General features: G+C 37.9%; 2 long non-coding RNA genes across 2 annotated transcripts; one reads left to right on the top strand and one right to left on the bottom strand.

Moving 5' to 3' along the window:
• Positions 1-16,919: 16,919 nt before the first annotated feature.
• On the bottom strand, positions 16,920-30,261 carry LOC120747423. The gene is made up of 3 exons (XR_005699116.1): positions 29,911-30,261; positions 23,785-23,789; positions 16,920-16,930 (listed from the first exon to the last, which is right to left on the bottom strand). It is a non-coding gene; the product is annotated as an uncharacterized LOC120747423 (long non-coding RNA).
• Positions 30,262-49,308: 19,047 nt separating this feature from the next.
• Positions 49,309-51,886, top strand: LOC120714621. Its single transcript, XR_005691447.1, has 3 exons — positions 49,309-49,408; positions 50,180-50,240; positions 50,725-51,886. It is a non-coding gene; the product is annotated as an uncharacterized LOC120714621 (long non-coding RNA).
• Positions 51,887-61,827: the final 9,941 nt, after the last annotated feature.

The following is a 61,827-nucleotide window of genomic DNA, read 5'->3' as shown; positions in this document are numbered from 1 at the left end:
GCTTCTGTTTGCACATCATTAATCAAGAGGCAGAAAAAAAATGAGGTTGCTTCTTTTATATACCACACATAATGTGTGGGAGCGTGCAGAACACTGTCTTTGCTCACTGGGTATATAGCGTGTATACGTGCAGAGAAACTCCCAAATAGGTTCTCACTGTGTGCATTTACAAAGTACATTTTTAGAACCTGGGGAGACAGGGGAAGAAAAAAAGATGATGTTGAATCAAAAATTCAACAGAATCCACGTCTTTTGTTCTTTGCTGAAAAATAACATATCAAAGAACAGCACGGGCCACATGGTGACATTTTTATGAGTGTTGCGCTGACTCGGCTGAACTCTCCCTCTGAGAGACTGATGAGAAGGAATGGCCGTGTGGAGGAAGCGACTGGGTGCATACATAGCTGCCGTTATCATTTGAATCCTGTACTGCTGAGTCTGTAGCTTCAGTCCCCTGCATGGATGGGGAAATGACCTGATGGTAGTTCCCTGTAACTCCATATGACTCCCTAAACTCTTTCTCAACACAAACTATCACAACCTTTTGACCTTCTGAACATAGAGTCGTAAGACAGAAAATACTCTGCAAAGACAGCTGCATTGTCTTTTGACCTATTGTGTCTGATCCATGATGCTTTCGAGAAACACAGCAGGAGGACATCTTTGGAAGTCTCCAGTCCCATCTGCTCAGAGATGCCAAATTGGCTAGGGTTTGTGCGGTAGATAGGAGGAACTTATCACGTAAAGTTGTTCTGGGCATCGTGCCTGTCAGTGATTCAGTATTTTTGGCACGGCCTTTTAACACTCATGTGTGGAGGGAAAAATGCCCTCCGCGTGAGGGAAAGCGAGACCAAAATGTGTGAAAGTAATCCGAGGTTTCTTAATCGCTCTGACCAGCAATTTCAAAAGTCCTGCTCACATGCCAAGACTTCCTATGAGTAAACACACATGACAGTTACTACATTTAAGGGAAAACTGGGGCTTTCCAAAATGCTCTGATAGCAGTTAGTGTGGGCCAAATCCATATTTATAAGCGACAGCCAGGCGACATTCTTTGCCCTCAGCAGGCTGTGCAGAGCAGTAAATTGAATTCTGCCATGCAGCTCTCGCTGACAGAATGCTGAATAAGTGAGAGGATCTGTATTTTAGCGAAATGCATGACTGGTGGCCCGCATACACATTAGAATAAAAATGATATGTTGGGTGGAAAACTCTCATGGCACTTGACAGACACTGGAACTCCACAATAGAAGCTATTTTAAAACTGGACATGCCAGAGAAACTGTTTTTAGATTGTCAGTAAAAGGTTAGGATTAATAGTATTATTTAGTTTTGGAGATGCTGACTTTGTAATATTCCACAAAATACTGGAAGGCATCCAGGAAAGGTTAGTGGATTATAAATAAATATTTTATTTACTCCATTTTCTAATTTAGTCAAAGCTTCACATATTGAATTTATTGTAGTCTGGGAAACATCAAACGATTCCTTTGGGCGTTTTGTGTACTGCATTTAGCAGCCTTTTCTTCCACCCATGTCATTTCATTGTTTTCTCCTATCAATTAAAATCTTTGATTCTATTGCAGTGTGTCTTATTATACAAAATTAATAGCAGCAGAAGTGTAAGTTATTAAAGCAATGACATAACTATTTTAACCAAAAACTACAGCTTCAAAAAGATTTCAGTGATCTCATTTGTAATACAACAAACTGGATATCAACTTTCCTTTTCTACTCTGGCCACTTCAAGTGCTTTTAATAACACAACAACCACTTGCTTCACATTAGACATATATATACAGCAGAAGCAATTTGGAGTTCAGGAACTTGCTCAAGGACACTTCAACATATGGACTCAACAAATGGATCTTCCATTTATTAGATGAACTGCTCTACCTCTATTCTCATTCCTCCTGTTTTACTTGTTTTGGTATTTGGTAACTTTGGTATGGTCTTTTGTTTACACGCTAGTAAGTTTGACCTCCGCTCAAAAGCAAATGGGAAACAGTTGTGCATGTCCCCGAATAGCTTTGGTTTTACTTAGCTGGTAATACAACTTTTTAAACTTGCTTCTTTTGTGATTCGTGATGAAATAGCAATTTGAAAATGCTATTCATGTCTGTGATTTATGTAACATGGGTGAATAGTACAAGCTAAACTAAATTCTAAGCTACAGATGTGCAAGCTAAAAACTTTTAATCACTTGCCTGTTTCTGTGTGTGGGCAGTAGCATTGCTTTTTTGATTAAAAGATGATTTTGTGTTTACTGTATTAGCAATAAATAGGGTGTATTTGGGCAGGCTTGCCCCTTGATCCTGTAATTAAAGCCAGATGACACTGTTGCCACAGCAAAAGCTGCAAATTTGTCCTTTAAAAATTGAATGAATAAACAGAAAATTGAAAGCATCTGGGCACTGTTAGCCGTTTTGTGTGTAAAAAAAAAAGAAAAAAAAAAGAAAAGAAATTGCTGGCACTCATGGATTTTCTTGCCAGTTGCACTGGTAACGGGGTTCCTGGGGATTCCCAAGGCAGCGTTGTGTCAGCTGCAAGAAGCACCTGACTATAGTGTGAACAAGGAAAGACCACCAACACACCCAGTGCTTTGCATCAAAACACAAGTGGTGGCATGTATACATTGTATGTAACTATTTTGCTGTTTTGCTACCTGTTTTAGCAAAAACAGTACAGTTTTATCACTATACATATATTTAATATTACCACTAATAATACTTGCATCCCAAAAAGGCATTTAAAGTGGTCGCTTCCTTCTGCATCACTCTTATTTACCAAAGCAGAGGTTCTCCCAGTATTAAAGAAAGCCTTCAGTTCAATAAATCAGAACATAGAGAACATACAGAAATATTGTAATTAGACGTTTTGTTCATTGTCCCAGTTTAAAACTTTCTAGTTGCCAACTTGGGATTCTTCAGTGTCTTCTCCTTGTTCTGCCACCATGACTTGATTCCTGTGTTAAAATGCAAAGCTGCATCCTCCCTGCTGTTTTATTTCTGAATCCATTTATTTATTTATTTGCGATACTACTGTAGCATTGACTTAGAAAGAAAAGGCATCCATGCAAGAACACCCACAGAACTTGCAAAAAAAAAGTGTCAGCTTGCTTGTGGATATGGATGATAGAACTCATTTTGAAAACACTGCATTTTGTCTAAAAACCCCCAATATCTAAAAGACATGAATGACACAGTCGTATTTAATCCAATTTGACTTTTCATGCATTGTTGGTGGGCAAATCCTCTCCTTCTGTGGGAGTTGTTTTCTATCACATGTCAGAGGGGTTATCAGTCAGTCTCTTCTTGCTTTTGATATTTTTGTTTAACCTTTATTCATTTTTTGTTTTGTTTTAACCAATCTGAATTTATGCACTTATATGTTAGACCGTCCAATATTCCAACCCACACATGGATGTCATTGTGGAAAGAAATATACATTTTTTAGATTGTGCTATATGATGAAAAGTACTAAGAAAAAAATCATGCAGGCTGGTACTTGAAAATAGAGCAGAGCAGATTAAAAGAATAGTTGATGTTATAACTCTGGAATAGATTTTTTTTTTTAGGTTTGACTTTAAAGTAATAAGAGAAGATTAAAGTGAGTGAGAGAGAGGCAGAGCGAGCGAGCAAGAGGGACACCACTCAAATGTCAAGCGTGAAGCTGTAATATCAAAAGAATTATATGTGTGTGTGTGTGTGTGCGTATGTATATATTCTGAGTATTCAGTCACATGATTCCAATAAAAAAGTTTTGCATCCCTGAGATTATTGCACTTTTTGAGTCCTGCAGATTTTGAAGTTACATTTTTTCCTCCTAAAATTTGTATTTTAAATTGACTAGAATCTGTCTGTATTTAGAAGTTTTTAGTTTACTGATATAGATTGATTAATGGGTAACTTTTTGTGCAATGAAACCTTTGCCCTTGGTTGTGAAGTATTGCTTATGTCTCGGGGTATGAACCTAATCTACTGAGACTTTTCCAAGCAGACAACAGATCAATACAATTTGATTCAGTCCTGGTGTCTGCTGGATGATGTGCAGCAATATGATACAGCTTGGTACAATACAATGTAATATTATTGTATTTGTAGTAACACGATACCTTGCAAGAAGAAATTCTAATTTGTCTACACTCTAGTATTTCATAATAAATGAAAATGACTTCTCTTTCACTTTTTCTTTCGCCTAGCAGTAACGTTTCTACTTATAATTGTACCATTTGTTGCTTGCGCATACGGTAGATACATCTATACAGCATCAGTGTGTCAGTATGTGTATACGAACAGCTCAAAAGACCAGTAGTTCACCATTATTTAGAAGAAAAAAAATACTCAGGCGCTTCATGTATTTAATTTGCTATCCTTACCATTAATTCTTAGTTACACAAAAACGAAGGTGGCACAACTGATAACAAACAAACAAACAAATACAATAATTTCTATAGGGTCTATTAATCACGTAGAACTTCCAGGGTATATAAAATAAACAAAAGTCCAGTAAGAATTCTAAGAAAATGACAAGAAAACACAGGTCACTAGTCCACCAATTCAATAATATAATATAATATAATATAATATAATATAATATAAATGCATATTTTGGGACATTACATATGACTGCATTAGGATCGGTGCCAGCCCCATTTAAGTAATTTCAAGCTTGGAACAATGGCTGTGCTTTGTAAAAATAGGACTGATGTCGCTACAGATAAACATTGGAAATCTGGGAGAAACAGAATGCAGCAACTTGATGCATTTTCAGTTAGATGATATTTAATTGCAAAGATAATTTACCACATCAGGTGAATTTGATTAGAAGCTCAGTGTTAAACAGCAAGTCGTTTGAACATTAAATCAGTTTTACCTAAGCATGAAATATCTCATCAGATCTGTTCCAGTATGGTCTAAATAAAATGGATCAGTTAAACATGGAATTTTTACTGTTTATATTCTCAACCACATAATTTCTTGTGGCGATAACATGACCATATGCATCAACAGTTTACTGTTGTGTTAAAGTGCCTCACAGTTAAATCTGTTCTTGAGTCATACCTGGCCTTGAGGACTGTGTGTGCTTGAATCTGCATGTGAACGATTAGATAGCTGTGCAAAATGCGCTCAATCCAACTTGGTGTTAATTGTGAATTGGCCTGTTGGAAATGTTGTGCACTATTTCTGTTGAGCTCATGGGGGCTTTAATTTCATGATGCGTGATTTTAATGTGAATGCATTGTATGCAGTCATGCATCCAACCACAGATACCCTTCATACACAGCCTCATGTTCAAACAAAGACATGCACGCACAAGCGCACACCGAGTGAGATATTACTCAATATTACTCAAATTGGATTCTTGACTGGACAAAATCTCAGTCCATGTGAGTCACTGTTGAATTTTTGAATTCAGAAGATGGTGATTTGCAGAGCTCTAGAAATCTTACTTAGAATACCTGCCAGCAGAGTCAGACTGAACTGAAACAAGAAGAAACTTTCCAAGTTGTTTTGCGACTTCACCATGTTGCATTAGTGTCAATATGCTGAAAACTGGTGAGGAGAGTAGATTACAGTCCAGCAATGTTCCTTTCTATATAACAAACTAGAGTCTTAACTGAGGCTGGATGAATTGTGGTGCTGACTTGTCTCATAGAAGTTTTTGATGCAAGACAGGTAGAAGCAAAAGTTTCCAGCTGAGTAACATTGCTTTCGACAGTGACAGAAATTTATACAGAATTCAAAGCAGCAATTAAACAGAAGGGCTGCCACATCCATTCTAGTAATAAACAAGCTTTACTGGGTTGTACTGCAAATCAGTAACAGTTTAAGGGATTTTTGACCAAGAAGCAGGTGATGGGCTGCAGCATTGTATGATCTAGTCTCCTTAATCACCTAACTGCAGAGTGTTGGAAAAGCATACAATTAGTGGGGAGGAACTAGTGGGAACTCGTCCAAGACTCCTGGTAGTATTTCAGGTGACAACTTCATGAAGCCGACTGAGAAAATGACAGTCATTATAAAAGCAAAAATAAGCAGAAAAAACAGGTTTTGATTTGTTAAAGCATTTATGGTTACTATAGTCTATTCCAAATGTACTGTACTGTGAATAAATCTCACAGTCCTGATGTCCTCAGTATGGTTTTACAATATAAAAAAATAATGATATTGAGATTTTGCTCTGTGATTGCCATCTTGATATGTTTGATGGATATGTGTTGCTACAGCATGAATTTGGGACTGATCTAATTCTTGATGATACCATGTGATTGATAATAATCTAAACATCTAAATTTATAGTATAAAAAAAACTAGTGATCAAATTCTGAAACTCATGACACCCAATTTTCTCCAAAACCACAGAATTCTGAATGATTGGAAACTAACATTAGTATTCTGCTACAATGCCTCAGGGAGATCTAAATGAGTTTTGGTGCACCACAGAAAAGCTTCTCATCAATCTTGGAATGGGGAAGATTCAGTTTTATGTAACATGTGGGGGCATTTTAATTCTGATGGGAAGAAGGGAATGACTGCCTCATATTAAACAATGTGAGTTTGTCACTACCTGACAAGTTTGGCACTCTAAAGGGATGAGAATGCTGGCAAATCAGCTGATTATACAGAATCCTCCCTCTCAGTAGGAGCTGCTAATTCTGACGCCTGCATGCACAAAATCATTAATCAATGAATGCTTCCAATTATGCAGGAGACAGCCCATTCATTCATACTGTGCTTTCAGTTTCTCACCCATTTCAACACCATAGATGAAGTGTGGAAAAAAAGAAAAGTGATTGGGGGGAGGGAAAAGAGGAAGTGGGGGGAAAAGAGAAAAAACACTGTGCAGTGTGTGCTTTTCAGAATATGGATTTGCAAAGCCAATTCTCATATAATTTATTTCAAGTCCACTTGAAACTTGAAAAACTTGAAAGAAAAAAAAGTACTTGAACTGAAATCTGAAATCATTAAATTTTTTTAATTAAATATTTTATATTCATTAGGGTTATTCTTATTATTTATAATTACAAGTACACTCACTAGGCCCTTTATTAATTACACCTTGTTAGTACCTAGTTGGATCACCCTTTTGTTGAAAGTTTTGGTTTATTAACTTGAACACTGTGATGCTGGCCATGTCACAAAGGTAATTCCTGTTGGAATAAGTCATCACAGGATGAGTACATTGTGATTATAAAGTGATGTACATGGTCAGAAACAATGGTGTTGAGATCATTCTCATTTGGTAATAAGGACCTTGTAAAGTGTGTTAAGAAAAATATCCTCCACTCAATTACACCACCAGCAGCAGCCAAAGCCACTGATACAGGTGGGATACACCATTTATTTCATGTTGTTTACATCAACTTGACATCACTTTACATCTGAACGGTGTTGGTCAAGTTACTTGAAAAGAGTAATTAGTAACTAATTACTGATTACTTCTCCAAAAAAGAAATCCTGTTACTTTACTGATTACTTATTTTCAAAAGTAATTAGTTACTTAGTTACTTTTTAAAAACATGATGCCAAACCTGAATACGTAATAAAGCAATAAACACTTTAGCCCAATTGATTTTTTTTAATGCATAATCCATCATATAAAATTGAATCAAATGGAAAGCCTCTTTTTAAAAATTGTTTTATGAGTTTTAATCTTTTAACTTTATGCACATTGCATTAAGCAAAAATTATATGGAACTCTTTGACTTGAAGAAATTCTTTAACATTTAAACCTATTTTCTGCACATTCCAGCATATAAAATAAAATAATGTTTTGTGTTTACACTCACTCTTTCAAATAGATGCAAGTAAAACACAGCAAAAAATAAATAAAATCAAAGATTCAGCGGCACTAAGTCCTGTCGCTCTTAAATCTATTTTCACCTGTTTAGCTGGAGTGGGACCGATGGAGGTTGGCCCGGTGCTGCAGCGGTCATGTCATTGAGAATTCTCTATGAATTTCACATTCCTGTTGTGGCTTGCTAGGTGCTTGCTCAGATTTTAAGTTTAATTTTTCGCTGTAGAAAGAAGTTTCTTCCCACGCAGAGTGTACAGTGGATGCTAATATTTTTGTTACTTTTTAAAGTGACAAAAACTAAAACTTAAAGTAATGTAAGTACGTTCACGCTTTAAATGCGGCATGGTCGTACTCTATCCTGCACTCCATATTATCTATTGTTGGTATGGTCTTCTGCACTCGCTTAAATCACCGTTCTTCCCCATTCTGATCTTCAGTTTGAACTTCAACAAGCTGATTATGTCTTCATTCTACCATATAATTGGCAGATTAGATGGTTGCATTAACAAACAATTAACACACATTTGAACATAAAGTGGTCAGTGATTATATATATTACCTTAATAATATTATGCACAAGGTATATGATATTATCGTGGTTTACACATTCGCCTAACAGGCTAAAATGAAAATGTAGAATTTCTTAGTTGTAGTGTTGAAATACAAAGTACATGCTTGACGTTTCAGTGGATGCTCCTACACTCATCACGCCTGCTTCTTAGATGTTGGGAGGCAGCAGTGGACACAAGAAGAGTGGAGCAGATGGTGAAGAATACTGTGGGTTTATTTCAGGAGGTTTCAGCCTTTACGGCTCATATCCCGACTTAATTATGAGACAGAGGGGAGAATGAACCCCTGGAAGGAGGATTTAAAGAGGCATGGAAATCTTCATTAAGACCAGGAGAATCCAAGATCTTTGATATAAAAAAAAAAAAAATACTCTGCACCTGAAAATCTACTTATATTCTGACAATGCAAAACAGGGATTTGGAAGTGATAAAGCACCTGGAAACATAATCTTACTTCCCACTTTCTGAATTCATTTTATATATAATGTCTTGGAAACACTTTAATCAGTCATGGAAACTCATTCACATTCTTTTTCATATACATATGGCAGGCAGTATCAGTTTTCTATGTGAAGCAAGTGAAACTGCTTAGGTGTACTACAGCAAGGTAATGTGGTAAGTGGTATTGTCATCATTCTCCACAGCCAGGGATCACATCTACAGTTTAAGAAACCTTTGGGAAATGATCTCTTTATTACTTTCTGCACTATGCTCTTCTCAAATATCTCGTAATTTTCCAGCACTTGTATAGTTAACAGAAAAAAAACCCCCCAGAAAAGATACCCCCTCACTATGCCACAAATTCTGTTAGGCAGGCCCCATCCTGCAAACTGAAAGGATTCCTTGTTACTGCACTTATCATTTTATCTTTTGGGGTAAGTATCTCCTATTTGTCCTGGATAAATATGAACTGATACTAATAATTTTAATGAGTTTATAATAGTTTCTAATTGCACAAGTAAACACAAATTCTTGCTAGGCTTTTTTTAATTATTTGTTTTATTTCCTGCAGTTGCCATTTATGCATGTTTACCATATATGCAAAGTATATTACAATTGACATTGATTAGACATAGTTGGGTGATCATGGGTAGTCGTTTATTAAAGTGGTCATTTGAAACACTTATGTTATTTTGTACATATCATACAAATCATTTTGCAAGACATATCATGAGGAAAAAGTGCACTACTGAAGTGACTTCAGTCAAATATGAAAGTAATTAAACCATTAGCCACCCCCAAAAGAAAAGTGCAAAACATTTCATTGTAAAACAATACTTTGTCTATAGAAGCTCAATTATATACAAGCAAAATAGTGTGATGACACTTAGAGCAGTGAAAATGAGCTCTTCATCATTTGGAGTTTTGAAGTAGGTTCTCCAATTTGAATGTTTTAGAAAGTGTAAATACTGTGAACATGAAGTTAGCAAATAAGCCTGTGAAAGCACAACATTTACGGGAGGAGGAATAAGGACAGAGAAGTTTATAGATGCTATTTACACTTTTGTTTTACATTAAAGGGATGTATTTGAAACACTCTAAAAGTTTCAAAACTTGCAAGAGGGATTCAATGGATGTTGGAAGTGTGATAAAATCTTATATTCAGTATGAAGCCCTCTAAAAAAGCTCCTGAAAGATCCTTTGAGCCATCATTGTACGTCATCAAAGAAAGCCCTGAATGCTGGCTCATTAGAGAGGCTTTCATTAAAAAAGATGGCTGGGTCTCTGATCTACACTCCTTGTATTGTCCCAGTAGCAAAAAAGACACAGGTTTTCAAAATGTTTCAGCAATTCAGACACACTGGGTATAGCCCTCATATGTTCAAAACGGGGGGGGAACGTGTCACTAAGTGAGCTTGCATGTAGAGAAAAGTAAACGTTAAATACTATAGGCAGATTTATTGTGTATATTTCATCCAGTGATAACCCACTAAACAAGGAGTGACTCAAACAGTTTAAGGCCAGAGATCAGCTGGTTGGTTGTTTCCTCAGACTACTGACAACCTTTGGAGTTGGAAGCTGCACTCTTTGGCCAATCACATGCATGAACTGAGCTAGTAATCACTTCAGCCCTTGGGGAGCCCAATTCTGCCTTATAACCACAGGCTAGCTTATCCTGCCCTGTGCACAGAAAGAGAAAGGAAAGAGAGATCCATTTAAATGTTCAGTTGAATTGACAGACGTAATCACAAAGAATGACGGTCTCACACGGAAGTATTCACCAGAATTTTAGCTGCATGACATGCCTGCACACAGAAAAGGCAAGACAGCCTTTGCTGCTTAGTTAGACGAGAGTGAAGACACAATCAAACACACCTGCCTTAAATCAATACCCAAGCACAGCACTTCACTCACAGCAAATGTACAACTCCTCTACACACAAAATCGCTCCCAAATCAGTCAATGTGAGGTTGACTTAGTTTACAGGTGATGTAGCTCTATCATATTACACTATTACATTACATGTTTTTAGTTTTTTTAATGCTATCATTTTAATACAGTTGGTTAACTTTCTTTCTTTTCCATAGTCTAAATTGATTAAATTTAGACCGTTACAGGAATTAACCCAGATTGTGATAGCTGGACCCATTGTGTATCTGTTGCTCATGCAACATGTGTTTGATTTCAACCACTTGGCATGCTTGTCAGGTGTGATTAATTAATAAATGCACGTGCAGCATTTTTTAATCTACTTCCTATCCAACATAACCCACAATCACAAAGAGAGTGCAACAGTAGATGCAATTTGTAATGGGGGAAAAAAAAGAGATTTGTTTCAATTATTTCTCGGGAATTTTTCCAATAAAACCTTCAAACTCTTCCATCACAAAATATTTCCTCAACCAAGCCATGTAAGCAGCCTCATTTTGTGTCTCTCTTGGCTGTCAAATTGACAACAAAAGGAAGAAACTAAAATCCTGCAACACTGACAACGCTCACTGGTGTATTAAACTCTTAGCATTTTCTAAAAAGCTTGATTTTTTTTTTTTTTTCCTTTCTCTTGTAGTAGGGACCATGGCAGGTGGCATCTGGCAAGCTCAATATTGATCAGGATAAATAGACGAAAGGTTAAACTTGCAAGTATAAAACATTATCAGTAACAAAGACTTCATGGTTTTTAGAATTCTTATATCATCCCGTTTTGTCACATTTTGCATGAAAAAGTGTATGGAATTTGTAGAGTTGTTATACTAATTTTTGTAAAAAGACAAAACCTGTTTAGTTATGGATTAAAGGCAGGTAAGATAAATTGAGAAATGCCCAGATACCATAATGTGCCAAAACTTTCAGTTAATTAGAAAAGATGGTAGAGCCAGCAATGAGTTTCCACCAACTATGATGTTTGCCCTTGACCTACATTTAACGAAGATTACAAATGTTGCCATAATCACTACAATTATTTTCAATTTGCTATCACACTGTCTCTCCTTGGTGAGTTAGAAAGAAGTCAAGAACAAGACTGCAGAGATTGTCCCCATGAATTTTAAGTGTCATTCCTGGTATTTAGATTACATGAGCAGCAGGTCACCTTTTGCAGTGTTCAGACTTTCTAAAGTCTTTAGCTCATCTGCTGGGAAACTATCATCAGCCTCTGTGGAATATGTATGATTAGGCATGCAATGTCAATTACATCAGTCATCAGTTATGCCACAGTGAACATTAGATCTGCTATGAGTGATGGCGGGGGCATGACCTTCCATTGGTGAGATCTCTTTATTTCTTTTGTTTTTGGGCCAGAGAACAGGGCAAGAGTGCTGGAGGTTTCTGTGTTAGTGAGGCACAATGTCAGGTCCTGTCTGAGCTCCAGGGATAGAAACCAAAGTGGACAGCTGCCGATGTTTGAATGCCCCAGCTCAAAGGAAATAGCTAAGAGACAAACACATAGCTGTCTGCTGACATTAGCATGACTGACAGTCTCACCACCTTTAGAGTCGCATGGACATTAATCTCTAGTTGCAATGCCAGAGAAGAAATGATACTTTGTTTTGTTTTGTTTTTATTTGGCACTATAAAGAACATACCAGACTGTGCTATGTTCTAATAATGCCTTCAATGCCTTGGCACACCAAGGCCATCAGGTTGGTTAGCCATTTGACCCTCTTACAGTTGGTGACAACAGAGCTCACTTACTTCCTTCCAATTCAGCTGAAACAAAAATAGCTAGTGCATTTTCTGCCTGTGTTTTGAATGGCATAAAAAATCTTAGTAAGACTTTCTTGGCTTGCAATCTAAGTACACACCCTGTTGACGTTTTTCAGATGATAGAACCAGTGGTGACCTTTACCTCCCAGCGGCCAATACTTTTGTGGCAGTGTGTGAGACATGACAATGGATGCCGTGCGTACAGTATATGTCTATGATACTAGCAGAATTTGACAGGATGGAAGCATTTGAGTTCCTGTATTGTATATTATGAGAGAAAGTATAGTGAGATTGTTGATTTGAGTTTTTTGTAAAATCATCACACCTAAGCAAATTTAAGTGTACATTTTACTGAAAACTTATTAACATTTGCCTGCAGCACATATATGATACACAGAGCATATTTGCATGTTGTCAGCCACTGTTTTTGGTCTTGAAATTGTGCTGTGGAGGAGAATTTGACATAAATGAAGCTATGTGAAGCAACACATTAGTTCTATAAAATTGCTTTGGTTTATCAAGCCCCGCACCCAAGAAAAATATCTAGCTCTAAGAGAGAGGAAGAGAGTCTTTTCTCTTGAGTAAGTCGTCATTTTAAGTGACTACTTTTTCTTCCTCCCAGAAACTTCAGCTGAGGTTTGCTTTGCTTGCATCATCCATCCAGGCTGTGTAAATACATGGGTATATTGATTGAAAACAGTCACAGTGAGGACTCATCCCTTGATCTTTCTGTCGCTCTCCTATGCAGTATTTCCCCCACCACAGTCAGGTCATTAATCTTCCCGTTATTGGAGAAATGCACTGACATCTCTCCATAAAATGGCACTTAATTTATGCATTATTTATGCCTCATTTATGTGCTCAGGTCCTCCAACTATTTATCAAACGTCCCCTCTTATGTCAAAACATGGAAATTGAGTGCCGTTACTCATGATACTCGCAGCAAACACATCAGTGGACAGGAAGTCACTGGGGAGCTCTGCTCACTGTCACAAGAAAGTCTCATCCAGGCGACTGTATGGCAGCAGGAGATGCTTTTTAGCTAACTGATATCCGCAAGAGGAACATTGCAGCATATGATGCAATCCAGTTCAACGTAGTTGACTACAAAAGACACAGTTTCTCCACTGTGATCATGTTATTGTGCTCTATTTTAGATTCAAGCATGTTTTTTTTTTTCCCTATGTTTCAGAAGATCTTTGAATGCACCGCCTGACTCTTTCAGTACAAACACTTCAACTCTATAAATGATCCATACATGAAGAGACCCTGATGGTGACTGTGAACAGCAGGGCAGTTGCGCACAATAAGCCAGAAGGCAATGTTGCTCTATCTTTACCCTCCCACCTCTGCTATCTTCCCAGAATCACCCTTAGAGCAAGGTGTGTCACGCTTCACAGAGCACCCAGTGCCTTCACCTACACTGCTGCTGTAGCTACGCATCACTAACTAGCAGCTCCATAGGAACTGAACCCTCTGGATAACCTTTGCAACCTTAGCTGTCGCTTCCTCGCTGTATATCAATCCAAGTTCACTTCAACTGAAACATTTCTTTTTTCATAATGCGTTTGTGCTTCCTGGGAAAATACCTTGAAATTAAAGTTTAATATTTTTTAAGGTCAGAGCGATAAATAAATTTTCCTCCATGGTATATCATGGTCATGGTCTGTTTTTTGCATATTTTACATACCATCACAGTGAGAAGCATAGCCTTTTTATTTTCACTACTGCTTTCAGCTTGTGTCCCAAACACCAGCTGAGGGTCCTAAGTCTTCTTGGGGGTCCTTGGGTTTCTTGTTGTAAGGTGTCCTGTCTTGGACTTAGAGCTCAGTTGTTCTACTCAGGCATCTCCATTCTCATATGGAAACCCAGAGGGATGTGGATTGGGGCTTGACAGATCTGAATCACTTTTTTTTAATGGATACTGTTACGTCCCCTGGCTAGTCTAGGGGGTGTGAAAGGACAAACAAAGGTAGATAGTGAAGGAGGAGCCAAAATGGTAATTTTAAAAGGTTTATTTTGTGCCAGAGTTGAAGTTCTGGTGCAGACTGAGAGTTAACTTCAGGGAGAGCCAAGGCCAACATAACAAACAAAACATCACTGATATGAAAATAAAAGAAACTTACCCAATTCCAAAGAAAACAAAATATACAATCTATAGCCATAACCTACCTAACAACACATAAACAGGAGAAAACAGACAGGGTGTCAAAACAAAAGGCAACGCTCCCCTACAGGCAGTCTGAACATGAACACCAAAAAGCACATACAAGTCACAAAGGCATGCAAGCCTGCACAGGTATGGCAAGCCACAGGCTTTAAGTAGTGCTCTGCTGATTAACAATTAGCTGGACTCTGAGCAGCATCCAATCAGGACAGAGGAGGTGGAGCCTAGACAAAACATAAAGAGTTAGTTGAAAGAAGAAATATTCTCCTGGGGGATGTAACAGATACCATTATCAAACACGACAGTGCTTTTTGCACCACAACATTCTACAGTATAGGACACTGATCAGTCATTATTGTTTTATTTAATTATAACATCTGATCTGTAGTCATATGCTTTGGCCATTTGGGTTAAAAGAGGAACTGAGCGGTCAACTGATCAGCACCTGGTGGTAAGTTGGATCAGATGGTACAGAAGGGTGACAGGCCCAAAGCACCTAAACAATTAGTGATGGTGCAAAAGATACAGTGAGGATGCAAACTGACATAAATGAGTCTGAAGGATCCACTGTACCCCTGCTCTTGTGGAGATTGAATGAAACTACAACTACAAGGCTGTTTGTGCCTGTCAAAGTGGCAAACCGCTAATTGGATGCTGTTGTTTTTTTAAATGATGGTTAATTTATCTCAACTTCAAAGTTCTATCAAACCTGCCAACCTTACAATGACAAGGAACACTGGAAGAAGCCATCAGAAGCCATTATAGTGGTAACATTATTTTATATTTTCATTAAATTCATTCTGACTTTAATTTGTTCCTTAATGTCTTTCTTTCAGCTCTGTTGGCTTAGAAATATATCTTATTTGTGTCTACTATGGGTGTGTGTGCGTGTGTGTGTCTATACTTGTTTTTATGTTCATGCTTTTGGTGTTTCTGTTTTGTTGTTCTGGTGGTTTGAAGACAAAGGAAAGAAAAAAACACTAAGCAAATCCCTTAGGAAAAAGTCCACCAAACTGGAGGCATTAACACATGCACATGTTCATCTTTCTTTACTCAAACACAGTAACTTTACACTACTGAGAACCTTTCCTCCTTGAACACACATAATCTTCCACAGACTTGACTTTGATGTCAGGCTTTGACCACACACTCCTCACCAGATCCATAAGGTCCCTTTACAGAAGCAAGAGGTTCAATTTGTCTGTTTTCCCCAAGAGCATGAATCAATGATGAGGAGACTTAACTCAAGCATTGAGGGGGTTCTCTATCAGCAGATGATGCAGCTGCATCTTATATAAACTGTAGCAGATGTGGGAGCACTTACAGCGTTTGCCCAGCATAAAAATGGCATAAAGCAGAGGGTAACAAGGACACAGATGTTTCCTTTTGGAAGAAAAAAACAACAACATGTTTATCATTTTGCTTCACTTATTCCATTACCTATATAGCTTTAATGATTAATATTCATTAGAAGACTGCAGATGTGCATAGGTGTGAAAAGTCCATATAAGGTAATAGTTTAATTTTCATCATCTCTTTCAGTATAGCACTGATCCAGATTAGCCACAGTAAATACAACTTTTGTTCCCAGTTAGCATTAACCTATACATTCAAAAACAACTTACATCTAGAAATATTTGAATGTGCTGAAAAAGGGTAGTGAGCCACATAGACGGTTGATGTGGTCTCTTTCATTATTTTTATATTGATCCAGGAAACACAAGGGATTTTCAGCTGGTGCACTTGCCCTAAGCAAGTGATTTAGAGGATTGAGAGTCCTGAAAAGAGACTGGTCTTAGCTATATAAGTAATTACTATTTAGAACTTTTGATCTCTCTCAATAACATGCAGTAAATAGCATTGTAAAGTGTTACATATATAACCAGCCATTGACATGCCACAATGCCTATATTGACTGATACAACAGTGCATATGGTTGTGTTGTTACAACAGTCTGAAATAATCAGAATGCAATATACATGGTTTTCTTCACATCCACAGTATTACACCTGTCTCGCTTTGAATGCTTGTTGCTTTTATAAGGTATACACTTTTAATAGTCAAACCATGTAACATATGCAATGAAGACCTGCTAAAATTTCAATTTCTGAAACATAATTGAATGCCAGTAAGCTAATGTCAAACGTAGCCTGTGGTCATCCACAACTGTGATACTGAGAACCAAATTATCAAAGCTATAGGTATTTATTGCAGTCTCGTTCTTCTTGTATTGTGCTGGAAATGATCTGCTCTGTTGAATGATAAAGTTTTTAGTACCTTGAGGCTTTTTGTGGTCCAATCTGAAGTCACAAGTTTACAAGAATATATTTGGATCCTCAGAATCTTTGATTTTACCTTAACACTCACCCAGCATTGGTGAGATTATTTCTTGAGTGGTTTAATAGAGAAATATGTTGAACTCTTGGAAAAATATTATACACAATCATTTTCATTCCAGAGATTGGACCAATTTCAGCTAACTCAGAACAGTGATAGGTCACCGGACATGATTAGGATGAAAATGAACAGGGATAGGAACCCATGATGACATAGTTCAAAACAACACAGAACAGTCAAAATTAATAATTAAATAATGTCTCAGCAAATAAGAATGCAGTGGTGCCCATGATGAATCATAGAAGGAGCACTGGCAACAGAAAAGGCCCTTGAGTGTTGGTTTAACCATACATTTATTATAAAGTGTCTCCTTGATGAAAGCAACGAGAAATACGACTAGAGTGAATGTGGTTATACCCTCTGGCCTTGAGCCTGTTTATTAATACACATTACTTTTTAATGTCTTATAGTAAATAATGTATTGGAATTGTGACAATAGGCAACTTGGCCATTACCTGCAAGCTATCAGATTGATGGCAGAGGCCAGTGCAGGCCTTGGCCCCTTAATGACAACATCAAGCTATAAATTAAAGCTTAGATGTTAACCATGACAATTTATAATGCAGGCAACACAAGGGGGATGATTAGAGTGTTGTGCTCAGATTAAAGCGCTGAAATGGTGATTTAGTTTACACTGCTATTAAGCAGCATTTGCAATATGGGATGTCCCAACTCTTCACTTATAGTACCAGATGCCAAGAAAATAGCAAAAAACTGTACTTGACTGATTTTTCTTTCTGCTTTTTTTCCTTATACACTCCTGTGCTGTTGGTTTTGCTGCTCTCTGGGCAACTGCAAATGAATATTTCCCATTTTCCAAGGACTTACACAGAAAACAAATAAATCATGACTCAGCAAACAAAGCAGTTTTCAGTCGTCAGTGACCCAATCAGAAGTACAGAAGAGCATACTTCTGTTTTTCAAAGGGTTTTTAACCACAGATTTATCCACTGTAATCACAACTAAGTCCAGAGTTATAATGTAATGTTGTGCGACAATTGAGACAACCACCTAGATTGTGTATGCCATTGTGTCCCATCAAACATTACATTCAGTGTGGTTTTCTGTTTGTTTGTTTGTTTTTCCAAGGTCAAAAGAACACAAATTTGTTAAGTAGCCACCACTAGCCAGCTTTGGCTCCTTGATTTGTGTCCTCTTTTTTCCCCAGAAGTTAAAATGTTAAGTTTGCAATTTTTAGATTATTGAAAGAAAACAATCTACATGATGTAACTTTATTATGGATATTAAATTGACTTTTTTTGTTTGTGCATTAAATTGTGAAAGTACACAGCAGTCCCTCACAGCTACATAAACTTCTTAGCAGGCAATGTTAGCAATGCTTAGCTTGGTACATATAAATAAAACTTTAATTGTAAAAGATTTTGCTATTTCTTCAACAAATATGTGTATTAAAGATCTAGCTTTTTTGTCTGAAGAATGCTGCTTGAGTTTCTAAGTTCATGTGGAAACTCATGTTTGAATGCATGAGCAGAATACAGTGTGGGTGTGACTGTAAAAAAGGGTGCCAAGTGTAGGCCGGTATCAGCTATGATGTGGAATAATAATGTTAGAGCGAAAGTGAGAGAGAAAAGTTTTTGATACAAAACCTTGAAAATGTTTCAATAACAGAGTGAGAGGAAAAACTGACGCACACCAGCCAAGCGTGGGCTGCCTTGGCATTGAGCACTATAAGCCCAAAAGCAGGCGAGAGACAGAGCAATCTATATGTATGTATTCATACTGTGGGCATCAAGGCAGTCTGGCAGAGGTTGCTGAGAGCATCTGTTCTCAGTGTAATGAGTGTGCCCCCCTCCTCTTACACACTCTTATCATTACTAGTTTTTAATTAAAGACATCCCACCCTGGTTGCTGCTAAGCTGCTGACAGTTAGGTGGGGGTGGGGGGTTGGATGGCACAAACAGGAAGACTAAACATCACAGATAACCAATGTGGGGCAGGGCCAAGCAGAAAGGGGTTGACCACATAGTCTGTGAACATTTTATCATGTAAACCACATGGTGGCAGTGGACCAGTTAAGAGGGAACACCTGAGAGGGGAGGTGGTTTAGAATATAAAGCGAGGTAAACCTGCAAAAACCTCTTGTCTTTTTTTAAGGTTTACAAGGCCGCCTAGTCTATGTTTAATGAATTCTAGGACTGCTTTTGTCAAAACAAATATTTCAATATTAGGGTTCATCTAATGATTTTTCTCACAATTATGTAGGTATTTATAAAAATCAAAACACAACAAAAAAACCTTTCCAACAACTACATTTGTTGTTGTTAAATGTGCTCTGACTAGAAATCAAGTGACTTTCTGCCATGCAGCAATTCTTTTTCGACTGACATTCAGTTTCTTCCAAACTTTAGGATATGCAATTTCACTCCTTTGAGCTGCACAGAGATTTATTTTATTTTATTTATTTTTTTTAGCTTCTAGCCTTTGCTTTGGTTTGCAGTTTTAAACTGCAAGTCAAAGCAAATCCACTTCAAATAAAAATATAACTTGTTCTTTGCATGAATTATATGTGTTTTCTGATTTATTAAATATATTTCCTTAACAAACTGTGTCAGAAAATGATACTAACAGCACTTAGGGCTAACAAGCAAATTATAACTAAATGCAGTCGGCAATGCATTTTAAAAGCTTCTTCTCACAGAGAATCAATCAATATTGGCACTTGTCAATTAGTATTGCTTTAAATTATTCAGCTGTTATTCACAGAAGGCAATTTTCTATTTATGTCTATTAGAAGGAAAACAAAAAGAATCCCAGCCAGCTGTCAGCTGATGATCGTCATTAGATTTAAGACAGCATATGGTTAACCTGGATATATTACCTAAGATTCACTAAGAGCAAATGTTATGATCACCCCAGGCAAAAATTTATGGGAGAAATGTGTGAATCCTGTGGGTTAGAATGGATATATTTACCAGTCTCAGAACCTTGTGGCTCTTTTTATTAATGTCATATAGCTCACGGTTTATATGTATAAAGTCTCCCCTCATACAGGGAGTGCAGAATTATTAGGCAAATGAGTATTTTGTCCACATCATCCTCTTCATGCATGTTGTCTCACTCCAAGCTGTATAGGCTCGAAAGCCTACTACCAATTAAGCATATTAGGTGATGTGCATCTCTGTAATGAGAAGGGGTGTGGTCTAATGACATCAACACCCTATATCAGGTGTGCATAATTATTAGGCAACTTCCTTTCCTTTGGCAAAATGGGTCAAAAGAAGGACTTGACAGGCTCAGAAAAGTCAAAAATAGTGAGATATCTTGCAGAGGGATGCAGCAGTCTCAAAATTGCAAAGCTTCTGAAGCGTGATCATCGAACAATCAAGCGTTTCATTCAAAATAGTCAACAGGGTCGCAAGAAGCGTGTGGAAAAACCAAGGCGCAAAATAACTGCCCATGAACTGAGAAAAGTCAAGCGTGCAGCTGCCAAGATGCCACTTGCCACCAGTTTGGCCATATTTCAGAGCTGCAACATCACTGGAGTGCCCAAAAGCACAAGGTGTGCAATACTCAGAGACATGGCCAAGGTAAGAAAGGCTGAAAGACGACCACCACTGAACAAGACACACAAGCTGAAACGTCAAGACTGGGCCAAGAAATATCTCAAGACTGATTTTTCTAAGGTTTTATGGACTGATGAAATGAGAGTGAGTCTTGATGGGCCAGATGGATGGGCCCGTGGCTGGATTGGTAAAGGGCAGAGAGCTCCAGTCCGACTCAGACGCCAGCAAGGTGGAGGTGGAGTACTGGTTTGGGCTGGTATCATCAAAGATGAGCTTGTGGGGCCTTTTCGGGTTGAGGATGGAGTCAAGCTCAACTCCCAGTCCTACTGCCAGTTTCTGGAAGACACCTTCTTCAAGCAGTGGTACAGGAAGAAGTCTGCATCCTTCAAGAAAAACATGATTTTCATGCAGGACAATGCTCCATCACACGCGTCCAAGTACTCCACAGCGTGGCTGGCAAGAAAGGGTATAAAAGAAGAAAAACTAATGACATGGCCACCTTGTTCACCTGATCTGAACCCCATTGAGAACCTGTGGTCCATCATCAAATGTGAGATTTACAAGGAGGGAAAACAGTACACCTCGCTGAACAGTGTCTGGGAGGCTGTGGTTGCTGCTGCACGCAATGTTGATGGTGAACAGATCAAAACACTGACAGAATCCATGGATGGCAGGCTTTTGAGTGTCCTTGCAAAGAAAGGTGGCTATATTGGTCGCTGATTTGTTTTTGTTTTGTTTTTGAATGTCAGAAATGTATATTTGTGAATGTGGAGATGTTATATTGGTGTCACTGGTAAAAATAAATAATTGAAATGGGTATATATTTGTTTTTTGTTGAGTTGCCTAATAATTATGCACAGTAATAGTCACTTGCACACACAGATATCCCCCTAAAATAGCTAAAACTAAATACTACTTCCAAAAACATTCAGCTTTGATATTAATGAGTTTTTTGGGTTCATTGAGAACATGGTTGTTGTTCAATAATAAAATTATTCCTCAAAAATACAACTTGCCTAATAATTCTACACTCCCTGTACTTACTATTTCATCCAGTCCATGTCATGAGCTTTCATAAGATTATTCTTTTCATGGGCTTGGGTTTGCCCTTTCCTTTAATAGACTCCAAACTAAGGCGCTAGATGAGCCTATATTTCCACTCAAAATGCTATCGTCGCTCTCATTAATTATTTCTACAGCAACCTCAATAATTCATGGTTGTTGTTCAATAATAAAATTATTTCTCAAAAATACAACTTGCCTAATAATTCTGCACTGTATAGCATCCCATTTGGCATGAAACGGAATTGGTACTGTAGGTTGATCAACCTATTTAAAATCAACCCCCTGACCTCTTCAGCACCCCTTCCCATGTGACTCAATGCGCCCTGAGCACAGTTAAAGAGATGCTGAGTCAGGCCAATGCTGGAGGTGATGAATGTTTCTCCATTGATATTGATGTTGTGCACATGATTTACAAGCTCAGTTAACAGGGGAGGTCTGCCATGCAGGGACTCGATGTGAGTGTGTGTGTGTGTGTGTGTCTGTACACGTGTGTGTGTGTGTGTGTGTGTGTGTGTGTGTGTGTGTGTTTGTATGTGTGTTGTAAAAGCAAGCTCAGTTAAGATGCAGCAGAGAGTGAACACAAAGGTTTTTTTGTTTGTTTCTTTGTTTGTTTGTTTTTTGGAATTGAACTTATCAAATCCTTTGGAAGGCACTTTAAGATTATAGTAAAATAGCACACACTGTTTGCAGGTCAGTGAATAACAGCTGTGATGTAGGAATATTTGCAAACGGAAAATCTGTCAGCAGATACTGATCTGACTGACTTTGTGGAGTTGTTTATTGGCTCAAAAATACCATAGCAGTACCATATATACATGTATACATTCTATTCTATATTCTATAAAGAAAATCTTATGCAGCAGGGAAAATCCGCTATGAAAGCCAAAATTAGCAGTTTATATATATATATCTAGGATGGATTAAAGATGCCCACATTATGCCCACTCAGGAAATTTCATGAGTCATACTCATCTTACCGCATACCACAACGCCCACTTGTTTCACTGTTTGGCCTCAGTAGTAACATGCCAAAATATTTAGACAACAACAAACAGAAAAAACATCTGAATTTCTTTTTTTTTGTTTTAGTTTTTCTTGTTTGTTTTTTAAATAGATTTGTTGCAGTTATAATTAAATGGCTTTAAAGCTGTGCATCCCAGCTACTCTCAACTGTATCTCTACTATCAAAAAATGCTTCAAAAAATATACTGACACTGACTGTCTGCTAGATGGTGGTTCAGTCCAGACCTTACAAAATAGGTCCTAGAGTGGGATGTCATGGATCAGTATGGCTCTCACAGAAATCATATATTTTTTCATTAGGTTTAGAAAGGACTTACTGGCTTGGATTTCTGATGGAAGAGTGACTGATGAGTTCTGAGTGGTAGATGGGTGGGTAAACGGGAACCATACAAACACCACATTCCCAATGACAAGCAAAATACATCAAATTTTCACTTAAATTGGGAAACTAGGCATTATGGGTAAGGTCGACTTTTAGGGAACCTTTAGGTAAACACTTGTCACGGTATAAACTCATATGGAAGTCATTACTTTCGTTATATTATTTAGTGTTGCAAAATTAAAACTATTAACCGTACTTTCCTCTTTTAGTAGCAGAAGTAGTAGGTCTTTATCTGCTTTACATAGTCTAGCTGAGTGAGTGGAAAATTTCACATTTTCTTTTATTCTGGAAAAAATAATTTCTTAGGAGGGATCATACTATGGTTGATAGCTTCCAAATGTGTCTGCGACTGTAGGATAATTTGGGTTAATGTTACATAGCTAAATGACTGAAAAGAATATGACTTCTTGATGATCATCTATGAGTTACTCACTATTAGTCAGCAAGCGTTCGTTTTGGGAGGTATCTCCTAAAATTTCCTAAAACAGTTGTAGTCAGAAATGTGCATAAAACAATTAGATTTCTAGATATTTGAAATTATTTTAACATGGCTGCATTTAAATATATACTATTTCAAACACTAGCTAAAATCACTGCTGTATCCCATTACAACTTCATAGAGCCAATAGCATGGCTGTAAGGTCATGGTGTTCAAACAGTACTTGTAAACATTGCTCAAGGTCATAATTCTGGAGTGATTCAGCCCCTCAGCACAGATCCTATGTTTGTTTGCTGTTTTGATATGAGATCGAAAAACGCAGAAACCTCACATTTGATCTCAAACCCCTATCTCAGTAACATAAGTAACAGCTTTACCTCACAAATCTCAAAGGTTTTCTATTTTCTAATATGTCATTTGTCAAATACAAGTTAAATTATACAGTACACCCTCTAAGTCAAGGCAAAAGAGTTATCTGTCTCATGTAGTTAACACTGGGTGTCTCTCTAAGTTACATACCCTCTGCTCAACTGTAATATTACACTTATATGTCTTTCATGTGCAGATTTAATAGCTGTTCTGTGCTTTGCTGCTTTTTTTTAAACAGTTTCACAAAATAATTGATTTGTCGGAACGTACAACTGCTGAGTGCACAGAAGAAATAATATGTGGTAGAAAAGAGAGACAAAAAAGGAGAGAACAGAGAACATATTTTTTGAAATATGATTCTGCAACACACTGAGAGCTTAATTACTTCATTAATTATCCTACCAAGATAAATTGGGGGATATTTAACAAGAAGTCATTTTCAGTTATAATGCACATGCACGAAGGTCAATGGTAGAAGTCATTTTGAATGGAATACATATTCAAATGCAGTGTTTTTTGTGGATGTCTGTAGCCACCAAGCATATTTCCTCAATTTTACGCTGACACAGCAAAAAATATTGAAAAATCAAAAATCAATTTAATCTATACTGTAACTTTGTAAAACAATAAAACTATTTTAAAAATCTCTTTCATTAATAAATTGTGTTTGAATAAAAGTGCAGGCACGAGTGCAGCTGTTTTCACATCTCCATGCATTTGTGGTTCCTGGTGTGCTATATACCATTTTGTAGCGATTAATGTCCCATGTTGATCACAGATGTGCTGGAAATGGTCTTTATGATGCAATTTAACACTTGTGTCCAGAGGGTGTAAACAGCCGACATCACATGCGAGTGAACTAAAATGACCAAAGCCAATAAAGGATGTATTGAGTATATCAAATCTTATAAACAAAATCTTTCATTTTGTCAGTTGAAGAATATTTTTTTGTAAGCCTCTTGAATAAACAATGTCTAATAAAGTTAATGGAATTACTGGAACAACTTATTAACAGCTAGGTCTTTAAAAATAAGTGTATTAAAATAATTCTGATATTTTAACTGATTAAATGTTTAATCATTTACCACACCACACTTTGTATTACACAGTGTGAGACAGATATACAGCTTCTCAATCTTACTGTGACTACCAAGGAAGCCTCATTTTCTGTAACTGCAATACTTGCATTACATGTAAAGTTACAGACACATTTTGTACGCTTACCATTTGAAAAACACAACTTATACAGTTGGAATCATAGTTTTATCATGTCATGATACTAAAGCATTGCTTAATCATCTTTTATATGCTAACTAAATCCTCCCAATTTCTGGTTTTTACATGCAATATTTTCTAGAATGGAAGAAAACAAACCTAATGATCAATTTCTTAAAAAGCACTGAACTGGACTTTAATTTGTTATGAGTCCTACCCGGCACCCATTACCCTGAGTTGGATATGCTGAAGAAGATGGATTGATGGATGGATGGATGGATGGATGGAAAGCAGTTTCAATGCAGATACTGAACCAAACACAGAGTGAAAACTATACAGCAAATGAAAAGCTATAACGGAAAAAACAAAACCCCATAATAGGTTATTAACTGTAGTATTCTGGTCGATTGTGTTGTGATTAATGTCTCCTGCACCTGCATCACTTCCTTATATCCTTTGGGATCAAAACCAAAGGGCATATTGTTTGTTTGTTTTTATACACACACACACACACACACACACACACACACACACACACACACACACACACACACACACACATACATATATATATATATATATATATATATATATATATATATATATATATATATATATATATATATATATATATATATATATATATATATGGTTAGGTTTAGAGAGGTAAACTACTTGGACAGGCTCAAGGAAAGTTATTGTTTTAGAGTACCATTCAACAACAGGACTCAGAGAGCCTGTCTTGAAGAAAGCTTTCCAGAGAAATTGCTCTCATGTGAACAAGACATGTGAGCAGATACAGATAGTGAAACAGGGCCGCAAGATGCCATATGAGGTCTACATGTATTGCAGAATTAAAGATCTGTAAATTATGCTAAAATGGCACCTAGCAACACATTCTAGTTAATGCAGATTTTCATAAACATGTTAATATTAGGTATAGTCTTCATGTTTCCGTTAATATGAAGTTTGGAACACAACATAACAAGTGGATTTTGTGCAAACTGTTATCTTAGGGAATTTCCCCATTTTTTAATTACAGGCATAAGATGAGTGAAAGTGCCGTTCTGTAGTTCTTGTTCTCAGTGTACCATATAATCACTAGTTTCATGATTCAGGTTGATTCAGATGGCTGCCGGATCTGCTATTCACCAGTAATTGTGGTTTTGTTTGATTTGGCATATACCAGCTATCTATGTAAATTTTGAGTAATTGTTCAGCCACTTGAATACTGTTTACTCCCTGCAACAAATCCTATTGTTTGTTGCTATTGTCCAATATGTAGCTCCCTGTTGCTTCTTGTTGTTACCGCTGCAGGATATCGGCAGGATTACTTCTCACTGGCATCTGCACAACTGATGTAACCAGTGATTCATTTTCCTCCCTGGCAATTGACTGACAGTATTTTGCAGTTAGTGGTAAGCAGGGAGCCAGATGGCATCCACGTAGGTTTGTTTGCTAATGGAGACAAAATTAAGCATAATTTACGTTTTGTAGTAGTGGGCTGCAACAATAGAGGGTCCAGATGGAAACTTGGTACAAATTTAGTGTGCAACTTTTCATCATATTTCTGTGTTCTGTGGTGTGATATATAATTCCCCATTTTATTCATTAAAGTAAACAGATTCATATCTCAAATACAAGGAACTCAGGAAAACATAAATAGTTAGAAACTACTTAATCAATTATGTAGTGCAATGACTTGTAATGCCTTGATTTTTAGTCTTTGTTGGTAAAATAGTTATATTTTTTTCTGTACCAAGTGCCTGCATCCCAGCCTTTAATGATCTCAATAAACTCAAATAACTGGACACAAGAACTGAAATGTTCTCTCCCCGTTCATTGGTGTCACTATTTCATAAGATATTATGTTATAATTAATCCACTCTCTGTATGAAGTGTGTAGTAAGTAATAAGGTCCCCTGGGGTTAGATTGGACTACAATGTTAAGACAGTAATCATGAAGTTCAGAAGGTTGTACAGACAAAGGAGAATATGAACATGCAATCAAAGTGCAAGCAGCCAAATCCCAACAAAGTAAAAAGGCAAAAAGTTTGGAAAAAAAAGAGATAAAAATAAAATGGAAACTCTTGAAAACAGGTTCAGAGTATATGCAGGTTCTGTGCATCTGTGCATCTGTGTGTGGTTAATGTGGGTCTGCACACAGGAGTACACCTGTGAGTGAATATCAGGGCTCAAAGCAACAGAAAAACAGTCTTAGGGAAAAAAAATCTAAATTATGAATGCAGGAATGTACAAATGGAGCATGTGGTGTAGTCAGAGTTAATGGAGCCTGCAGACTTTGCTAAATTCCTGCCTGTGGAATTCTTAATTATGTCCATTAATGCCAAGTTGATGCTTCTGTACCCACTGAGATTCTTGGCATGGCCTGCAAAATTATAGAAGTATTCTTTTTGTTTTTTGGCAGTTAAAAAACTAACATAGTGCTTAAAAACATATAAACCATGTTTTATTGTAAAATGTTCTTCCGAACAAGTAAACAGCCAACATACAGTCTTAACACTGAGAAAGTTCAGTGATGATTTCAGAATTTCATCTTGAAACCTCTATCGGTGATATTTCAAACGTGTAACCAATTTGTATAAAAGGAAAAACGAAGCAAAAAAACAAAAAAAAACCCCCCATCTTACTCATATAGAAATACTCTTTTGTTGATCTATTTAAGTCCCTTAATGTCAGTGATTTTGTTTTTGTTTTTTTCTTTCTTGTGTCCTCCCCATTTTTTTGTAATACAAACACACTTTTTGAAATTCCTATTGTGTCAAAATCTAGGTGAAGTCAAAGGTCTGTAAACACTCTTAAACTGACCGTAACACTTAGTTGTACTGTTGAGTGACTGTGAAGGAAAACATCAGCTTGCATATTGTCATGAGGGAAAATAATAACTCACAGTTATCTAGAATTGTGTTTGGTCTTCAGCTCTCTCGTGTAGAACTGTTTGCTTATTAACTGACTGTCAGTATTTTTGTGTGGGAGCACAGTCAAAACTTTTGTGCATTTGTATTATTTAACTGCCTGTTCAAATTTGCACTCAATCTGCATATTCCCTCCTGCCATTGCCTGGTGTAACATGCTTCTACTTTTCTTCCTTTTACCATGCTTTTGGAATGAGTAATGCAGTAGGGTTAGGTTTGAAGATTTTTGCTTTTTCTCTGTATTTTTAATGTCTCATAATAGTTTCAATTTTGTTAGAAGTGACGAACAATGAATAAATCTAATATTATTCATCTGACTGGGCTTTAACAACCCAGAAGCTGCAATTCCAAATATCATCTGTTCCTTGTGTAGTTCATAAATGATATTGTTCATACATTAATGTATAATTGCATTTTAAACATGTTTTCTTAATTACACAAGAAATTCTTCTGTTTTCTACTTCCAAAAATAATGAATAAATAAATCATGAACATAAGTTCCTTGTGTTTTCTCAGAATATAATTTGACTTGTGAGCTTCTTTATGTCCCTCATAAGGCCCTCACTATCATTAAGTGTCATTTGTTCAAAGGCAAGTGCACAGGTAATTGCAAAATGATGTGCCTGCTGTTACTGTTTGCATGAATTTCCTCCAGTGTCCAATGGATCAGAGACAAAATTCTTGCTAAACAACTGCGTCTCAGGCACATTACCTGATCTACTCCTTATTCCCTCTGTGAAAGCTGTGAGGCGATAGTAGTGAAAGAAAAAGAGGCGATGAAACAGTAGATTGTGTCTGTTGGGATAGCAGTGGGATCTACTAACTGTCCTGTTTCTCTGCGTGCAGCTCTTCTTAAAAGCTCCAACTATAATGAGCAAATTAAAAAAAGGACATTTACATCATTCTGGTGCAGCCATTTTCACAGAAAGATGATGCTGAATAAACCGCACAGTGAAATTTGAGTTGGTTGATCTGCTGTTTAAAAGCATGACAAACTTTCTTAGCTGTTGGATAGCTAGTTCCCTTGCTGCACCATTTTATTATCCTTGTTTTAATGCTCTGCACCATTTTATATAGACTCTATATCATGTCTGAAAATGATCTCTAACTTCAGAAGTCTAGGTGTCTGATCTGTGGTTACTGGCTCCATATACTTGTTCACTATTTATTGTTACATTGTTTGTTATTTCTCAGTATTCATCTTTTATCTCACCCCAACTAAGGCCCCTGTCACACAGGCATGAAGCCTGGCAACCTCCAGTTGCTAGTGAGATAAGAGTCGTCTTATTTTCTCTTATCTTAAAGATGTGCATTCCGCTGTGTCATTAGGAGATTGTCACCTGTAGTTTGCATGAAATATTTAGAGTCAGATTCAGAAAAGATCATTTATTGTCTCCTTAGCTAGAAATGTATCTTGAACAAATGGCTGAAATGCATCATATAAGATAACACACATTCAGAAACTCTATCCTTCCATCTTCATCCACTTATCCGGTGTCTGGTTGCAGAGACAGCATCCTAAGCAGAGAAGCCCAGACCTCCCTCTCCCTGGCCACCTCCAGCTTGTCCGGGGGGAACACTACAGCATTCCCAGACCATCCAAAAACTATAGTCTCTTCAGCGTGTCCTGGGTCTGCCCCAGGGCCTCCTCCTGGTGGGACATGTCCTGAACACCTTACCCAGAAGGCACCCTTGTCAGATGCCTGTACAACCTCAACTGGCTCCTTTCGATGTGGAGCAGGGGCTCTACTCTGAGCCGCTCCTGGATGGCCGAACTCCTCACCCTATCACACTATCTCTAAGGCAGATGCCAGCCACCCTTCGGAGGTAGCCCACTTCTGCTGGTTGTCGTTCTTTCAGTCACTACACAAAGCTTATGACAGTGGTTCTTAACCTGGGTTCGATCAAACCCTAGGGGTTCGGTGAGTCGGTCTCAGGGGTTCGGCAGAGCCTCAGCCGTGATATGCACGGCTTATTTTGTGCACCAGTAAAAAACATATGTATGTCTTGAATTTGGAAAAAATCCTATTTTATTTTTCACTAAAGAGGGGTTCAGTGAATGCGCATATGAAACTGGTGGGGTTCGGTACCTCCAACAAGGTTAAGAACCACTGCCTTATGACCATAGGTGAGGATAGGGATTGGTCCAGTTAACCAGTCGATGTTGATCGACTGGTGAATTGAGAGCTTCGCTTTTACAATCAGCTCTCTCTTCACCATGATGGACAGGTACAGCGCTCGGATCACTGCAGCCGAAGCACCAATCCAATCAATCTGTCGATCTCGTGCTCCCTTCTCCTGCTACTCATGAACAAAACACCAAGATACCTAAACTCCTCCACTTGGGGCAGGAACTCATCCCTGACCCAGAGTGGGCATGCCACCCTTTCGCGGCAGAGGACCATGGCCTCTGATTTGGAGATGCTGATTCTCATTCCCACTACTTCACACTCGGCTGAGAACTGTTCCAGTGCAAGCAGGAGGCCATCACCTGACGAAGCCATCACAACCACATCATCTGTGAAAAGCAGAGAAGAGTTTCTGAGACTACCCAAGTAAAAGCCTTCCACCTTGCAGAAGTTCATTGCGAACACATTCAGTGACAAAGAGCAGCCCTGGCGAAGTCCATCACCCACCAGAAACGAGTCTGACTTATTGCCGGCTATGCAGAACAAGCTCTTGCAACAGTTGTATGAGGATCGAATGGTCTGTAGCAAAGGGCCAGACACCCCATACGTCCAAAGAACCTCCCACAGGACACTCCAAGGGACAAATGCCTTCTTCAAGTCCACAAAACACATATAGACTGGTTAGGCAAACTATCATGCACCCTCAAGTATCCTCGAAAGTAAAGAGCTAGTCCAGTTTTCCACGACCTTGACAAAATTGTTCTCAGGGTGAACCTCACCCACTCCAGGGGCCCTGTGACCAAGGTGTTGTTTAACTGCGACCTCACCTCTGAGTCGTCAATAGACAAGTCATCCCCAGACTCGGCTTCCATCACGGAAGACGTGCTAGTGGGATTAAAGAGGTCATCAAAGTATTCCTTCCACAGCCCAGCAATGTTCTCAGTCGAAGTCAGCAGCACTTCACCCGCACTATACAGCGTGCAGGTAGAGCACCGCTTTCCTCTCCTGAGTCACCTGACGATTTGCCAGAATCTTTTCGAGGCAGTCTCGAAGTCTTTTCGGCCTCTCCAAACTCCTCCCACCCCCAGGTTTTTGCTTCAGCCACTGCCTGAGCCATGTCCCCTTGGCCTGTCAGTACCTCTGCAGTCCCACAGGCTAACCAAGGCTAATAGGTCTCCTTCAGCCTGGTGGCTCCCTTCGCCACTGGTGTCCACCATGACAGGCATCACCCACCTTGCGGCTGCAGCTCAGTGCAGCAGCTTCAGCAATGGAGTTGCTGAACATTGTCCATTCAGACTCAATGTCCCCAGTCTCCCTTGGAATGCAATTGAAGCTCTGCCGGAGGTGTGAGTTGAAAATCTCGTGGACTTGGGCCTCTGCCAGGTTTTACCAGCACACCCTCACTACACATTTAGGTGTGCCGGATCTGTCCAGCATTCTCAGCCGCCACCTGATCCAACTAACCACCAGGTGGTGATCAGTTGACAGCTCAGCCTCTCTGTTCACCAGCGTGTCCAGAACATATAGCCACAGTTTTAGCGATACGACTATAAAATCGATCATCAACCTGTGCCCTCGGGTGTCCTGGTGTCAAGTGCACTTATGGACACCTTTATTTTCAAACATGGTGTTCATTATGAACGAACTGTGGTCCAGTAACAAAACACCACTTGGGTTCAGATCCGGGAGGCTGGTCCTCCCAGTAACTCCCCTCCAAGTCTGACTGTCATTGCCCACATGAGGGTTGAAGTCTCCCCAGGTGGAGCGTCATTGACTCTTTGCTCAATGATATATTGCAGGGTTTATCCCTATCACACTGTGGAATTGTGACTCTATTCACATAAAAATAACAATAATAATAAAAACAAAAAATCTTTAAAGAAGGGCTTTAAATGTTATATGTATGTGTGTCAGTAAAAATGTGTTTGACTTATATTTGTCTTTCTTTACTTCATTATGATTATAAAATATATATGTGCATATACCTGAATGTTAATCTTTCATTATAGCTAATCTAATCTAAAATATAACTGAAGCAAAATGATGTAATCAAAAATATATATCAAAAAAATATACATATACAGGGAGTGCAGAATTATTAGGCAAGTTGTATTTTTGAGGGATAATTTTATTATTGAACAACAACCATGTTCTCAATGAACCCAAAAAACTCATTAATATCAAAGCTGAACGTTTCTGGAAGTAGTTTTTAGTTTGCTTTTAGTTTTAGCTATTTTAGGGGGATATCTGTGTGTGCAGGTGACTATTACTGTGCATAATTATTAGGCAACTTAACAAAAAACAAATATATACCCATTTCAATTATTTATTTTTACCAGTGAAACCAATATAACATCTCCACATTCACAAATATACATTTCTGACATTCAAAAACAAAACAAAAACAAATCAGCGACCAATATAGCCACCTTTCTTTGCAAGGACACTCAAAAGCCTGCCATCCATGGATTCTGTCAGTGTTTTGATCTGTTCACCATCAACATTGCGTGCAGCAGCAACCACAGCCTCCCAGACACTGCTCAGAGAGGTGTACTGTTTTCCTTCCTTGTAAATCTCACATTTGATGATGGACCACAGGTTCTCAATGGGGTTCAGATCAGGTGAACAAGGTGGCCATGTCATTAGTTTTCCTTCTTTTATACCCTTTCTTGCCAGCCACGCTGTGGAGTACTTGGACGCGTGTGATGGAGCATTGTCCTGCATGAAAATCATGTTTTTCTTGAAGGATGCAGACTTCTTCCTGTACCACTGCTTGAAGAAGGTGTCTTCCAGAAACTGGCAGTAGGACTGGGAGTTGAGCTTGACTCCATCCTCAACCTGAAAAGGCCCCACAAGCTCATCTTTGATGATACCAGCCCAAACCAGTACTCCACCTCCACCTTGCTGGCATCTGAGTCGGACTGGAGCTCTCTGCCCTTTACCAAACCAGCCACGGGCCCATCCATCTGGCCCATCAAGACTCACTCTCATTTCATCAGTCCATAAAACCTTAGAAAAATCAGTCTTGAGATGTTTCTTGGCCCAGTCTTGACGTTTCAGCTTGTGCGTCTTGTTCAGTGGTGGTCGTCTTTCAGCCTTTCTTACCTTGGCCATGTCTCTGAGTATTGCACACCTTGTGCTTTTGGGCACTCCAGTGATGTTGCAGCTCTGAAATATGGCCAAACTGGTGGCAAGTGGCATCTTGGCAGCTGCACGCTTGACTTTTCTCAGTTCATGGGCAGTTATTTTGCGCCTTGGTTTTTCGAATAGAATAGAATAGCCTTTAGAATAGAATAGCCTTTATTGTCATTGTACAGAGTACAACGAAATTGGAGTGCCACTCCCTTGGTGCAAGTTTCAATAATAAATATAAATGTAAAATATAAAAAGTACAAAAAAACCCCAAACAATCGTAAGTACTCAAACAATAGTATGTACAATATATACAGGATAGCAGCATTAATATAATGACAGTATGAATCCACACGCTTTCCACACGCTTCTTGCGACCCTGTTGACTATTTTGAATGAAACGCTTGATTGTTCGATGATCACGCTTCAGAAGCTTTGCAATTTTGAGACTGCTGCATCCCTCTGCAAGATATCTCACTATTTTTGACTTTTCTGTGCCTGTCACGTCCTTCTTTTGACCCATTTTGCCAAAGGAAAGGAAGTTGCCTAATAATTATGCACACCTGATATAGAGTGTTGATGTCATTAGACCACACCCCTTCTCATTACAGAGTTGCACATCACCTAATATGCTTAATTGGTAGTAGGCTTTCGAGCCTATACAGCTTGGAGTAAGACAACATGCATGAAGAGGATGATGTGGACAAAATACTCATTTGCCTAATAATTCTGCACTCCCTGTAGGTGGATTTATACTATGCCTTTTGGTGGTGCACCTGTACATCCCTGCCAGGCTCTCAGCTTTCAGCCTATCACCATACTGCTTCATTAAATGTAGAAGCATTCATCTGTGAATTTTATGTAGGTTGGGATCACAGCGATACATACCATTGTAAAAGAACAGCAAATGCAACCATTTTCAGCTCTTTGTAACTCACCTTGGGGAGTCTACATGGACCTCCGGACCAGGTGTGCAATGAAATCCCTTAGCATTTTCTTATAATATGACTTTTTTTTTCATCTGCCATCATCATGGGGAAATGGTTTGCACATGGCCCAAAAGATTAGATTGTCACACCCTTATAGACTATATGATTTCCGTGACATTTGACAGCTGTTTGATTTAAGAGTCCACTGAGAACCCTTTTAGCAAAGGTCTGAGGTACAGCTTCTACAAGGCATGCCAGGCAACTGCTTGCAGTCCCAGGCAAGTAGGGGGCCTCTGAAGACTGGCTAACTTTAAACAACAACATTAACAATGTACAAAACCTGAAACGATAGTAGGAGAGAACAGACTTCCCTAATGGGATCCCACTGGATCCCACTCTGATGCTGCGTAACAAACCCAACACTTGAATAATCCCACTGCGCAAAGTGACGTCGGAGTGACATATTTTATAAGTCATTTTTGGATGTACAATTTTGGTTCACTGAAGGGGTTGTTTTGTAATGCCCGGGAACAACTTTTTTCCTAATTATATTGAACTTCTAGTATTGACCTCCGTGATGGGCTCCGTGCAATGTCAAACTAACTAGACGTTGTTTTTATAATGCTTCTACATGTATAGGCTCTGTAGTCCCATGTTTCCAGTAGGTGGAGGGTATGTTTTCTGTACAGAAAGTGTGTAAAGAAATGCAGCGTGATCAGTTCAATTCATTTTCAATTCAATTTTATTTATACAGCTCCAAATCACAACAACAGTTACCTCAAGACACTCTGATCAGCGGACATCTCCAAGATGGTGTGGGTTCTTGGCTAAAACAAAAGTGAGCAGCAGCATGGTGGATTTTCAGCAGAAATGTCCCCAGCTTCTCACAGGCAGTATACGAGTTAAGTATACTTAAGTATAAGTTTAATTAAAATAAACAAAGTGGTTAAAGAAAAACAGGAAACTATAAAATAACAAAAAATAAAAATTAATGAATAAATCAATAGGCTATCAAATTGTGGACAAAGTTTGGGTGTTGTATAGATGTTCAGAATTGGTCATGGACCAACAGACTCAATGTAGACATGACCAACGCCTAGTTGACGCCCAAAGTTTAGTGGGATGTAACCTCCACTAACATCATCTTTCTTTCTTTGTTTATTTTGACATTAAAGGTTAGTTAACTTACCTTGCAGTGCTAAATGAGAAAAAGCAGAGAATCCCCAAACCCAAAAGTTATGTGCTTGGAATGGAAGGATATAGGTGTGTGTGTGTGTGTGTGTGTGTGTGTGTGTGTGTGTGTCTTCCTTTTATGGTTGCGAGCACACTTGAAATCAGTAATGGGCCTGCTCAGTTTGACTTACTCTACCTGATTAGACCTCTGCTTAGGCTGGAGGTGAATTGTGCTATGCAGGGGATAATGTTAGCTCACCAAATGGCAAGAATCAAAAATGATGTTGTAAAACTCAATTGCTCTGATGTGTCAGTGTAAGACAGGAAGAGTAGGGTGTCACTCAAGCAACCACAGCCTGCACCCTCACCCTCAATTTTGAAAAGTGCTGAAATCAGCTCTGTGGAAACATCTTTGTGAATTGAGCATAGTGGTGTAGCTTCTTCAAGGTAAAACAATAGCAGGAAAAAAATAAAAGAGATGAATGTATATGCAAGGGTTCAGTGGTATTTCAACAAATACTAGTGACTATAGATTAGAATTCTTGGATTAAAAAAACATTTCCTGCTGATATTTTGTTTGAATGGAGTGTCTAAAATCAGAAGGAAGGTGTTTATTTCAAATGGGACGGCACAGAAGAAAAAGAACAAAAAAACAAAACAAAACACTGGGGACATTTCTAAACTGTAACCCTAAACAAAAATAGATTTAATCACTCTGCTTGTTAAATCATCTCTTTGAAAGGTAGAGTTGTCCCTGACCTCAGTGTCTTCGCAGTTTTTATTTGGTCAGAATAAAATAACCAGTGTCGGGGAAACTACTTTGAAAGAATAGTTTTGGAGTACCAGTTTATTCACACTGGAAGAAGATTTAATGGTAAATGGACTGGTTCTTATATAGCGCTTTTCTACTCTGTCTGAGCACTCAAAGCGCTTTATACAACTAATTCATTCACCCAATCACACCCATTCACACAAGCACTTCTAAGCTTAAGTGCTAAGTATCTAACATTCATACACATTCACGAGCAACACGGGGTTAGTATCTTGCCCAAGGATATTTTGGCATGCATAAATATAAATATAATAAAACATTCATTGCTTAAAGTGCCCAAATATAACAAACAACACCAAGAAAAATACAATTTAGTTCAATTTTATTTTATTTATAAAGCACCAAATCATAACAACAGTTGCCTCAAGATGCTTTATACTGTGAGCTAAAGACCCTACAATAATACAGAAAAAACAGAAGAAAACCCCAACAATCAGATGAACCTCTATCAGCAAATGTTTTGATGTTTTGACAACAGTTGGAAGGAAAACCAGAAAGAACCAGGCTCGGAGATGGATGGCTCACCTGAGCAATGACACATACGGTTGTATGCGGTGCTGAATGGCTAATGGAAACAGAAAAAAAGGGGTGACAGCTGTCATAGAGGGGTACAACTAAAGAATAGAAGCAATGAAAAAACAGCAATTAACATGACAAAATAACTAAAAACTTGCCATACAGCTCATCGACAACTTTTATGTTTTCATGTGGTAGTGACCCATCCGTGTTAAACTGCATAATAATACTGGAGTTGTTGCATTTCATGAAATGTTGTAATATGGGAGGGAGGGGGGGCACATTGCATTGTACACAACTTCAGTGTGGCTAATGAGGCCAAGATGCTGTTTCACACATGCTTGCTAAGACACACAGCGGAACATACAGGGCTCTTGATGTCACTTACATAAATCACATTTCTCCAGGTCTGGATTTAAGACTTGAGCAGATTCTAAAATCCATTTTGATTTCCAAGGTGGCATGAGGTAATAAATCATTAAGCACACTCCCTTATGCATCCTTTTAAAGAGCAGAGAACACCAGCTCGTAAATCTCCCATGACTTTGCCTCCACCCCGAAGTCTTGGGGGGAAAAAACAAAACCTTACACATTTTCTAGCAAGTTTCACTCTGGCATTTTTAGCCTTTTGATGTCTGAGGAACACTTGTGTTATAGGACAATTCAAACAAGACCACAAACCATGGAACAGCTTTTACTGTCAGTGCCCTTTGATTCTGCTCATCTGACTCATATCGTATAACACTGCATACAGTAAGCCTTTGAAGGTTTGAAACGGGAGCTGCTGCACCCCTCTAAGCACACAGCAATACAAAATGTAAGACTGATTTGATGAGCAGAGAGAAAATAGCTGTTTTCAACAGTCACTGCAGTGAGCTGAGACATGCTGCCGAAATAGAAGTATTTCAATTTAAGGAAACTGTTTGTCACACACCATACCAAAAATAAGAAATATGCCTTTACATTAACAGAAATTCATGCCTAGGCTCAACTTAACATAAAGCCAACAAAGACTACAATAAAAACTTTAGCCTAAACTACATTAAGCATGACAGCACCCTGTTTTGTATTAATTGTTCTGGTAGTGCTGCTGGTAGTGTTGTTTATTATTGGGGCTATTTTCTTAGATGTTGGGGCATTAGACTAACTGAGCACCGTTTAAAAGCCACTGCTGACTAAAGTATTGTTGCTGACCAAGTCCATCCCTTCATAACCACAGTATATCCATCTTTTCAAGACTGCTTCCAACAAGACAATACACCATGTCGCAAAGCTTAAATCATTTCAAACTATTTTACTGAACGTGACAGGGACTTTACTGTTCTCTGGCCTCCACAGTTACCAGATCCCAATCTGGCTTTACACAGGGAACCCTTGAGATGTGATGGAATGAGAGATTTGAATAATGGATATACATCTGAAAAATCTGTGCAACTGTGTGATGCTGTCATGTTAATATGAACCAAAATCTCTAAGGAATGTTTACAGTTCCTTTTTGATTCTATGTCACAAATACTGAAGGCAACAGGGCGTCCAACCCAGTACTAGTAGGGTGTAAGTAATGGAGTGGATTGTAAGTGAATGTACTAGGCTTCGGGATGGATTTGTTCTTAAATTATTGACAGCCGGACTTATTATTTTTATTTCTTAAAGATTGTTAAAAAAACAAACAAAACCTTTTTTGCGTATGTTTGGAGTATTTTCTGATTTGTAAAGTAATAAAAAAAGCACTGTAAAGTTTTAAAACCTTTGACTCTAATGTGGCAGCAAAATAAAACAAAGTTAAATGCCTTACCCAGTGTTTGGATTTCTACTTTAAAATGCAAATTGATGCATATTTAAAATAGATATTGCTTCAATTGCATATTTAAACAAAAAAGTTCATACAAATATTTAACTGGGCACCTGATGATTAGCTTTACCTCTAGTGCTTTTCTCAAATCCCCTTTTTCAGAGAGGGGTTAGTATTCTTTGAGGGAAGAAGTGGGGAAGAAGTATAACATACATAAACTTATTAAGATTCTTTTCTTCTATTCTATCACAGAAATATCTGTAAGCTCACTGAACCATAAGACGAAGTTACATATGCTATAAACACTAATCATACTGACTGATACCATGACAAATTGTTGGCTTTTAACAAGCTATTTTAATTTTACGAAATTATTTTCCTGTAAAACTTTGCTACCCTGACCCTGACATGACACATACACACACGGACAGAATTCTCATTTTCAATTTTAGTTGATGTTTGTTTACATGCTGTCCAGAGTTCATCGTTCTGGTCAGCTCTCTCTCCTCCTGAGCCCACCTCTGGTCCACAGTCCGCTTTCAGCCCGTGATTAGTATGATGAAAATCAGCTGTGTCGGCCAGCATCCCCTGACATTGTGCCTCCAACAATGCCCCTGGTCGAACCAGGGCCAGCCCTTTACTCCCATGGGCCACCCCGGAACCGGCGATGATGGTCTTCTGGGGAGACCCAATCCAGGATGGCCCTGCGGACATCCGCGTAGCGGCCCCTCAACACTTGCTGCCGTCTGGGCCTCTCCTGACAAGAAGAGCAGTAGCAGCAGTCACAATGCCCACTCCTCTGGAGGCCACTGGCAAGCCTCTGCCATAGCCTGAAACACCTCAGGTTATGGCAACGTGTCGGGCTGGTAAGTTGGGGGTCACTGTAACACTTTGTTACTACAGTTCTACTGCAATAGGATAAAGTGTGATTAGTATGATGAAAATCAGCTGTGTCGGCCAGCCTCTCCTGACACTGTCCCCTGAACCTATTGCTCCACCCCTCCCCTGCAGCTGAGCCACAAAACATACCCCATCTACAGTAATGTGTATTTGGTGTGGCTCAGTACTGCTATTTCCCTACTGTTCTACCTGCATATTGAAAAGCCCAACATGAGGACAGCACACCTTCCTGCCCTTCCCATACATGGGAAGCCCGAGGCAAGAGAAGCATAACAAACACTGTCACTTTACATAGTGTCCCAACTTTTTGGGGGAAATGGGGTTATACTAAAAATATCCTACTAATACTCAGCAGAAACTGGCCTGGTTCCAGATAAACATACATTTTCTAAAATTTCCATTATAGTAATTTCCCATGAATAAGCAGATGAAAATGGATGGATGGATAGATGTATAAAAAAACTGGAATGTCTGTTGCACTTTGAGGAACATCAGTGATTTCTCCATCAATGATTCATACTCCACTAGCAACACTTGAATAAATACACTAACGTAGGACAAAACAAAATTGCATGGATGTACCCTGCTGTTCTTTGGTACAGATAGAAGAGTTTAGGAAGAATACCATCATTATTGACTTGTTTTCCACTGCAAGCTCTCATCACACTGTAGAACAGGCAAAAACTGAAGAACTGAGGGCATTTATCTGCACTGACTTGTACATGTTTCAACAGAGTGCTAGGGCATGTTCTTCCAAAAATGCAGAACGCTTAAAAAGTGAGATACTGAGTGACCAATAAATTCTTTAGACTCAGTCTTCATGACCTAGTTTCCTTACTTCACCTACTGGCCTAATTATATTCAGACCTTGTGACAAAACTATACACTATAATGCACTGTCATAATTTAACACTATGACTTCAGTCCTGTAATAGCTCACATATTAAGAGAATTTAGCAGATACTGGAAAATAATAACAAAAACAACAAAAAAAAGTACAGTAAGTAGCTACAATTTTGGGTTAACTCTGTCTTCATGCTGCTTTCAATTGCACAACAGATAAGGGATCTCACAATGTAAGAATTTCAAACTCAATACCAATACCTAGGGAAATACTCAGTGTTTCGGGGAAATAATTCAAAACTAAATGAACTAACGTTGTTATTTATATGGAGACTGGAACATTAATGGTTCATGCAAATCTATCCAGTTACAGCCCTAATTGTTTCCTGTGCTTCTGGTGACTAGGAACCATATTTTTGAGAGATCAAAGAGAGTTTATAAAGGACCCTGCTGCTGTTTCTTACTAGTTGCTGTTAGTTTGTTAGTTCTAGACAGCTTTAGACAGGAAATGTAACCATTTTTTAAGAAACAAATAATTGTGTTATACTATTAAATTATTGCTGTCTATTAACATTACAGACAGACAGAAATTATAGCCTTTGCTAGATGCTACATTAATTGTAATAATGTGCAATGCACATGATCGCTAACTTGGGTAATAGCTAATAGTTAAGCAGCTAATAATAATGTTTGCACTACTGACCTCACGAAAGCTGTCATAAAGGCTTAGGTGTCAGTCCATAAGAACATTTGCTAAATGTGCTGTTCTGTCTGAAGTTAGCTGGACCAGGCATTACTTTTGGTATCAATATTGTTGCAAATGAGTTCCTAATCTAATAGTAATTTTAATATTGATTAGTATTCCAGTATCCTTTTCTTTGACAACCTTTTCTTTGTTATATTTGCTGCATGCTACCTATAGTACTGGAAAAAACAAGCAAACAAATGAAAAAGTAATAAGTAATGTCGAGCTTTCAAAATTTTGGCACCAAAAAGTGTCAGTTCTGGTGAAATCCATAATGTAAATATTTCACTTTCTAGTTCATGTTTTGTTATTAGTCACTCTTCAGAAAAAAAATGTTGGGGGTACAGAATAAATAAGATTTTGCTATGTTGCTATCATTGCTGTTTTCAGTATGAGACTAATATGTTTGCATAGATCTGTCATGAGCTGCATATGAGGGTCTTGAAAGATCATGGGTCATACAAATAGTCATATATTGCCAAAGTGTAATTTATATGTGTATTATTTATTAGTTTTGTCATTGTTTTCACCCATTGGCTGAGATGAATAGGTATGATTTTGAAAACAAATTCAGTAGAATTATTGTTAATAAGCATGTAGACTTAACAAGGTTAGCTTTTGGAGATCACTTTAATGTCTGTCATTTCCTTCAACATCTCCAATCTTAGCAAGTACAATCTGGAACAATTGTAAAGAAAATATAAGCTGGTTGTAGTAGTCTTCTAGCAAAAATATAAGAGCAGAGTGCCTGCACACCTTAATTATTCACAGCAGGGAAGCTTTGTCTGGCACAGAGGACAAAGGCACAAGAACTAATCAGAGGGTGACAGTTTCCAGAGGACCCCATGGGAATCAGTATCCCTGATTTTGATTTTTCTTTCAGGCCACTTCTATGAAAAGTGTAACCTTTTGAAAAGGATTTAATGGGGTTTTGCTTTTGGGGGGATACTCATCTTGCAACATGACATTTACTGCACCTTTCTACCTTTTAATAAAAGGTATTCACAAACAAAGCAGTTTACCTCTTTTATGTGCTCATAGCGGAAACAATGATGGAACAACACAGTGTGACAAAATGAAAGAACACAATACATGGTTCAACTAGGAGGCATAACCTCATACCAAACTGAATTATATATTTTTAGCTATTTTGTCTTTGATACAATGTCAGCATTTTTTTTTTTAAATATAGACAGGCTAGGAAACTAGTAAGATATATTTGATATATCTTCTGTGTGTGAATGCGGTTTGGTTGTATTCTACATACAAGCCTGCATGTTCTGTCAACAAGGGGCTCAGTGTAGGTTAGACAATTAATGAATATAAAATATTCATTAATATAATAGGACAAAGGATTTAAGAAAGAATTAAAATTAAATGTTAACATTTGCATTAGAAATGATCACCTGTAACTAATGGTCCCTGTGTGCAACACATCAGGTCCTTCACTTTGCTTTTATTCTCATTTTTGAATATTGTAATATCAAAGGAGTTCAGTCCTGGGGGATTTTCGCAATAACTCCTGTCATGCTTATTTTTAAAATCCTCACTATAATATGTTATGACTCATAACAAAAATTCCTCCTCTACCGGATGCTTATATTAAAGTGATAAAATTGTGGTTGCAATGAGCTGTAACACCAATGTAGAAAATCAACTGAGCACATGTAAATGAAAGAAAAACGCATTGATTTATTATAAAAAAAACAAAAAACAAAGTCTTTCATGGTTATATCTAATGCTGAATAAAGAATAAATATAAACATTGCACTTTTAATCAAAGTCTATTTATACCAGTTTTATAAAATGCTATGAGTATCCTGCTCTCCTTGTGTGTGCGCTACACAATTCAGCAGTAGCTACACTTGAAATAATGCGCGAAGTCAGGATGTAGCGTCCAACTACTTTTAATTAGTACGTATTTCCTTATGGAGTAAAACTGAAATACAAATGACATAACTTGAGGTTACTCTATTCCGTAACCCCCATTCTCTGATAACATGAGTGAGGTGTCTCACTATGGGGTACAGTGTACATTTTAGGACATAGTCGGGTCTCAAGAAAAAAGTTGTCAGGTATCAGACAAAAAAATGTCAGGTCTCAGTTCTCAAGAAAAAAGTTGTCAGGTATCAGACAAAAAATTGTCAGGTCTCAGTTCTCAAGAAAAAAGTTGTCAGGTATCAGACAAAAAATTGTCAGGTCTCAGTTCTCAAAAAAAAAAAGTTGTCAGGTATCAGACAAAAAAATGTCAGGTCTCAGTTCTCAAAAAAAAAAGTTGTCAGGTATCAGAACACAAGGTACCAGAGAGAAAATCTTCCTGCAGGTGGCGGTGTTGTCATGTCCCACCCGAATTGAGTTCCAAATACGTCATCAACGTGAGAGCGTAAGGTCATTGACCTCACCGGAGTTTTACCGCGGTTCAGGCTCCTAACGACACAAGGTAAGTTTAACTTTTGTTCATATTTTTGCCACAGTTGTGTTATATTAAGTTGCGGTTATGTTGTGAAAGTTACATATCAGAGAAGGAAAGCTAGTTTTGTACGAAACCAAAATCAGTACTATTTTTGTCTGGCTAATTCATTCTAGCTAGCGACAGTGGTGAAATGTGATTTTTTTGATTTTTATTCGGAGATGTTTCTGTTTTATTAGGAGACTGTCTCACCCCAACATCGTCAGACTCATGGCAGTTGCCCGCACTGAGTCCTGCTTTTTGTTGGCAGCTGAATACATTCATGGCGCAACCCTGCAGCAAGTGCTTCACACAGACAGCTGCTACTCTAATAGTCTGTGTTGTTGAAGGATTCAGCACTTCTTATGTTTTTTTTTAATCCATTTTTAGACAGCGATGAGATCGGCTACACACTCCACAAAAGCCCAGAGTTACTGTTAATATCAAAAATATAATGCTGTCCTTTGAGATTTTAACATTTAAGACTGTGAGTGTAATGGATCTAAAACTGTTTAAATCTCTTCAGCCTGGTAACATGGAAACTTTAAAAACAGCAGCAGAAGGTTTCAGTAGTGTAGTCTAATTTGTTCTTTTTATTTAATAATAATCCATATTATGTATAACAGCTACAGTCACCCTGGAGAGAAACTAGTGTGGGAGACCATCAGGACCAAGCTGGGTTTCCTGGGTCCAGAGGTTTGGAGAAACTTCTTCCCTTTCTTTCATCACAGCTGTCCTGTGCCAGAAGTTCTGTTGACCCACTGAAAGAGGCATCATTTAAGAAACACCAGGAAGACTGAAGCTCATCGCATTGATCAAGCAGGACTCATGATCTTCACCAGCAGCTCCCTCACAGGGAAATCTTCAGCACTCCTCCGTAGGCCAGCCCCAGGAGATGGATAAACCCAGCATTTCATGAACACTGTGATGGAGACCTTTGGTTTGTGTAATGTTATAAATACTCGGATACTCCCCAGAGGCTCCGGACTTTTACATAAAGATATTATATTCAGTCCTGTAGAAAGTTATATATTTAAAAAGATATGATCCTCTCTGGTTACTCTGGTATGAATAACTCTGAATCACTTTATGGTAAATAACACACTATCTGCAAAAAACTGTGACCTTTGACCTTCATCAGGTTTTATTTAATTGTATTAGAAAAACTCAAACGTGCTCTTTATACAGCTGAGTACATCAAGTGTTTAAAACGGAAGCTGTGCAGGTCTGAGATAAAAACTGAGGTCCTGTTAATGCTGATATATAGTGACACAGTTACATGGGTGATTAATCCTTTTGTTTTTTTGTCTTTAACTTTATCAATAAAACAGCTGCAGCTTTCACTACAGCACATGTGGTACTTTAACCTTTGTATTGTTTTCATCAGTTCATTTTGCAGTTAACATGTGAACTTGTTGGATGATCTGTCTGCTGTCACTGGGTGGTGCTGAGGTCTGAATTTGAGGGCAGCTCCTGTAATCAAAGAGAACAGAACCATCAAATTCAAATATAAATTTTATCCCTCAAAATTGAAATAAAGCTGATTCTTCTGTCCTCACACACTCAGGATCTGAAGTTGTTCTCTTACATTTTTTTCAGTATTACAGTACACTACAGTACTTTAATCCATAGTTCCTGATTAATGAGGAGCTACAAGGTACAAGCTTTTTTTTTTTTAAGTTATTGTCTTTACAGATGTGGCAAGAGACTGAAAACATGCTGTTGCTTGCACATATTTAATATTCAGCTCTGCACAGGAGCTGAAGCAGGATGCAGCCTGTTGCTTTTACAGTATAATACTTGTAATAAAAGTACAGTAACAGTAATTAGTGACTGAGTAGCCCGGAGCGTTTCTCTTGATTTCTTTAGTCGGTGTAAATTCATTCACCTGCACAGATTAGCTAAACGAACCCTGACAGCCGAGTCCTCATCTTAGCTAGCTAGGTCTCAGGATCGAGCTAAGGACGGTAGTTACGGATTAGCTGACAAACACGTTTAACTTACCGAAAAAGTGCAGCGTGGCCTCGGGTCCTTCTGTCGGGTAGTCCAGTTTACTGAAGAACACCTCAGGCTGTCAGGTTAAAAACACTCGGTCGTGTTTTCGTAGCGTAAACGCTGGCCCTCCTCTCAGAGCCTACGCTCTATCTGCTATTCCCGAACAGAGATACGCAAGTTTCTCCGTGACTGCAGCTGCCAGTCAAAGCTGTTATGATGACGTTTCACCCCAATTTAACATCACCGTGGTAGGAATTAGAATCAAACTTATGGGAGAAGAGACCCCTTGAACATCAATCAGCGTGATGAGAACTATTGATAACAAAAGAAAGAATCTTTGGAAAAAAAATTATCTGAGGAGAATAAATTTATTTTAGTCTGACCCCAGTCCCATCCGCTAACATGGAGGAGGCGGGGTTTATGACGTATACTGCAGCCAGACACCAGGGGGCGATAGAGACGTTTTGGCTTCATTTTTGGGGAGCTGTCGTGTCGTCCATCTTTTATACAGTCATTGGGTGGGACATGACAACACCGCCACCTGCAGGAAGATCTTCTCTCTGTCTGGTACATTGTGTTCTGATACCTGACAACTTTTTTCTTGAAAACTGAGACCTGACAAATTTTTGTCTGATACCTGACAACTTTTTTTTTTGAGAACTGAGACCTGACAATTTTTTGTCTGATACCTGACAACTTTTTTCTTGAGAACTGACGATGTCCTAAAATGTACACCGTAATGGGGAACGCTCTCTCAGCGTTGTCCTCAGAAGCCTCTATGGCATTATCCCAGCCACCATTGGCTGGCAGTCGTGACACTTACGTCAGGGAGGGGCCACCCTCCTCCCTATAAAAGGGTGTGACGCAGCGTCACCCGTCATTCAAGATAAGCTCACCTCTTCCTCGCTTCGTGCAAGGAGGGTGATCTGGTGAGACACCTCACTCATGTTACCAGAGAACGGGGGTTACGGTCTAGAGTAACCTTAAGTTCTCTTTCAAACATTCGTTTCAGTGTCTCACTATGGGGATATGCAGACTCCCGTAGTGCCAGATAAGCCCATCTGAACAACTGACTGCCAACTTAGGAGGTCTCGTGGGGACCCGCACCTAACACAGTGTGGGCTAGAGATGGTGCAGTGACATCCACCCTGTAAAACCTTGCAAAGATCAAAGGTGAAGCCCAGCTTGCCGCTGCACATATCTCTTCTATAGAGATATAGATATAAAAATGCTATATAATTTATAGCACAGTGGCATGGTGGTTAGCACTGTTGCCCCACAGCAAGAAAGTCCTGAGTTCGATTCCACCATCGGGCTGTGTGGAGTTTGCATGTTCAGGATTCACATTTATTTCCTATGTCGGTCACTTTTGACTGGGAACACCACAGAAGTAACAAGGTTGATATAAAACAGTCAACAGTCAATGAAAGGGATGATTATCACTTTTATATGTTCAAGTGCAGAATGTGCAGTGTGGAGAATGTCATAAGGCCTTGAGGCAATCAGATGTAAAACACAATATTTATGAGTGTTTTAAGTTGTAAATTGGTCAGATTTGACCCGAACAAGACAGGAAGGCTAGTATTTCTTAATTTCTAGTTCTTGGGTTTTTTTTCCCCTGTGCCCCTCATGTTTAGTGTAGGTTTAGTTCTGTCTTCATGTTTATTTTCTTATTCCCCAAGTCACTCCTGTCCTTGTGCTCTGTGTCTGTGCCTGTCGTGTGTGTTTTCCTGTTTTATTTTGATAGTCCTGTCCTGTGTTCAGTGTTTTGGCTGTCTTGTTACATCTGATTAGTCCTCGCTGTGTTTCCACCCATTCCCCATCCTCTTGTTATCCTGCCTGTGAATTTTAGTCCTCAGTCTTCCCCTGCTCGTTGTCTCGTCGTACCCTCACCGTGCTCTGTGTTTTCCTCTGTGTGCCTTGAACAGTCCTAGTTTTCCCAGTTTAGTGCCATGTTTCTAGTTTCTCCTTGTCTGAATTTTGGTTAGCGCTCTTATTTTTGGATTGTTTTGCTACAGCAATACAGCTGCCTCCCTTAGTTAATTATTCTGTCTGTAAGTCCTGCGTTTGGGTCCTTCATTGTGTCGACCCCAGCACAACATGACAGTTTAACTATTACTAACTTCTGAATTTAGTATTATCCGTTATCTTAGCTATGACAGCAACAATACATAAATTAAAAAATTAAAAAAAGAAAATTCCATGGCTGTGTCCATGTTTTAGAAAATGATGGCAGAGATGGCAGTAACACATCTCAAAAAACACCATCTTTTGTTGTTGGCATCCAGTTTAGTATTGTTATTCTGCCCCTCGGTTGTTGCTTTGTTGGGTTTCTTTGGCTGGCGCATTTCTCAGGTTTCCCAATAGTGCGCAGTATTACCCTTTCAGTTTGTGGCTTCTTCTTTGGTTATTTGGTGTGCACTACACTGCCCCCTTTGGTGATGTGTTGTAAGCAGCAGGCAAAGTTCACGCAGGCAGTGGGAGAAAATGCATGGAGCAGAGAACAAGCTGCAAAACTTTAAGCCCAGTGTACATTGTTGGGGAGTTTGTTGAGCCATAATCTGTAAGTAAGCAATGTCTAGCTTCATTTTCTGTAAGATTTGTTACTTTCATGTTACTTAAAAGGTTATTTGAACGTATAAGGAAAGATGTTAATGATGAATGTAAAGCATAAGGAAAGCTATGTTGCTAACTTCTGTTTTGTTTACAAAATATGTTGATACTGATGCTTACGTATTATTTTACTGTATGTTCACAGTCTTACAAATTAAAAGAGGAAAAAACGGTCTTCAGTTAAAGACACAAAGACAAAGCGATGTGTCCTGTCGTTCCTGGAACCATCTCCTCTGATGTTAAGCTCGCTGCATAGGGTGAATAGCCATACATTCACCTGAGGGCAGCAGAATTGTCTTGCTGCAATATTCAAGGCTTTCCTTGAAAAATAAGCTATCTAGATGAGATACGATGTTGTTATAAAACCTGTATGTACCTTTCAGGACGATGCTGAAAATGTCTTTTTTTTTCTAATTGTTGAACCTCTTCCCATCTTTACTTGTGAGAAACTGCCTCTTTCAGGTGCTATTTTATACACAATCATGTTAATGGACTATTGCCAATTAATTAGCTACTTACTGTTCTTCCAACTGTTTCTTTATAGTACCTGTTACTTTTCTGACTTTAGTTGATGCTGTCCTACTCCTTTTTAGATGTGTTAATGCAATTAAATTCTAATATTTTTGATGAAATAGCAAATTTTCTCAATTTAAATACTATTTATCCCTCATGTTGTTAATAAAATATTGATACTTTTTGGAACTGGTATTGTATATGAACATGGATACAGCCATTGCAAGATGATGCAGGTTTAGTGTGGAATAAAAGCACCACATTTAGAAATATATTTGTGCAAAAAAAACAAAAAAGCAAAGCAAAAAAAGCCCACTGAGTTTAAAAAGTCAGTGTTGTATTTTGCAGTTACTTGTTTGTATTTTTACTCAACTGATATGATGCCTACAGGTCAGTGAATAAGTTTGCAAAACTTTTCAACATATAACTCGTAATGATGGCAGAGATGGACCTCCTAGTGGTTTTAAAGTTACACTGAAAAAAGTCTAACATGCAGTCATTCATTCAATCTAATAAGTGCCATTCAAAACAGAATAAAATCATTGATTTAATTGTGAAACCCTTTCTTTTTGCATTTTAAAATACCACTTTTGATTTGGATGAAACTAAATATCTGTACAAAGGACACAACGCAAAGTTTTTGATTTCTCTCAAAACATATATTTCTTTTCATGTTGAACAGATAATATCTTTAATTTGAGTCAAAGTGATCTGCACTTGAACACGCCCACCAGAAATAGACCGGGACCCATTTTTATTCTGCATGGCTGCTGGAAACATCGTGTCACATCTTTGATTAATTTCATCTGAAAATAAACGTAAGTAAAGCCAAGTGTGTTACAAAAGTAATTTGTATTGCCAAAATTGCAGAAAATAACCCCATTTAAGCTGGGTCGACAGCCACCCCTAATTTTTGCATGATTGTAGCTGCTAGCTATAAGCTAGCTAGCTATCCGGCACGACGTTAGAACTGGTTACCAGAAACCGACCATCACAGTCGGGAATGAAAGTTAGGCAAAAAGCCGTTTTTTACCAGTATACTAACTAGCTAGCGTTACCACGATGCATCGGTGGTGGATACAGCTAGCTAGCATAAGTTCATAACATTCATAGTATAACTCTGTGCTCCGCTTCGTTTGAATTTTTCTGGTGAGCTCGCGGTTTCTAGACACAAGCTTGTGTTTGTGCGCGCACGTTTGTCTCTGTCTCTCTTCATATAAATATCTGTGTGTTATGTGTGTGTACACCGAGCGCAAAAGATAATTATTAATGTGCATGATTTAGAGACAGAAATAACACGCCAGCATATAAGATCAATGACATAAGACTAATTCCTTCAATTGACTTTCAGGCGCGGCTCGGAAAAATGTGCATTTTCTGAAGAAATTTTAGTTTTAACAGCAAAAAATTGACCCTATGCCAAACTTATTCGCTAATGGCTGGTCTGTAGACTGTTTGGTAAACCTCAATCAAATTATAGTACTAGCTTTTTATAAGGATGTGTATGTCATGTTACGTATTTCTTGGTTTTTCTATGTTATGTGTTTTATAGAGAAGTAACATTATTCTTTTTTTCTGTATGCTTTCAGAACCACAGATCGCTCCATCCATTCCATGGCTGAAGCATACATTTGCATTTAATCTGAACAGGTATCATTTTGCATTTACACTGCACATCCTTTTTAAACATTTCATAATAATCTAGACTCTCCCTCATTATCCTCTCATTCACCTTGCTGATGTGTTGAGGACTTGATAAAAGAATACATGGTATGTCCATATCTGTTCTGTTTCTACATGAGATGCAGTCTCTTGATGTAAATTTGACAACTCTGCTATTAAATGCAGTGATTAATGTAGGACAGCAACGATTAATCAACTCATCAAGTTAATATCTTAGGGTTCTGTATTGTTTTCTTTTTTTTCTTGGGCTTTGTGGAACATTTATGAAAATGTTCCACCATTGATTTAATTTAATGATTATGCAATTCACAATCTGATTAGTCAAATAATTGTTCTAATAGTCTGTGACCAAACAACTATCAAAATAGTAGTTTATTATGGTCAAAGATTTATCAGGTGTGCCAGACTTCAGTTCTTCACTTGTACATTTTGTTCCATATTTTACCTCAAGATATCCCAGAAAGATGAAGCTGAGGAAGAGCTGCAGAGTACCACCATGGCACTCTTCGTCTTCAGGGACAACTCAAGCTTCCTACATCAGTCTCGAGACATCGGGATAATCATTGATGGTGTGGAAGTCCTGAATGAGTTGCCTTCTGTGGCAGCTGAAGTGGCAATGGTCTTTGGACTCTGTTATGCTCTTAATATGGAATATCCACGAGGATTCAGGTTCACCTTTGAGGCTCTTCAAAAGATTATGATGGAGCTTGACTTTAACAAGATGACCTCTAAGATTCGCAAACTTAATTGTGAACTTAACACTGCACAGTAGTGTGTTTGCATGCATGTGTGGATGTGTATGTGCACATGCATGTGCATGTGTGCTTGGTTATTTTGCTTGGTTGGCCTGCAGTGGTATTCTACATTCAAAAATTATAAGAACACCCATTTGAAAGGGAGATTTAAGTTGATTTCATTGATACATGTGTAGATTTTATTTTTTTTACATTGTACAGGCACAGTGCACATATAAACATTTTTGAGTACTTGCAAATTGGTTTAAAAAGAGTTTTTATAATGGTTTTATGCCAGTTTTAGACAGGTTGCAGGTTTTATACTGGTTTTCAAAAGATTGCAGGTTTTATACTGGTTTTCAAAAGGTTGCAGGTTTTATAAAACAAACATTTCTCTAATCATTGCTGCCGTAGCACTAAATCTGTATATTACTAACCCTCTCTATTGATTATAGTTAAAATGGTTTGGAACAATAAATAATTTTGAAATAATTGGTTGGCCAACTGTCTTGTTTTTTATAGGAAATGCAGAGCATTTTTGAACTGAAATAAAATGAAATGTAAAAAATATAGTTTGAATATATGTAAATCAATTACCTGGCTTCAACACAAACATATTAGTTCATGTTAATTTGGTTCGATGTGAATACATTAGGTTGGTTAAATTTCAATATATTAGCTTGGTTCAATAATTAAAATATGGTTCTATGTAAAAAAAATCAATTTGGATCAATGCAAAATTTAAAGTTTCAGTCAAGTCTAGTAATATTGTTTATATCAACATAAAAGTATCAGGTCATATCAAGTGACTCAATTTGGATTCTATGAAGCCAAATATTTTGGATGTGACAATTGGACATCATTTTTTTACATTTGAATAGGGTTATTCTTTTTACAGTGTATATGTAGCTTAATAATATTTCACATATGTCTAGATTAAGAAAAATGTTTTACAAAACTGGCAAATAAGTACTTGCTAATTACTTCCATTGTGCCTTCCTCTTTCCGTAGCACACTGGGACCTGAAGGGATAAGGAGGGGATTGTGCAGGCATGAGTGGAAAGCTGAAAAGTGACTCTGGCCAAAGTTTGGACAGAAAGCACCCTGTAAATAAATGTTCACTAATCTGCAACACTGTCTGTATTGGATCCTTAAATCAAAGCATTCTTTGCAAAATAGCTTCTTCTTTGATCAATATTACTATACAAATCCTGACCTGACAAGTTACTCAGTGTACAAGAATAAGTGTGGAAATGATTATCAAAGATCAGGGAACAATCCATAATAGATGTTCATAAAAAATAATTAAAATGTGTTGATGTCCTCTCTTTTTAAAAATAGTAGAAGTGACATTTTGTGTTTGTGGAAGCCTTGCTCAAATCCAATTTTTTACTTTGACTTTTTCCCCCTTTTTCTATGGCTCAGTAGAACATGTTGAAGTGAGCACTTTAGAAATATATATTTCAACTTTGAGACCTCCACACATTGTAAGCTTGGTTTGATTTTCTTACAATACCTACCACCATTTCTCTTGGCTTGCCACATAACCACCTCATTTTTTGCCTTCAGTTATCTTTCTCCTGTCTGCCTTTCTCCATTTATAACTTGAGTTTCCAACCTGTTTGAATCAACTAAGCAAGGTTTCAGGCAATGAAAAGAACCAGCCTTGTCAAAGGATCCCTCTCACTCTCCTCTGTGACACCATGGGTAGTGCACTGTGCATTTTAAGCTAGCTGCTTTTCCTTAACACCCTCACTGGGGTCAGCCTTTATTTTTGTATTATAATGAATACAAATACAGCTTATAGTAAACAATTTAACGATATGAAAAAAAAAAAAAAAAACCCCAACCTAAACAACAAAAACAAAAAATAATTCACAACATATACAAGTAGGAGTCAACAGTTTTGAAATAACTCTGGCTAATTAAAATGAAATTACACTTTTTAATAAAATGATTTAACATGTTTAGTTTAATTAAATATAAAAATGAATGCATTTCAGTGCATTGTTTGAAGGTTGAGGCATGGTTAAGATCACAACCATTATATATATAAGATCTATCTGTAATCCATCTATCCCTTACAACAGAAAAAAACGTTTTAAGGTATAAAAGAGATTTAAAAATAGAAAGGTATTGAGTTTGTCATTTGTGATCAATCACACCTCATAAATTAGGGGTACTTTGTAATCTTCATTGTTTTCAGCCTTCATAATTTCCAGATGGTATGTGCCATCATTAGTGACTTTAGGATTCATGGGAGCTGGATCCTGAGCAAAGCCTTCTATGTGACTGATTGCTTTAGTGGGTATTCCTGAGGTATCTCTTCATGTACTACCTAGAGTTATCACCTGATAATGATATTCCACATGACCACATGATCCACATCCTTTATCCATATCCACCAAATATTGTCTCTCTATATTACATCTTTAGGTCACTCTGAGCTCAGTATGTTTTACATACATTATGTTTTAACACCCAGTAGCATACATCACGCATGCTCTGCTATACCTTCTCCAATAGTTGTTATTCAACTGTTGGTCTATGTTTTTATGCTTTCTTCTCACACAACTGGGCTGAGGCCCAACTTAATTCCCCAGTTAGAAGTCTCAGCGTAGTCTCAGCCTCAGCTTTGTCAAAGCTACAAGACAAGATCACATCAGGATACACTGATGACTGCAATAATGAAACACAGTGCCCATGAGAGTTTCACCAGTTCTCAAAACATCTCTATTATTACCATTTCCTGCTGATTCCCTTCGCACCTCCTGCCATTTTTCCCTGCAAATAATATTCACAGCTCATGTCCTGTTGATAACGGAGAGAAAATATTTTGTTAATCTCTTCTAAACATGCTTATCACCTGATTAATGTACCCAATGCAATTTACAAATAGATAGAATTTTCTTTGCATTTATTCCTCCCTATTTCTCTATCCCCTCATATGGTAAATGGACTGATTCTTATATAGTGCTTCTCTACTCTCTCTGCTTGATAGAACATGCAACATTCACCCACTCGCACAAGCACTTCCTTCTATGCTTTTTAAGTACTTACTAACTAATTCACACACTTTCATGCCTCAGAGATGATTTTGCATGCAGACTAGAGAGAGCCAGGGATCAAACCACCAACCAAGTAGATCAGGGGTGTCAAACTCAAATACACAGTGGGCCAAAATTCAAAACTGGAACAAAGTCGCGGGCTAACATTAATATTTATTGAAAAAAAAAAATCTTCCTCCAGATATAAGAATGAATCTTTTCTTATGGACTCAAACAAGCTTTGCTGAAAAACTGAATATGGAACAAGCAAAGCTTAATACTAAAACATATATATATATATATTAGCTGTATAGTACCAGTAGGCCAGCTCTAATAGTAATTTGGTATGGCTTCGATCATCTACTTCATAGGTATCAAACTCTGGCCCGTGGGCCAGATTTGGCCCGCAGCTTAATGACATTTGGCCCGTGGGCCAGAGTTTGACGCCTATGAAGTAGATGATCTGCTCTACCTCCTGAGCTACAGCCAACCTGTATAGACATGTACCCCTGAATCTTATAACATTTAATTCTACTTTTTTGATTCTGGGGTGTACTCTTCCTCAGTTAAGGACAGTTAACTTTCATCAAGTTAACTGTCCTTAACTGACAGAGGGAATGATCCTACAGTCTGATTATATTTTTTTCCTCCACCAAATAAGTTCTTATGTTCTTCTTGTAAATTAGAATAAGATCGTGTTAATGAATGGTCTGACTACTTATGTAACCAATCCGTGCTCTCAGTGGTTTAACAAAGAGGTTACCCTGATGACTACGGTCCAACATGCTCCAATATAGCTGATTCAAATGATCAGTTGGGTATAAAATGCTGTGGCTGTCTGATAACAGGATGAACATTTGAATCAGTTGTGTTGGAACATCTGACCTGGTGTTCTGAAGATGAATAGAATTCAGAAGTAGAAGAAGTCTGAGTAGTAGTGCATTTCCTGTTGCTGTGTCCCAGGCAGCTTTGCTTCTTAGGAAAAACAATTACTTGAGCACCAGGTCAAAGGTCAAATCCTCTTTTACTCTTCATTTTATTGCAGTGACATGTCGTGTGACATTAAAAAAAATATTAATAATAATATATTATTATTAATAATACAAGTAATAATACAAGTATAATAACCAAAATACATAGAAGGTTAATGCATTTGTAAATCATAATATTTGAAATAATATCTGCTATCTTCTTCCTTAGTATCTGATATGCTTCTCAGGACAACCATCAACTTCTTTGTGATTAAGGATGAATCATTATTGTCATCTTAACCTGACAAATAAATTTTAATCTTAGTCAACTTAACAGGAACATTTAAAACCTTATCCTTATTTTTGTTCTTTAGCATATCAGCTAAGAAAACATAGCTATGTTCCAACAACTAAAAATAAAAAAAAAGCATTAATAACAAAAGTATAAAAAATGCACAATTAGAAATGCATAATATACAATGCTAATCAATTGGTTTGTCTTCTAATTTATTTCATTTATAATATTTAAACCTGTAGTTTTATGTTAGTAATGTTCTATTAAGCAACAGTTTTTGTCTTCGGTCTCTTTTTTTCTTCCTGAGTCTTACAAAACCTAAAAGCTATCTACCAAGTTCACATGCCAAAGAAGCTGAAGGCAGAAGGACAAGGTACAGAAAAAAGTGCAACATAAACAATAAAGCTGCCAGCAGCTCTTTGTGTCATGAAAATGATGCATGAAAACAACTTGAAATTTATTAGTCATGTAAATCTGCATGATGCTTTCCTTATTTTCCCTGGCTGTATTATTACAAGAGCAAGTTTATTTATTTTGAACATCAATCAATCAATCAATCCTGTATATTTGAAACTTCATACAGCGGGGCAAAAAAGTATTTAGTCAGCCACCGATTGTGCAAGTTCCCCCACTTAAAATGATGACAGAGGTCAGTAATTTGCACCACAGGTACACTTCAACTGTGAGAGGCAGAATGTGAAAAAAAAATCCATGAATTCACATGGTAGGATTTGTAAAGAATTTATTCGTAAATTAGGGTGGAAAATAAGTATTTGGTCACCTCAAACATGGAAAATCTCTGGCTCTCACAGACCTGTAACGTCTTCTGTAAGACGCTTTTCTGTCCCCCACTCGTTACCTGTATGAATGGCACCTGTTTGAACTCATCATCTGTATAAAAGACACCTGTCCACAGCCTCAAACAGTCAGACTCCAAACGCCGCCATGGCCAAGACCAAAGAGCTTTCGAAGGACACCAGGAAAAGTATTGTAGACCTGCACCAGACTGGGAAGAGTGAATCTACAATAGGCAAGCAGCTTGGTGTGAAAAAATCAACTGTGGGAGCAATCATCAGAAAATGGAAGACATGCAAGACCACTGATAATCTCCCTCGATCTGGGGCTCCACGCAAGATCTCATCCCGTGGGGTCAAAATGATCATGAGAACGGTGAGCAAAGATCCCAGAACCACACGGGGGGACCTGGTGAATGACCTGCAGAGAGCTGGGACCAAAGTAACAAAGGTCACCATCAGTAACACACTACAACGGCAGGGAATCAAATCCCGCAGTGCCAGACGTGTTCCGCTGCTGAAGCCAGTGCATGTCCAGGCCCGTCTGAAGTTTGCCAGAGAGCACATGGATGATACAGCAGAGGATTGGGAGAATGTCATGTGGTCAGATGAAACCAAAGTAGAACTTTTTGGTATAAACTCAACTCGTCGTGTTTGGAGGACGAAGAATACCGAGTTGCATCCCAAGAACACCATACCTACTGTGAAGCATGGGGGTGGAAACATCATGCTATGGGGCTGTTTTTCTGCCAAGGGGACAGGACGACTGATCCGTGTTAAGGACAGAATGAATGGGGCCATGTATCGTGAGATTTTGAGCCAAAACCTCCTTCCATCAGTGAGAACTTTGAAGATGAAACGAGGCTGGGTCTTCCAACATGACAATGATCCAAAACACACCGCCCGGGCAACAAAGGAGTGGCTCCGTAAGAAGCATTTGAAAGTCCTGGAGTGGCCTAGCCAGTCTCCAGACCTCAACCCCATAGAAAATCTGTGGCGGGAGTTGAAAGTCCGTGTTGCTCGGCGACAGCCCCAAAACATCACTGCTCTCGAGAAGATCTGCATGGAGGAATGGGCCAAAATACCAGCTACTGTGTGTGCAAACCTGGTAAAGACCTATAGTAAACGTTTGACCTCTGTTATTGCCAACAAAGGTTATGTTACAAAGTATTGAGTTGTATTTTTGTTATTGACCAAATACTTATTTTCCACCCTGATTTACGAATAAATTCTTTACAAATCCTACCATGTGGATTCATGGATTTTTTTTTCACATTCTGTCTCTCACAGTTGAAGTGTACCTCTGGTGCAAATTACTGACCTCTGTCATCATTTTAGGTGGGGGAACTTGCACAATCGGTGGCTGACTAAATACTTTTTTGCCCCACTGTATATCTATAAACACATTTCCAGGATTAGCCACAAACTCCAAGTTGTATCTCAGTTACATATGGCCATTATTTCAATAAAAATGTTAATAAAGTTTACTTAATTTAAAACACCATATGAACATAACATATTTTATGTTCTCTGGAGTATTTTCTGTGAGCTGAAGGGCTGTTCTTTATCGGGGCATGCATGTGCAGCATGTCCAATCAGATGAACCTCAAAATGGTTGTTGGAAGTACTGGATATATAACACTTCATATTGGCTTCACCCTATCCAACTGACACAATACTGACTGGTATGTGGATTTTATTACAGCCTCTGGATACACTTACCAAGTAAGGCCCATGAAGACTGTTTGAGTTTGTTTGTATCTTGCAGCCAATTATAGCACAGATTGCTGGTCAAGTCTGATAAAATTCCTTTAGTGAAAAGGGAGAATAATTTCCACCCTCAGGCTCAGATTTCTTCCAACTTCTTCCAACAATACACCCATGGGAACTTTCAACCTCAAAATCATTTTAACATGTTAAACTAAACATATGCAGGGTTTTGGAGGGCCGTGCTCGTTTATGAAGTTTTGCAAATGTATCAAACTTCTACAAATATACATATTACCAAGCTGTTATCTCTTACAATAAAATGGGTCTAGATAGTCTGTGAACATACTGCTGTATGAGTTGATTGAAGCAAGCAGTATGTATCAAATTTGAATTTGAATGTCCTTCAATAATCTTTCTATCCTGTTAATGCTTTTATATACATTTTAATTCAAAACTCTGCACACAATGTATATTCTGTTTTATATAGAAACGGTTGAGTGCAGTGGTAAACTATTCGGTACTATAGTAAAACGTTTCTAGCATTCAATTACGTAGTGTGTATGGCCATGTCAAAGTTCAGTCAGACCACCATACAGGCTTCTTTACCAGTAGAACCCCACCCCACCCTCATCTATGTCAACACAATAGTTTCTCCAACCTCAACCAACAAATACATACAGACTCACACATAGCCAGTGTGAAGCTGACAAGAGAATAGCATGGTGAAGACAGTATTACTTGAGTTGGCATAAAACCTTTTCCATCAGAAATCAGTCTTAAATACATGGATTTGGAACCATACCCAACTTGAATTTAGCAGGTTGGGTGAGGAAGCTACAACGCCTGAATAACAAACAGTCCAATTTTCATCTGAACAAATTGAAACAAAAGAGAATGGATGCCAACAGCGAAAAGCACTGATGACAGTCACCCAATAGGTGTGTGACATTTTGAAACAATTTGGCACATTGCAAACATGCTATATTAATACCATTGTACACACCTGGCTTTTCACATGTTTTCTTAACCCCTTATTTAAACATTGACTGTAGGGGCACAACCTGACCAGATTGCTAGTGCATGGCACTAACAAATAAGGATTATCACTCAGATCCACATCTCACTAATAACTGAACTTAACCAGTGGTGTTAAAAAGGATACACAACACTTCAGTTCAAATTTAGTAAACATAACTGTGAGTAGACATATGAAATCAGCCATTAAATTGGCAACTATTGTTTTATGGCTACAGTGAAGTATTCTTGATACTTAAGTCTAGCTATTATCAGAGTCAAACATTTTCAAGTTGAAGCTTCTAAAATAAAATCTGTTTAATTTGGAATCTTAAATTATTTCAGACTGCTAGTTGGTCATACCTTGTATGACCAACTTTTAAAAATAATTCTTAATATTTTTTTAGCCCAAGCAAAAATTCTGTTACAGTTATATTGGCATTTTAATCCATAAAGAAAAGTTATTTCGTGGAACCCTTCCTGAATTAAACTAAACATCAAAGCCATCATTAATAATAGCCATGAACCTAGGGGTGTGCAAAATGATTTTAACCCTTCTGTACAGCTTGCACATATTATTCTGCCGAAAGAAGCCACTGCCATTAAGGAATACTGTTGACATGAAAGGGTGTATATGGCCTTTTGCATAGTTTAGGTCGGTGGTACTTATGAAGATGACATCCGCATGAATGGAAAAACCCTAGGTTCCACAGAAAAACATATTCCAGAGCATCACACAGCTTTCTTCCTACAAGCTTACTTAGTGCATACTGCTGCCATATCTTCAGGGTGTGGATACATCCACATTCACATGACTTAAAGAAAACCTATCTTATTAAATCAAGGCACTCTTTTTCCATTACTGTGTGGTCCCATTTGGACAGTGATCTGCCCACTGTTCTTTTGGTGTTTTTGGTGATAGACAAGGGTCAGCATGGGCTCTCAAGCTTTGATGCACTATATATTCTGACACCTTTCTATCATACGTTCAGGAACTTTTTCCCCAAGACTGTTTTTGGGTCAAAAGTTGTACTACTGTACATCTAAAAATTTACATTTTTGTGCAGGAAAGAAAACCTTCTCTATGAAAAAGTCCAAGTATTATCTGCCAACTATAATTAAAAGCCTGTGTCCCTTCATCTGTGATTGTATAAAGCTTAACTATTAAATAAAAATAGACAATTATTTCAGATCACTGAAAGCAAACAAGAAAAATAACATAAATGACTTCAGTGCTCTAGCTCTTCTGTATTATATATCATAAACACACCATGAATCCTCTGGAGAAGTCAGAAGGACTACATAAGGCTCATAACAGATGGCATAGCATTACTCTTTTAGAATACATCAAAAATTAGATGATCTCAAGAGGACAACACATTCAGAAAGCCCATTATGGTATGTCTAGTGAGAGACAACAGCTTGGGTATGCTCAACAGGAGTTCATTTGCCCCAGTGGTAATAACTATACAATATGTGAATAAACATGTATGGTATAACATGTGCTGTAACATTGAAGGAAAAGACCTTTGATAGAAATAATTAAACAAAAACACAAACAAAAAACAAACAAACACAAACAACCCCCCCCCCCCAAAAAAAAAAACAAACAAACAAAAAAACCTGTGTGACAGCTATAAAAATTAACTAAGAAAAACAAATAAAACAAATAAAAACAAGAATGTTATCAAGAACATACATGTAAAGAATGTATTTACAAAAACAAGTCCTAAACACATAGTCTTTAAAGGCCTGTCTGTGCAAAATTCTCTTGTGACATTAAAAATAGACACAGCGTCAGTTTTGCAACTGAAAGGTACAGTTACAGTTAATTTTCAGTCTAACCTTACTATATTCATCACATTTACATATCACACATTTATATGCAGTTGTCTCTGTGTGCTCTTTCTCAGCAGTGCAGTACACAAGCAGCTATCTATATATGTATATGTATACATATAAAAAGCTGTATGTATAGGTTTTTTTTAATGTGTCTGTAGTATCAGAACTACACGTTAAATACATGTTGAAAATTGTGTAAAAATGCTGCAGTCTTTCAATATGAAATATTGGGTTTCATAAAGATCTGTAGCCCCTGGTGTGATATGCACATTTATGCACGTGCCTCAGTAACAGTGACTTTAATATTGCAGTATGGGTATGACTCTGATGGTATATGATGCTCTGTGTTCTTCTCCTGCACATCCTACAGATTAGCTGTGAGAAGCTCACCTAGATATCAACATTTGCACATTGTGTATAACATATGTGTATAACAATCTCAGGGTAATATCAGTTTAAATCTGTAGCATTCAATTGGATTGAAATTCTATGGTACCCAAGGCTGTGCTTTATTTTGAAAACTTGTTTTTAAGGTGTCCTCCTTACTGAGGTGCATTTGCTAGCATTTTTGGTAGGCTGAATTTTAAATTTGAGGTTTTCTGTTCTTTTGAGTTCAATGCCCAATTGGATTTTCAAAACTGTATAAATAAAGCAATTTGAAAGACATTTTAGTTACTGAATTTCAATCTGTACATCAGACAGCTGCCTTTAATACTGCAATAGTGTGGCTTTCTATGCATGTGTGTATTACATGAAATAAATCACTAATGGCTTTCCAGTTTTGCTTTGTACTTTGCATGATTCTACAAGAAGCTGCACAGATTGTAAAAATCAATTGCCTCACAGCAGGATTCCATATTTACTGTGATATTTATGGATAAAAGGAAAAAATGGAAAAAAGTGCACCAGATCAGAACTGGGAATAAAGATGAATAGAGCTGTCTTCCATTAGATCTGCAGTAGTACTGTAGTGTTTAGCTATGTATGTAACCCCGAGTACTCTGCCTTACGTAGCCTTGTCAAAACTACCTGTTCATGTGCACAGATACATTTATAAACAGACTCGGGAAACACTGAAAAGCTGTTGAGCATCAGAAGGAACCAAATGCCTGAAAGAACTCATGTGACACCTTTCCAGAGGTTTAAA

This window comes from Simochromis diagramma, unplaced genomic scaffold, assembly GCF_900408965.1.
Source record: "Simochromis diagramma unplaced genomic scaffold, fSimDia1.1 OVJJ01000596.1, whole genome shotgun sequence".
Classification (NCBI taxonomy): domain Eukaryota; kingdom Metazoa; phylum Chordata; class Actinopteri; order Cichliformes; family Cichlidae; genus Simochromis; species Simochromis diagramma.
The sequence above is the reverse complement of the archived record's forward strand: the minus strand, read 5'-3'. Positions and strand labels throughout refer to the sequence as shown.